We start from the raw sequence: 72,089 nt of genomic DNA, 5'->3' as shown, positions 1-72,089 counted from the left end.
TGCACTGTTCTTACTGAAGCTCGGCCGAGACTGCATATGGCTGATACCTGAGGTGGGATGGCAGGCAAAAGAAATCTTGAAATGGGATACAGCCCCAGGTACTTACCAGTGGCTGAGATTGAGTTAAATATTCCACCCATTACATTTTTATTTTCCTGTTAGTTAGCTTTGTCACGAAGATTATTGAAGCCACTTTAAGCTCTAATATTGCCTCATTTATAAATAGGTGCTTTTATGTGCTCTCAACTCCACAAACTCTTCCTCTAAAAGATTCGAATATAAAAGGAGCCATTCCTTCTCTCAAAACGTAATACTCCAAAAGCAAGACCTCAGACGGGAATGGGGTATATTCAAAGCACCTAACTTTAGCTTGACTAAAGTTCCCCTTCTGGGACATTACTATAATAGCATTGGTTAGGATTAGTTAGTCATTATCTCTGACAACTTTACAAATCTTTTAGGGAACCCAAGGAACTGTTTTGATTGGTTTCAAAATCAAAAGTTACTTAATTTGTGCCTTTCATTTCTTGCCCTCTTGTGTTCGTCTACAGAAAGTCCAGTCAGCAGCCATTACGAAGTCAACACCTTCATCTCCTTATCTTTGCAACACTCCTTCATATTCATCTCAGAAAACGTGTGCCCCTTTTGCCATCTCAGTAATGTACTACACAAGATATTATTACTAAACATAAAGCAAACTTCTTTGACTGACTAGCAGACTTTGTAGTCACCCACTGTTCCTGGTATCTAGAACTAAAAGTTCTCCTGAGTATTGTAAGTAATTCGACGAAACTGCAATCGATCACACCAAGACTAAATTAGCCTTTCTGTGCTCCCAAGTTTCTCACCATCCTTCATCTAGTGGATTCCCTCAATTTCAACTTTAATCATGAAGATACACATCACCTTGGAATTTCTTAACCATCTGTAATCCGCATTATGTTCATGGCATAGTACAGAAACACTTCTTCTCATTGACTTAAATGATTGGCTGTTCACAAATTGTTCCATTGTTCCTGAATTGTCTGCAGAGTTGGATTTCCTGGATCAAAAGAGCCACAAATCACAGTCTGCAAACAAAGGTTAGGATGTTTGCAGTTATGTATTTCAATATTACTACTGCTTTTTCCAGTTCTACCATGGTAGTTTATCTCATTCTGTTTTTGTCTGGAGTACCTTATGGTTCACTAGTCCCACCTATGTTCCTCAACATTTACCTGCCCCGCTCAGGAAAAATCTTGAGAGTATCTGGAACTGGCTTTCACACATAGGCAGGTAAAACCTCTGTGTGGATCTCATTGAAAACAGCCATAGCCACGTCCCAAAATCTCCTTCAATCTTAAATCTATGCACCTCTGGATGAAAATTGTTTTCTGTTGCTTAGCATTATGACTATCAGGGCTATGATGGCTTTTGTAACTGGGTAACCAGGGCTTTAGACATCCTCATCTCTATCGTATGTTGTAAAACGGGGGCTAGTAAATCCAGCCCATGGTACGATGATTCATTACGGGCACTTAAGGTTACTTGCAGGCGTGCAGAGCGGGTCTGGCGCAAAACCTATAACAACGAGAAGAAGGTTTTGTATTTGGCCACTGTGAAACTTTATCATCGGGCAGTGTGCAGAACCCGCGCCGCCTTCTATGCCTTGCAATTTCGGACTAGTTCTAACCCCTCTAAGGCTATCTTCAAGGTGCTGAAAGACCTCACTGCCAAAAAGGTGACTGCGACCTACCAGAGCTCGGTTGAGCACTGTGAAATATTGGCGGATTTCTTTATGGAAAAGGTTAATGCTATTTATCGGGCTTTTCCGTCGCCTACTTCTTCGACCGACACACCTCTTAAGCCTTTGACATCAGAGGAGCTGCACTCTTTTCCAATTCTAACATCTGAAAGTCTCGGCAAACTGGCTCACCAAGTGAAGTTGGGGTCCCCGGCGGATCCGCTTTGCCCGGCTGTGTTTAAAGACTTAGCTGTGCATGACATCTCACCGCTATGTTCTTTGATTAATACGTCGCTCACATCCGGCGTAGTTCCACTGAGGTGGAAACAGGCCATGGTTCGGCCTATTCTTAAGAAACCTAACTTGGATGGTAGTAAGCCCGAGAGTTATCGGCCAATTTCACTTCTACCGTGGCCTGCTAAGGTGACTGAGGCGCATGTCAACGCGGTCCTCTCGGAACATCTACTTCATGCTGACGTCCTCGATATGACGCAGAATGGGTTTCGGGCCGGTCATAGCACGGAGACGGCTCTACTGTATATGGTGGAGCATCTTCGCTCCGTGCTTGATGCGGGGCAAACGGCGGCGCTGGTGCTATTAGATCTGAGCGCCGCCTTTGACACCGTATCGCACCCGATCCTTCTGCGTCGTCTAGAGGAGGTTGGTGTCACCGGCATCGCTCTCCAATGGTTCCGGTCCTTTTTAGCCAATCGGGCCTTTAGCGTGACCGTCCCGCCGTATCAGTCCAAATACCATCCGCTGGGCATGGGGGTTCCCCAAGGCTCCTCGCTGAGTCCTACGTTGTTCAATCTATACGTAAGGCCGCTAGCTGAGGTTGTCAGGCAATGGGGTATGACAATGGTGTCATACGCCGATGATACCCAGCTAGCGGTCACGATCAGCGGGGATGCCGATGTGGATGCCACCAGATTCCAACAAGGACTGCGGGCGGTCGCCGGCTGGATGACGTCCAACTGTCTCCAGCTGAACGCTAGTAAGACCGAGGTCATGATTTTTGGCAAAGAACCGGAACTTTGGGGAGAGATATGGTGGCCAGGGGAGTTGGGTCTTACACCCATCCCAGTCTCCGAGCTTAAAAACCTCGGGTCTGGTTGGACCCTTCCCCTACGTTTGCTTGTCACACCAAACGTACGGCGGCCTGTTGTTTCGGCATCCTACGCGGGCTTCGTCCTGTGCTCAAGTTTTTTGATGCCTCTACTAGGCAACTCGTGATCCAAGCCACTGTCATCTCTAGGCTGGATTACGCGAGCTCCTTATTAGTAGGCCTGAACCAGGCAGAGATTGGATGCCTGCAGTGGATCCAGAATGCCGCAGCAAGATCGGTGGTTGGACTACCTAGATCGTGCCCCACTTCCAGTACCCTGCGCTCGTTGCACTGGCTCCCGGTGGCTCAGCAGATTCGGTTTAAGGTCTTCTGTGTCGCCTATAAAATTCTTAAGGGGTCTCCAGCTACGATTCTTTCTAAACTCCTGGTTCACTACATCCCAGCCGGAGCTTAAGATCTGCGGATCTAGAACTGGCTGTTGTCCCTCGCTTTAAGCGGAGTAGGGCCGGCGGACGCTCCTTTCAAGTCCGTGCGGCGGTGCTCTGGAACTCCCTTCCCCCGGCGATACGAGCCCTCAGGGATCTGCTTTCCTTTCGCCGTGCGGTGAAAACCTTTCCTATTTCCTTAGTTTAAAATTGTTCTGATTTATTGTTTCGTTGTGTTGTGCTGCTACCTTGTCGGGCGCCAGGACGCTCCTTTGCTGGAGCATCTGTGCGCCTAATAAAAACGCATAACATAACATAACATGAAAACCATATTTCTGTCCATTGATTTCTTAAAGGTTTGCTCCATGTTCAACTTGCTTGAATAAATATTTAGAATCCTAACCTAAATTATCATCCTCTTGAAACATTGAAAAAATATTTTGATTTTGCTCATTCTCATGTTTTATTTCATTTGTGTCTCAACATTCCAGCAAATTAAAAATAAAACGCACATGGAACCTGACAAACCTCCTTTCAAATCTTGATCTTGGAACCATCACAGAAATTCTGATCACCCCTATACTGAACTATTGCAATGCTATTCTCCAAGGTACGAGCACCACAGTTCTGAAAGGGGTGTGGGCCTTGACAAACTCTGTGACAACCCCCCAATGCTGGCCCCCAAGCACAAATGCAATTAGCTCTTAATTCCTTTCACTGGCATCTGTTTTAGGACAGAAACCAACTCAAAGCTCGGATGTTGCTTGGCAACAGCCACTAAAATACGGCTGAACAATACTTCACAGATCTCATCTTTCTTAATACAACCTTACAGCTACTGCATTCCTCAAACACAACATAAATGTATCCTTCCCACCTGTCAGACCATCCTCCATAAGTAAGCGAATGTTTACACTACATGGAGTGCTTGCCACAACACCAAGTACACAATCACAACTTCCAACCAGCTGATAATTAAAAGCGTATCTCTTTGAGTGGGAGTTAGCATTTACCTAAACAGTCCTTTTGCTACCATCTTCATCCCGCTTTATGTAATCTCTCCTTCAGACTTTTGAAATATAGTGCACCATACAAATGTATTGTTTTGAATAAAACTTTCATGGACAAACACATACTAATGAAAGGCATTCAGCCTAATTATTTTCTTTTTCGTGGATTTCACATATATTACCAATTCAATTGTTTGCACCATTAATATTTCTTCTTCTTCTTAGGGCCAGGTATAAAGGGACTATTCAAATGGAAAAGTAAAACTGGGAAGCAGATAAGTGGGAAGCCCTTAGGACTGCCCTGAACGACAAAGACTTGAAATCATTCTGGGCAATAGTAAGTTCAGGGGACAGGGAAGGGCGACCCGCCTTAGAGCCCAATATAGCGCCTGAAGTCTGGGAGACACACTTTGGGGCACTGTTAGATGAGAAGGATGTAGCAGGTGTTACCACTGGCTATCCGAGTCATTCCCAGGCGTCCCAACAAGAGAGGTTGTGGGAGATTACCATGGTTGAAGTGGGGAATGCTATTAATAAACTGCAGTGTAATAAAGCGCCAGGTTTAGACAAATTACCTGGGGATCTCTTTCGAATGGAACCCAAAATGTAGGTCCGCTATCTGTGTGCTCTATTTAATGGCATCTTGAAGAGCATGGATCCCCTGGACACCTGTGTGGGGCAGAGATAGTCTCCATACACAAAAAAGGTTGCCCTCTCCTACCCTCAAACTATAAACCCATCAGTTTAATTGACATCACCCAAAAACTGATGGGATGGGTCCTTTTGGACCGAGTACAGGGTTGGATAGAGGAGGAGGCGATCCTAAGTCTGTATCAGGCCGGCTTCAGAACGAATACGTCGACCGTTGATCACTACAACTACTTTTCTGGAAAACGGTGACCATAGAGGGTGGCAGCCTCTAACATTCGTCGATCTGAAGTTGGCCTTTAACTTGTTTCAAAGGAAAAATCTCTCTAAAGTACTATCCGACCTCAGGATCCCACCATACCTCCTTAATATGCTAGTGAGGCTACATACAGGGAAATATGCACAAGTAAGATGCGGAAAATATTGAGAACTTTCTGCACGCTTCCCTGTCAAAAAGGGGGTACGCCAGGGATGTGTGCTCGCCCCCATTCTATTTTGTCTATACATTAACGGGCTCATTGACCACCTCAATTGCATTAAGGAAAATTACGCCCCTAAGCTAGTCTCTGGGAAGGTTCCCGCATTGATATTTGCAGATGATACTTTGTTATTGTTCAAATCACCTACGGGTATACAACGCACCCTGGACGGCTTTGCGGAGTTCTGCAGCATGAGGGGTTTGGAGATCAATTTAACCAAGATCAAATACATGGTCTTCAATCCCCCCAAAACGACTCCGCTCAAACCCCTCCCTAAATGGTACACCCCTGGAAAGGCTGAGGATATTCGAGTACTTGGGTATCACACTATCAGAACACTTTGAGTGGGAATCTCAATTGGCCAAGGCAAGACTCAAGTTAACACAGACGGTGTGGGGATTATGAAACTGCACAGAACCTCCACGTTCAAACCAGCCGCCCCCGTTGTTGAAATATATAAAGCCCAAGCAAGGGGGGCCACCTTGTATGGGGCTAAGCTGTGGGGGCACCGCTCTTCTTCTAATCTCATGAAAATAGAGAACAACTTCATGAGGTAGTTACTGGGTCTTCCTCGTAGCACTCCCTTAGTTTCCCTCCGTATGGACCTGGGCATGAGGCCCATTGATGAAGAGATTGCTCTTATGCCCATTACATTCTGGCGCAGGGTATGGGTGACACCGGAATTGTCCTGCTACAGAGCAGAGCTCAGAGAGATCCTTTCTATCCCAACTACCAAGAGAATACCGTGGTTTTTCCCACATAAGGGATCTCTCTGCTAGGCTAGGTAGGCAGGACCTCTGGAAAACGCCCGATTCATCATGCCCATTAATATCTAGGCTAGATCTAGTGGAGCACTATCGGCAATCAAACCTATCATCCCTCCAGGAAAGTACTACTGGCGGTTGGATGACAGCAGATTTCCTTCAAGTAAAGGCTGTCTATAGAAAAGAACACTTCCTGAATGTGATCTACCCCCTACTGGCCAGGAAATTGTATATGCAATTTAGACTGGGGATCCTCCCACTAATGAGTTTTACCAGCAAATGGGTCACAGAGAACAATAAAGATTGTCCTACGTGCAACTACAGGGTAGAGTCTGAAATCCACGTAATGTTTTTCTGCCCCGCATATCACCTGCCTCGCAAACGCTGGTTAATTCAAATATGTAGAAACCTAGGGTTTTGGCATTGTCTAGAGGCCTACCGACTACTAAAATACGATACCCACTCCCCAATCATATTTGCTGTATCACGTTTTTTAAATACCATGTGGCACATGCGGAGGGGTTTCCTAAAGTGATATTGTGGGTTGTACCATGTAATGTTATTTAAATCGGGTAGACCTGGGTCCAGCTAATAGGGAACTACGTCCCAGTTGTCTGTTTTATCTACTGTTTTTTATTCTGATAATTTTAGCTTGGAATCAACTCAACAAGTGTTTAATTGATTTTAAGATAATGGAATGACACTATTTTATAATTGTAATGATTGCAGATATACGATTGTGAGTGCATTCGCTTTTCATTTCTCTTTTTTTTAATTTCTGTAATTTTTTATTGTATATAAAAAAATATATATTTACATGGAGCATACATGAGTGGCGGAAAGAAAGAGGAGAAAAAAGAAAAGAGAAAAAAGAAGGCGCCGGGGGGGGGGGTATAGTAATATTGTCCTGCAATAGTTCGTTCCTTGCCATGGTGCGTGGGGTCGGATAGTTCTACTAGTCCAAGAAGGAAGAAGAAGTCTGTTATCCGAGTCTTGCTTGGCGTTGTCTTCTTTCCCCCCTTTGATCTGCCTGGTGGGTATAGCACCCCGGACGATAGAGAGGATAGAGAGTGATAGAGGTAGGAGATAGGAGAGTGTACTTCCTAGCCGGTTTCTCTTGTTGTAGTGTCGGTCCCTGTGCTGTGTCCCTCGGTGGCTGTCTAGTGTCTGGTGTCTGCGCCTAGGGGGGTTTATGTGATGAAAGGTAGAGGTCTAAGGGCCTCCACATGTTTGATTGCCTGTGTGTTTTCGGTGTATATTTCGCTGTAATGTTATCTGCCCCTCTTAGGAAAGTGACCCAGTTGAGCCATGCCTGTGGTGTCGCTTTTGTGGTGTCTTTCCAGTTGCTTAGGATTATTTTGACTGCAGCAGTCAACAGTAGGTCAATGAGGTCGCGGTCTTCTGTCGTTGTAATGGACGGGGATGCAAAGCCCAGGACTAGACTTGGAAAATCTATGTGTATGGCTACACCAGTGATGTCATTGATAAGCTTCCCCGTTCTTTCCCAGAAATCCTTGATCTGAGGGCAGCTGAGTAAGAGATGCTCTAAATCCCCCCTACCTTCGTTACAGTTCCAGCATGTGTCGCTCTCTCGGATCCCCAGGGTGGATAGGCGGGCCGGTGTCCAGTAAGCCTTGTGCACTAACCAGTATTTGGTCTGATTTAGTGAAGCAGTTATCTTTTTCCTAGTGGTCGATCTCCACAATTCGGCCTTTTCTGTTTCGCTTAGTTCCTTCCCTGCTACAGTCCCCCAGAAGTTTGTGACCTTGTCATTGAGTTTGGTGTGTTTGGGGCGTAGGGCTCTGTAGAGGTGTGCTATTTGGTGTCCTGTTTTGTTGAGATTAGCTGCAAGCTGTAAGAGCAAAGGTGTCTGGCTTGTGAGGTTTGCCTTCCTAATAGCTACTTTTATTTTCAGGAAGTTGTATAGTTCTATGTTTTGTAGGTTGTGCGCATCCTTGAGTGTGTCAAACGTTGTGTTCTCGCCTTGTCTTAGAAGGTCATGGGCCGTGGATATGCCCTGTCCGTACCACACTGGCATGTCTAGAACCTTATCTCTGTATTTTAAGGTAGGGTTGTGCCAGAGGGATTCAAATTGGCCTCCCCTGATGCTTGTTGACAGTGTTTTGTCGACGCTCAGTAGAGCTGTCCTAGTGTTCCTGAGGACGGGGTTCTCCCTCACTGCTGGGTGTCGTGTGGCTGTCAGGAGTGTTATAGGGTTCATGCCCTTTAGTAGGCCGCGCTCGAAAGATAGCCATGCTGGGGTGTATTCCTTTCTTGGGTCTAGCCAATGTAGTCCCTGTCTAGCTATGCATGCCGTCTGGAATCGCTTGAAATTCGTTATATTCAGGCCACCCTGTTCTTTAGATAGCCTTAGCTTGTGTAGGCTTATTCTTGGTTTCTTCCCCTTCCAAAGGAAGCTGTTTAGTAACTTGTCAAGTGTCTTGTGGAAGCTCTCTGTGTTAGTCAGTGGGAGCATTGTTAGCAAATAGTTGACCATCGGTGAGAGCATCATTTTGATTGCCTCTATCCTTCCCCACCATGTTGTGAACCTGGGGGACCACCCTTCTACCTTGTCCTTGATTTTCTGTATCGTTGCGTGCTCGTTGTGTTCCAGTGTCATTCTTAGGTCCCTCTCGAAGAGGATACCCAGATATTTTATAGGTTTTGGTTGCCATGTTAGTCCTGATGTTCCTAATACTGTTCTTGTTGCGTGGATGTTTAGAGGTTTGCATTCAGATTTGTCTCTGTTAAGTTTGTACCCCGAGACCTTGGCGTATTTGTCAATGGTGTCAGTCAGTGCTTTTATGGATCTCTCTGGGTCTTCCGTGACTATTAGTACGTCATCTGCGTACGCCGCTAGCTTGAAAGTCTCTCCCCCTATTGGTATCCCTACAATGTCCACATTGGATCTGATCATCGTGAGGAGCGGTTCTATGGCTAGCAGGAATAGGGCTGGTGACAGGGGGCATCCTTGTCTAGTTCCCCTTCCCAAGTTGAGTATGTTTGATGTGCCTCCGTTGACCACCACCCTTGCTTTGGGGTTCTCATATAGGGCCATCACCATCTTCCTATAGTTTGGACCTAACCTGAATTTCCCCATGCACTGATCCAAGAAGGGCCATGAGACTCTATCAAAGGCTTTCTCAGCATCTAAAGCTATCATGACTGCTGCGTTGTCGCTACGTGAGGAGTGGTTAATTACGTGGCATAGGAGTCTTGTGTTGTCATGTGACATCCGGTTTTTAAGATAGCCTACTTGCGAGTTGTGTATGAGTTTCGGAAGATATGCGTTGAGTCTATTGGCTAGTATTTTTGCGTAGATTTTGCAGTCTACATTGATGAGGGAGATCGGTCTAAAGTTCTTCGCCTCTGTTGTGTCCTTCCCTTCCTTGGGTATCACTATTATATTTGCCTCCGCCATTGAGGGTGTCATGTGTCCGCTCTGGGCGCATGCTGTGAATACCTCCCTCATTGTGGGTTTAAGTATGTTCAGGTATTGCTTATAGAAGCCAGCTGTGAACCCGTCTGGCCCAGGTGCCTTGTTATCTTTGAGGCTTTGCGTGGCTTTCTCTATCTCATCCCCCGTTATGGACATTTCCAGGATGTCTCGTTCCTGGTCCGTCAGTGTGGGTGTGGCTATGTTCGCTAGTAGCTCTTTCCCCCCATCATCTTGCAGTGTATCATCCTTTGTGTACAGTCCCTCGTAGAAATCCCTGAAGACTTCTAGGATGTCTTTGTTTGAGGTCTGGGATATGCCGTGTTTGTCTTTGATGGCTCCTATCGTGTGGTGTCTCTGCTTTCCTCTCAGGTAGGATGCTAGGTTTTTGCCCGCTTTGTTTGCGGTACATAGATTAATTGATTTATATTTATTGATCCAGGTGCCCGCCCTCTCGCTCAGTATCCTGTTTAGCTCGTACTTTAATTTAGTTAGGTTTGTGAGTGTGTTCCTGTCCTCTATTCTGGCTATGTGGCTGTTCTCAAGTTTTTTAATTTCCTTCTCTAGGTCTGCAACTTTCTTGTTCCTGTCTTTGTTCATCCTTCCCTTGACTGTCATGACTGTTCCCCGAATGGTGGCCTTCAGGGCGTCCCATAGGACTTATCGTTTAGTAGTAGGTATTCTTTTATTGCCTCCTCTATTTTGGCTCTCGCTGGGGCGTTTTGGAGCAGACTGTCATCGAATCGCCATCTGCGGGTCAGCTCGTCGTTGTGTCTGCCCGATAGTGTTAGGCTTATGTGTGAGTGGTCTGATATAGTTCTGGGTCCTATTTCCGTGTGGTCTATGAGGTGAGTATGTGTTTCTGACATCAGAATGTAATCTATTCGGCTGTATGAGTTGTGTGGGTTGGAGTAAAAAGTGTACTCCCTGGCATCTGGGTTGCTTATGCGCCAAGGGTCTCTTAGGCTTAGTTTGGAACAGAGATTTTTAAGGATGTGGGGATTGTTTGTTGATTGGCTTGGTCTGTATGGATGCTTATCGATTGCTGGGTCTAGGACTTGGTTCATATCCCCCGCGACGATCAGCAGGTCTCCTAGAGGTAGTGAGTACAGTTGTGCGCCCACACCCTCCCAAAATGTTCTGTCGTCACTGTTGGGTCCATATATGTTAGCTACATGGAATGTCTCCCCCGCCCTTCTGAGTGTCGTCGTAAGCATTCTCCCTTGTGTGTCTGCCTGAGAGCCTACCACTTCTATTTTGGAGTGTTTGCTTATAATTGTTACTACCCCGTTCTTCTTATTCTGTGCTGGTGAGCCCTGCACCTCACCTATCCAATTGGCCCCTATGCGGCTGATGTCCTCTGCTTGCAATCTTGTTTCTTGGAGTACGTATATGTCGCTCTTAAGTTTCCTAAGGTGTTCGAGTACTTTCCTCCTTTTCACCGGGCTATTCAGACCCTTGACGTTTAGGGACACTATCTTAATGTCAGACGCAATGCTACTCTTGTTGCTGTTTATCATTTACAATGCTTTGGTTTCCGCATTTGCAGTGGCCTTTCTCTGCGTCTTTTCGGTCTTCGGCTTGTGTGTGGGACCATCCCCCTTCTCCTGCGTGTACTTCTCCCCCGTGTGAGTGTAAGGAGAAAGATAGAAAGATAGAAAGATAGAGTATAGAGAGGACAGATGATAGTGAGTAGACCCATGTATGTGCTCCCCGCTCCCCCCCGGTCTTCCGCCCCCTCCCCCCCGATTGTCCCTCCCCCCTCCCTTACTTGCTGAGTGGGTGTGCGACGACAAAGTTCCTTTGCTCCGCGTCTTTCCCCTGAGGTAGTGTCGGTTTTCTTCCTTGATGTAGCTTGGCTGAGGTGGAAATGGTACCAAGGACAGAGCCCGGCACCCTGCTCTGCTGCGGCTTGATTGTCTCGTTTAGATAGTGCCATGGTTGACCTTGGATTTGATGTGCTAGCTGTATCTCTTCATTCTAATTATTGTACTTTTTATTTCCCGCTGTGGGTTTAATGAGGTAGATATGTTCCTTGTGCCATTGGTGATTTTATTCCTTTTCTTTTTCCTTCGGCTTTTATCGCGTTCACTTATTCAGATTGTCCATTCTCATCCGGTGAGGCGCTTCTTTTCGCTGCTCCTGGGCTTCTGTTATCCTCCATCTCTTCCACGGGTGGGCCTTGCAGGTATCTCCTTAGTTCCTCCGGGCTTTCAAAAATCATTGTCTTCCACTTGTCCATTACTTTGAATCTGGCAGGACCAACGAAGCTGAAGGTGGCTCCTCTTCTGCGTAGTGTTTCTCTGAGGGCCAGGAATCCTTTTCTTGACTCGACCGTGGGTTTGGAGTAGTCTTGGGTTAAAACGATCTTGCTGCCTTCCCACTTCAGGTTCTGGTTTTTCCTAGCGAAGGCGAAGATGGCGTCTGTTTGGCTTAGTCTAAGCGGGCTGCATATTATTGCTCTCGGCCCTTTTCCTGTTGTGGGCTTTCCTGCCGGTATTCTGTATGCCTTTTGCACCTCGAACCTTCTGTCGAATGTGATGCCAGTGAGTTTGGGGATCAACTCCTCTAGCATTGCTGCGCATGATCCCGCTTTGTCTTCTGTCCCCTCCGGCACTCCCAGGATCCTTACGTTGCCTCTTCTTGCTCTATCGTCCTTCTCAGCAAGCTGTTTTTGTATGGCTTTCGTGGTTTTCTGCAGCTCGGCTATGGCCTTGGTGTTGTCCCTTGTCTCATCCTCCACTGCACTTATTCTACCTTCTGTCATCTCAATTCTTGTCGTAGCTTTGTGGAGGTCCGCTCTTATAGCCGCCATCTCGAGCTGCATGTTCTCCACCTTGAGTTTTGTATCTTTCCCCACTTCGATCCCTTCATTTACTCTCCGCAGGATCGTTTCTAGGGTGGCCGTCTCGCTCCTGTTGTTTTTCAGAGGCGACCCTTGGTTGTCTATCTTCGTTTTTTTCTGGTCACCAGCTGCTTTCCCTTCGTTGCCTGCCATTGTTATAATGCCCCTCCTTGATAGGATGCTGCCTAGCCTCCCTTCCGCTAGGGTTGTCTTGGGTAGTTCTGTCGCCTTTGACGTTTTCTCTGAGATGCCTTGCAGTCTGTATCTGCTCGGTTCCCGGATGTACCTTGTTCTGGTCTTTGCCTTAAGACCTGCCAGCGTGTGCCTTGTCTCGTTCGCTTCTGTCTTACTGCTTTGGCGCTCAGGAGGGTAGGCTGGATGTTGTGTTTGACTGGTTTCTGCCTGCTGCACTTGCTCTGCTCTGTGTGCTTTTAAGGGACTTGGTCCTGCCCTTGCTATGACGTTGTCTTTGGCCTCTCGCTGACGCCTTTGGCCTCTTCTTGGCTCAAATTTGCGTTGCTTGTACCCTTTTTATTATGTTCACGCCCTTACTTAAACTTATGTGCTCCTTGGCGTGCTCTTTTGGTGTCCGGCTTCTCTTGCCGCAGCTGCCTGCGTCCTGGCCTGCTGGCCGCTGCTGTTTACTGTGGGTGCCACGCCTCTGTGCCACTCACTCTTCCGGCAGTACTGCTTCGCTTGCTGCATCTGCCTGTGTCCTGGCCTGCCGACTGCTGCTGCTTACTGCTGCAGTTTGCAGTGTGGCTGCGTGCCCCTCGTTGGGTTTGAACCTGCTATGAGTGCCACGCCTCCTGGTGCAGTTTGCGCTGTGCTTGCACCTTCACCGCGCTGCCTCCGCACACTCACTTGATCCAGCTTCTGTCGTGCTCTGTCTCGCCTCCTCGCCCAGCGCCACTCTATCTGGCGTCTGCCGTGCTTTGTGCCGCCTCCGCGCCGTTTGATCCGGCTTCAAACCTTGCTTCCACAGATGTTCCGCCACTCGGGAGGTTCGGCGCGCGGTTCCCCCCTTTGTTTTCCTTGCTCGTGCATCTACTTCCGGCGCTGGTCGATGACACCCTTCCTCGTCCGGTCCAGTCCGGGACTTCCGCCTGGGGTTGAATGTTGAGGAAGACTTCCGGTGATGGCGCCTTCCTTCCTCTCACTTCCGGCGCCTGTGTCCGTGACTGTGTCGAATCTTCGGTAAGCGCGCCGCTTTTTTTTCGCTGGAGGGGGATTGCTAGTCTGGCGGGCTTACCTCGCTGCGTGTGCTCCTTCTTAGAACGGAGGCGGTGGTGATTGTGCGGCTCTTCTGCACTGAGTGCGTTCCAATCGCTAAATGCTGTCTTACTCTCCTTTTTCCTTTTCCGTGGGTACGGTGTTGGTTCTTGTTTCACTGCTCTCTTCACAAGCCGGTTTGCTGCACAGTCACCGCTTGTTGTTTCTCCCTGCGAGCTCCAGGCGCCATCTTGGGCTCACGCTTTGAAACTCTTGGCAAAGTTCTCGAGCTGCTTTCTCGGCACTGCGGCTGTTCCCCTTACTTCTGGTCGTCTTCCCAGCTGCTCGGAGCTTTCCCCTACTTGTTCCTCTCCTTTGTTGGCGGAATTGGCTGTTTTGGCGTGTTGTTTTCCCCTCAGGGATGCGGAGCTGACGGACCTAGACGACCGTCCACATTGCTGTCCAAGCCACGCCCCCCTCCACATTGCCGTCCAAGCCACGCCCCCCTCCACATTGCCGTCCAAGCCACGCCCCCCTCCACATTGCCGTCCAAGCCACGCCCCCTCCACATTGCCGTCCAAGCCACGCCCCCTCCACATTGCCGTCCAAGCCACGCCCCCCTCCACATTGCCGTCCAAGCCACGCCCCCCCGCTTTTCATTTCTCTTAATGCCGGTTGTTATTTTTGTAATGATGTACTTTTATGGTCCCAGTGGCCGAAATAAAGTTACTGACTGACTGAAATATTTCTTCAATAATTCTAAATTAACAATTGTTCCACAACTTCCATAGCTATATAATGTTCTAGATTGAGTTTAACAATCTCAATGTTAATTTAGTTTGTTACACCACTTTATGCATGTAAAGTCTCTATTAGAAATCTTTATTTGGAGCATCAACTTTCAAATAATGCTATAGAAAGTATTAAAACAACTAAAACATTCGTCACTCTGAACATTCTCCTTTGAATACACTGTTCATTGTTTTAGTAACAAACACATCTATGTGGATTCTGTCTGTGTCCATCTCCCTAGTTTGAAGTCACTAATTTACATTTTCGCCATTCCCTTGCAGTTTATTCTCCACTAAACCAATAATGTCCATTTCTACAAATACTCTCCTGTCCCATGTTGCACTGACTGTTTTTTTAATTGCTTTTTGAGTGAAATTCCCAGTGGTGCCAATTCTAGGGGCATATTATCAAGAAAGGGTGTTACATTATCGCCGCTTTTATCAGCAGGAAACTGCCGATAAAGCGCTGATAATGGGCTTGATAATATGCTCTATGAGTTCCAATCGAAGCCCATGTTATATGTCTTCACATCTAACATGGGCTTCGATTGGAATTCATAGAGCATATTATCAAGCTAATTATCGACGCTTTATCGGCAGTTTCCTGCCGATAAAAGTGGCGATAATGTAACGACCTTTCTTGATAATATGCCCCCTAGTATTTAAAAGAAGCAAAATCTTGTCTCCCATTTAAGCCTCTTGGATACACTGTATCTATGTTTTCAAACTAATGCCTAAATTGAGGAAAAGGACCAAAACTATACAGTTGGCAACATTAGGACACCAATAGATAGCTACGGATCTGAGGTTCATCTTTGCTGAAAGTTGGCGATAGACTGCACCATATTAGCGGTCCTCGCTGGGGAGGAGGGTGTCTGCACATGTTCAATCATTTCCTGCACACATTATTGAATTAAAGCCCATATTACTGTGTACTAAATATTTAAATTGAACTCTAATCTTGGGTTCCAAAGTACCTTGCTACTTGCCACAAAGTGCTTCAACGCCTCGTCAGGAGTCGTATGCACAATATAAATACAATTACAATTCTGTCAACCAATTACAAACCGCTATGAAATGAACTTTTGGCATGTGCTGTCCACAGACCAAACACAAATTTGAGAAAAAAGAATAAATAGAATGCAATAATAACAAAAAGCATTTAATTGTATATTGTGTGGTTAACTCTAAAAGCAGACTTTTATCTTTAGGTCACTCTTTCAAATGGTTTGTTGACATTATGGAAAATGGGTAGTATTTGAGAAAAAAATCCCACATCCCAATTAATACAAGTTTTAACAAGTTTTGACGCCTTGAATTGATCAAACCAAATATTTTGTTTTGAGGATGCATTTCAAATGCTTTAAACAAAATCAAACAGACCTCCTCTTTAGATTGCACTGTATCAGCATGTATGATTAAATTCAAGTATAACACCCAGATTTGAGATTTATTTTTTCTCGCACAAAGAGGTGCGCACTTGGACTTATAGAAGGCAGCAGAGAAAGTGCCAAGAATGCATCCCTGTGAAATGAAATCTGCTTTAAACTAAACATTAATGGCATTTATTTTGGCTTATGTTGAAGAAGGACATCACACATACAGCAGGAGTGACACCTTGGAGTAGCCTTGTGGGTGAATACAGAGAAAGCACAAATGAAAGATAGCCCACTGTTTTCACACTACAGTCATTGGGCCGCAGCGTGAACCTCCTTTTGCACGTAATGTGTAAATCTCTTTTTATTTCATTTCTTTCATCTTTTCATAGTTTCATGTAAAGCAGAACACACTCCAAAAGCTGCCCAGAACACAACGATCCCCCACTGGGAGATGTAAAGTGACCCCATGATGGCTATAATGTTCTCACAATCCTAACGTTGGGTAGCTCTCCACTCCCTGGGCATGCATGCTTGCTCCACTCTCTCGATATATAGCAAGGCATCAATGTTCTGAGGTATACGCTCATTCACATGTGCAGTCTTTCAGGATCAGTTCATTTTATGTGGGCCCTAGTGATCTATTTTCAGGAAAACATATCCACCTTTTTACTGCCCACCCCTTTGAAGATCCCACCCCTTAATGATCAACACCTGCGCTGTCATGGTGCTCTTTCTAGTACCGCTTCTGCATCTGCAGGATTATAGGGGACATCATCTTTCTTCTCCTACTACAGCCTGAGCTTTGCCAGCTGCATCATACTTGCCTGGATACTATTTGCTATGAAGTGCTGGGGCGGCCATCTTTCTCCATGCCATCTCTTATGTCTCGGCCAGCCTGATCCTCCAACTCTGGGACCAGTATGTACCTAAGAGTTTGAGCCCATAGTGTTGCCTCACAATCTATGGGGTTCTGTGCTAAGCATTATCACCTCCACACCTTACACACCAGCACGTAAGCCCATTGCTCTTACATGTTGTCCACACGCAGAGGTGCTACGCAGCTCCAATCTGTAGATCAATCAATCAATCATGATTTGCAAAGCGCGGGTTCTTCACCTGTGAGGGACTCGAGGTACTGTAGGATCATGATAGCGGATCGCGCAGCCTGTTGCTATTGGTTCAACAACCAGGGCTTGAGGTTCTTCCTGAACAGCTGGCGTAATGGTGAGGCGCTGATGTCCAGGGGGAGGCTGTTCCAGGTCTTGGCTGTCAGGTGGGAGAAGGAGCGGCTTCCTCTGTTTGCCTGGCAGATGTGTCTGGGAGGGAGTTTTTTGGTGGGTTGGTGGAAATTCACTAGTTTGGTCCAAGTTGTGTCCTCTTAGGGATACATTCCATTTCTTCTGCGCAGCTCTCATGTGGAATGTTGCATCTCTGCACACCCTTTAGAGATCCGTGACACATTCAATAAACTGGCTTCTTATAGTGCCTCCTACTGTACTTCTGACATTTCTAATGGTGTAAACAACAGATGTTACCTTTACAAAATTGAATGGTATTGAATTTACCGACCTCGAAAATAAGGAAGGCTCAGAGGACCGTGCCAGCATTCGAATTCCTGCCCTGCAACTCACTAGATGTCAACTGTGAGCTTTTTACACTCACTGCCACTTTGCCAGCTTTACTCTCTGAGGGAGGTTTTCTATTCTATACATTGCAAACGAATCAGCACCAGCCTGGCTATTTCTTTATTGGGTCTTTGTTAGCCCAGTACTTTGCTGCAGCTGGTACCCCCTGTCTGTTGAAGGAGTCTCTGGATGTTAGCTCTTTTTACGCAAAGTGTCCTTTTTTAATCTCAGCAGATCGCTGTTGGTGAGTCGTTTGCCGTTGTGAATCAAACGCTTTCTTTGTTTCACGAGTGTGAATCATTTATCGCAGCTTGGGAAGTATCCATTGCAAAGATGAATAGAAACATCGGTTAGCGACACAGTTTCCTCTGTCTGTTGTGTTGTGTCAGATCTAATAAATTGATGCGAGCACGTGCTTGCTCTAGTTTAGATACAGTATGAATAATACATAAGAGCATAACGACTCCTGCGCGCACGGTTCAAGATCAAAGCAGTATCCCTCCGCCTAACCTACTTTTGAACAGGAAAACACCATAACACACATGACCCGTGGGAAAAGCCACCAGAGAACATGTTTATAACGACGGAGGCGGGTCTGCTCTCTCCCAAGAACCCGTCTAAACCTATGCTTAATGCGGTGAACCAGTGCTTAATTTGTAAAAAAAAAAGAAGGGCAGGTGCTGAAAATTTTGCCAAGGGGGCCACCACTCACATCTTCCTCCGGTGAGCCCCACTTTCAACACTCTCACTGCCTAAGTTTCTATCTTCTAACTTTGATCTGTTGTCTGTCCCCTAAGTCTTTGCTCTAAGAGTCTAAATCCTCTCCCCTCTCTAATTGTTTTCTATCACCTTTGCCACACCCTGTATTTCTGATTGGCCCTTTATTAATTTTAGCCCTGCCCTTTTTTCTCTTCACTTTTATCAATGCTCTGCTCTCTCCTCCCTCGATCTTGGCTCTTTATTTTCACTCTCTAGCAGTGATTAGCTGTGTTTCCATTTTATCATTTGTCTGTTTTTTTTTCCTTTGTCCTGTCCTCCACATCCTTTCATTCTATCTTCTCTCTTTTTAATGGTCTCTTCTTCACATCATGGTTGCTTTATCTTTGTATCTCATTTACTCTCCTCCTTTTCTTCTACTTTGCTCCGTTTTATTTCTCTCCTCACTTGTTGTTTCTTCTCCTATTTAGTCTTGCTGTCTCTCATCTCTAACACTGCTGCTGCCTGTGACCCCTGTTGTCAGCCTGTACATGTCCCTGCTATTTTGAACTCTGCGCTTTCCTGTTGTCATTTCTAAAGAAGCAGAAGATCACTTGTTTTACCTTCTTACCCTCAGTGAGTGCAAAAACAAAATGTACACCAAATGAAAATGCTTTTTTGCAGATATTAATCAGTGTGGTATGACTGGGTTTATTGCGGAACAGGTGGCTGCTTGAGCACAGCAGTGCATGTCTAGTGCTGCCTGTAATTAGTAGGTCCAGGAATGGCGACGGCATCGGCATCCACTGCTCAGCTTGCTGTGATCCTGCCTGCTACAACAAAGGCATTGTCCCCAGCAGTAATGCTGCAAATGCCAGTAAGTATGGCTGTGGTGCCTACTGGACTCACTCACACTCCGCAATTACCGTGCGGGGGTGCAGCGCACAGATTCTACTGTTGACGCCATCGTGCTCAAAAGTTGTGTTGGGCCACAGCTGCATTGAGCACATTGAGGATAGCAGTAATGCAGGGCTGCCGGATATGCTACTCTGGCTACGCAACAAGTGTAAAGTCCACACTTACTTTCATTTATTCTTCCTCAAGAGCCCTCACTCCCAAGTTCCAAATGGTCTCTTGCAGCTTCCTGCCTCAACTTCGTCATGAGCCAGCCCCCAACTACAATTATTCAATGGGAGGCTTAGGCTCAGGCAGTGGCAGAGTGCAGCAGACTAGGTGAATAGAATGCAAGCCATAGTTTGTCGATGACTTCTTGGATTTGTGATCATTGTGATGACATCATCACTAACATGGTGGTACACAATCGTGCCTACCTGGACAGGCGTATGCCCGCCTGCCTAAGAACATTTACCAGCCAGTCACCATGCAATGTATGTTATTCTTTTTATTTTGATTGAACAATTAATATTGAGAGCACCACCTGCAGGTTCAGAAATTGTAGACCCAGCCCTGTGAAAGAGGTGCAGGTGTGGATCACCTGAAAGCACCTGCTCAAATTAAGCACTGCGGTGGGCACTCATTTATATGGACCTGGAATTTTTATTCATCAACAAACTTTGACCTTCGCTTGGAGAGAAAAAGAGAGAAGGGAGAAAGAAAGAGGAAGAGACAAATAGGAAAACAGCCACAATAGAAGAAAATCAAGGATGAAAAAAGCAGCGAGAGTGAGAAAAAGAATCAGTGAGTGAAGGGTCGGTGGAGAAAACGGTAGGAGGCAGATTCCAGAGTAGATGGTCTTGATATTCGATCGATATCCCCAGTTAAAGGCACACTTTATTTATTTATTTATTTATTTATTTAATTATTTACTTGTTTGTTTGTGTGTCACATAAAAACACTGGGCAAGATGCAGAGATATATAGAGAACTCTCATTTGTTTACTGTTAGTTGCAGGGGAACAAAAGGGCACCCCAAGAACAGGACACCTTTAAAGATAGCGCCCACCTCAGATCATGTTGAATACCAGCACTTCCGCAACTGGAACCCCACACACAAACAAGGAAGGAGGTGCTATCAGAGTCAATCACTAAAAGACAGTAACACTTATCTCAAAGTTTATCTAAGCATTTAACTTATTTCTTTACAGAATGTGTCTATAGATTAAGAAACAAAGGGCCCAATGTAGGTAAATCTAATTTACCACTTCTAAAATACCGAATCATACCGATTCGGTATTTAAGAAGTGGTAATTTAGAGGGGGGGAAATGTAGGTAAATCTGATTCGGTAAATACCGAATCTGTAAGATTCGGTATTTACCGATTCTGTAAATACCGAATCTGTATCCCCCATTGATTCCTATGGGCCTTGAAGCCCATAGGAATGAATGTGGAATACCGAATCGGTATTTACCGATTCGGTAAATACCTATTCTTGCAAGGGTGCAGGGGGTGTCACTTTGACACCCTCTGGCACCCCAATTACAGGCTTGTGTGCCATGTGGCACACAGACATGCCCTATGGGCATGTCTGTGTGTCACATGGCACAGGTGGGCATGCACAGATGTGCATGCACACCTGGAATCGGTATTTTACCATCCAATTAGATTGGGTGGTAAAATACCGATTCTTAAAGCCCTGTGGCACTCTGACATGTGCCAGCTACATCTGCATTTACAGAATCGGTATTTTACCGAGTCTGTATTTACCGATTCGGTAATTTTACCGAATCGGTAAATACAGAATCGGTAAAATACCGATTCTGTAAATGCATGCCCTACATCTGAAAACCCTAATACCGGTCGGAAACGGACAAAATCGTCCGTTTCCGACCGGTATTAGGGCTCCTACATCTGGCCCAAAGTACTGGGCTTATGCTTTTGCCTACACTAATAACCTTACATGCTTCACATGCACTAGAATAAAAACTTTATCCTTCACTATTTTTTTTTTTTTTAAATATAGAAATGATAAAAATGCAAAATGGTTTCTTGCCCCATTTCAATACATTTAAAAAGTCAATCAGTCAATCATTTCACAATGGGTTTCAAAACATCTCTAGCCAAGGTAATCCATCGGAATGCTCGCGCTCTACTTCATCTTACAGCAACAACAATTAAAACCAGTGGAACAATTGACAATAAGATAGGCTTCTACAACTAGAGAGGATGGATGTACAGATATACACACACCTTTTAGGAACAGGACGTATTTTGAAGCAATCATACCTACTACCAGCATACAGCTAACAAGAGCTCTTATATAGCTAGGAGACGTCTTTTGGCACTGATGACTTAAAACTGCATCAGTCGCAGAGGGCATTGATCGCCGGCAGGTGGCGGGTGGGTCGCACGGGGAGGGTCACGCGGGAATGGCTGTGGGGGTAAATTTAATAATTAATTTTAAAAAACCTTACCTGTCCGCCAGCTGGGCCCGGCGTTTTCACAGCTCCAGCTCCTGCTATCCTCTTCTGCCTCTGGCAGGAACAGGAAGCAGGCAGCCGCCCTCCCCTCCCCTGAGCCAATCACAATGCTGCAATGGCAGCATTGTGATTGGGAGGGAAGCCGCCCAGCCAGGCAACTACGGGTAGGTCATTTTCTCCAGGTAGGCTGCATTTCAGCCTGCATGGAGAAAGGGCAGAGTGCACATGACTGGTTTGGGCGGCCCCAGAGGGCCGACCAAACCAGTCATGCTCACTCAGGAGTGGGCGCACCACTCCTCCCTCGCCCTGCTTTTAGAGCAGCCCACTCACCTGCCTGCAACCAATCACTTCACCTTTCTTGCGGTGCAAGAAGCAGAAACATAAAATAGTCATTTTACCCATTTAGGTTTCTGCTTCTCGCACTGCGATAAAGCAGTGGGGCGACGCTCCTCCGCCCTAGTGGAGGAGCGTCCCCTGATTAGGACAGGTGTGCAAGGAGCATGAGTTTAAAGGTGGATAATCCAGTTTAAGCCCAAAGTAGTAATGACATTTGTATCATATAGCGAGCTTGAATGAAGGAGTGGCCTTTGCATTTTGTATTGTTTGATTTTAGGGATGCAGATTAAATTGGTATTTCTCAGCTACTGAGAGGGGTTAAGGAGGGAACTAGGTTGCTAAGTTTTCAGTTGCTAGCACTGAAACACATCTAAATTAAAAACAAGCAATTGTGAAAATGATCTGAGCCTTGACTGGAAGCCAGTCAATGGCTTTCTTGCTTCAGAGATATGACCTCTTTTGCTCAGACCATTTGTTAATCTGATGGTGGTGCTTTCGACTGTCCGAAGCCTGTGCAAAGCTATATTGAGTGAGCCTACTTGTAAAGCATTGGCATTATCAAGCAAGGCATTTACAACTAGCCAGTGATGCACAGAGAAGTGTGGGAGTATAATTTGAAAAAGTTGCGAAAAACTTCTGGCCTCATTTACAAGAAAGTGCAGCAGCGCGGCACAGCAAGCTCTTTGGCTGCACCACGCTGCGGCCCTTAGAGAGCACAGGGATGTGAGATATTTACCATAATAAATGGCATTCCTGTGCTCTTCCCAGCGCTGGCGCACGATGGGCTGCCATGCGCTGACTCAGGCAGCCTTGCACCATAGTGCAAGGGTGCCAGCGTCATTGGGATGATTGTTTTTGTGAAGTAAGTATTCCCTTACTGCACATAAACACTCTGAAATGGTGTTTTTCAACTTCTGTGTGTGCTGTATTCGCACACATAGAACTTGCAAAACGTCATGTTTTTAAATTATTGTTTTTTGTGCAGGGAGAGACATCTTCCTGTACATAAACAATCACCAGAGGTGATTTCCTCGTTTTATGTGTGCTGCAGACTGCAGCACGCATAGAAAGAGAAAAAAAATAGAAAGGGGACAAAACAAGTTGAAACAAAGACATTTCTTCTCGTAGCCCCTTGTCGTGTAGTTCCTATAAACCTATATAGGATATGCACATTTATACAACATAAACTAAGGGATTGGTATATAAAATACGTGCACTGCAACAACCATTAGGCAGAAACAGATGTATTCAGTTATAAGCACCCACAGAGTAAAGAAATGGTAGAACTCTACCATGCTGCTAAAACAATGAATATATGCAGGCATATAGATACATGGCAATATCAGTACTCCTAAGATGCAAACCCTAACTAGATGTACCTAAGTGTACCTAGCATGTATAAATGTCCAAATATAAATGTCCAGTATTTGTAAAGTGCAAACAATCACCCAAAGGTGTCAAGGCGCTGGGGCCCTCGGGAAGATTAGGCGAGCTATTGCCCAGAGTCACATGGTGCTGGGCTAACTTGCCGCTGGTGGATCGAACCCTGATCCCCCAGGTTCCGGAGTCAGTCACCCTAGCCACTGCGCCACACCTCTTCCTGTATGAACGTGTATAGCCAAGAATCCCCAGAGGAGAGAGCCAACCCCATAACCTGATGAGAGATAACGAAGGACCCCATTTTGGTCTCGAATTGGAAACCCCGCAAGGAATGTCAGACCAATGTCTGCAGGTGGGTCTGCGGGCGGGGACTTCTGTATCTCAGGTCAGCGTGTCAGCATGGAAGCTTGGTCTCCTCTGCCTTGCCCAGTGAAGATATGGTACTTATATACACAAACGTCACCCTCAGTGGTTCTACCTAGATGTGTCATGATACTGTGGGCATGTCGTGCAAGGATGACGATAGTGGTGACCCTTATACAGAGTTATTATGCAGAAGATGGTAATCCTGCAGTGATACTGAGAATCCTCATGCATAATAAAATAGGCTAGTTTTGGGAGAAAATTACACAATATTTATGCGGCACCTAACTAGGTAAAAGGTCAGTCACCAGAGCCGTTATGTAGAGCAAGGTAGAACAAATGTAGGTAAAAGATCGTGCAATTACCTAGACCAATATTGGGGTACATTGGGGCTCATAACAGCCTCCCTATGCGTCCCCTGAGGAGGCATAGAAATCAGATGCATTTTCAGGTTTACAATTTCTCGTACCTCTGGAAATGTGTCTGGTTCCACAGCAAGACCCATGGAATGCAAAGTGCTGCGTCTTAAGAGGCCGTATTTACAAGGGCGCTTTTCCTGTCCTTGTAAATTTGGGGCAGTAAAGTGCGCCGCCGGTGTGTCACAAAAAAGTGACGCAGCATTGGCACAAGGGGCTTGTTAATAAGCCCCTCTGTGTGTCATGGGGGATTGAATAGGAAGCCTACCTTTTTTGTACTTTAGCGACTGGTAGCAAGTTCTGGCCAAGTAGGGCGTAAAATCGGATTCCTTTTAAGAAAGATGTGTTCTTGTGTCTCTAGTCAGCTGAAGACAGTTAAGTTTCTTCCAGTCCTTGACCTCTCCAAGGCATGACTGTAACAAGGAAAAGTCATCCGAATAGGGTAAGTGCCCATCAGAACGGTGATTAAAGATGTTAAGGAGGGGGGGCGTGGCCACGAGCCAAACGTAGCGGACGCGTTTTAAGCTAGCTCCGTCTTCTGCCCCAAATAAAAGCTAAATATCCTGCTTTCCCGTACCCCACAGGACGCCCACTCAGGCTCTGGGACCGCCGAGTGTGTGGCGAGCGTGAAGACACAAGCTGCGACTCCTGGGGCTCCCCCGGGAGAGAGCGCGAAGATCGGCGCCGGCGAGGCCTAGCTCTAGGAAGAGAGCCGCGGCCTGTCGTAGACGGGAGAGCCGGGCTCAGAGAGATCTGACGGTGCTGAAACAAGCAGAGACCGGCGGAGTCGGGCAGTGCCATACTGCGGCGGAGTGACCGGCTGGAGAGGTGCCTGGCACTACTGATTGCAGCACGACCAGTGAGTGTGTGGGGCAGCGAGGACGCCATATACTGGGCTGGCGCTGGAATCATCCTGGAGGCGCGTAAACGCGGTGTTTGGCACACGGGCGCCCGAAGTGACTGTGGCCTCGCAGGCCTCGTGGGTGAGCTACAGTGGTGCTGAGGACACGCTTGGGGACCCATGGGCCACAACAGGATATATATTTGCCTTGAAGGGGAACTCCTTAATTGTGCCGACACAGTTACGCGCCGCCGCGACCGAACCTGAACAGGGGGACGCCATCTTGGGCTCACCGCAGCGTCTGCCATCACACAATCGAGATCGTAGCGGCTTATCTGGGACCAGTGCCCGGACCGATGCCGAGACACCGCTGAGCGCGCCGGAGCACCGAAACGGCAGAGGGCATCGCTGTAGTGTACTACAGTGGGCAATAGAGACGGGCGGGACCCGCTTTGGGCGTCGTAGAACCCTTGCTTGGGTGCCCTGACCGGGCGAAGGCGCCAGGGGTGGAGAGCAGCTCATCGGACTGCTGACTACACACTACACCAATTCCTGAGGTATTGAGAAGGGCAACCACCCACACTCCCGACTGTTGTGGCGCACCGGACACCGGTAGGGGAGGCAGCAGACAGCCCAACAGGAACAGGTCAGTGATGCTACAAGGCCCCGACGATTCACAGGCTGTAATCCTAAAGCTGAGGTGCACCTGACCCCTCGCATGTACAGGTGCAGGTGGGAGCGTCCGTGACTGGTGGGAGAGCCGCAACAGCAGGAAAGCACCGAATACATAGGCATTGAGAGCGCAAGTGGGACCTCACCACCGCCATCCTGAAGACGAGAGCCATGGGGAAGAACAGGGCCAAGGTGCAAGACCAGAGCACAAATGCGGACATCCAATCTACCGGCTCAGACGACCCACTGGCCTCCTCCAACATGGAGATAATACCACCAACGGGCAAGTGCACACAGGACGCTAAACTGGACCTCATACTGGCTGAAATAAAGGCATCCAGGGAGGTGCTTGAGTCGCGCATGGACAGCATGGCAACTGGCTTGTCGCTCCTAAGGGCAGACCATAACAAGCTAGCCGAAAAGGTCTCGGAGCACAAGATCGCGCTTGACGACCTGATACCGCAGCAGACGGATCACTCTACGAAACTCGAGCATATGGAGAAACAGCTCAAACTGCTCTGGGACAAGATGGACGATGCGGAAGGGCGGGCTCGCCGCAATAATGTGCGAATTCTAGGAATTCCGGAGCGCAGCGAATAGAGGAACCCACTTGGTGAGGACTGGCTAAAGAAGGTTGTGGGTCCACAAGATCTTACCCCATTGTACAGTGTGGAGAGGGCACACAGAATGCCAGCGAAGCCACCCAGACCGGGTGCGCCGCCACGACCGTTAATAGTGCGTCTTCTGCACTATAAAGACAGAGACTCGGTGCTGAGAGTGGCAAGACAAAAGCCGTCGCTGAGATATGAAGACAAGACCGTCTCAGTATACCCAGACTTTACCCCGGCGGTGCAGAGGGCCAGGTCGACATTCCTGGGGGTAAAGCGCAAATTACGGGACAGAAACCTGATATATGCACTGCTATTTCCGGCCCGCCTCAAAATAATATATGAAAACAAATCATATTTCTTTGACACGCCTGAAGAGGCGGCGGAGTGGATGGAAATGGCCCTGACACCATTGAACACGCAGGACCCGTTTGCGGACGACCAGGGTGAAGGACCTTCTCACCAAAAGGAGCAGCGGGCTGACACGAGTGGGAAAAGCGCAAAGGGGTCAACGACGAGCGGAGGAACAACATCTGCCCGATCTGGGAAGACGCCGGAGATAGCCCGGTTGACGGAGGCATCGCTGGCTGAACATGATGCAAGGGACAAATCGGACATGGGCAGCAACTCTGACACGCATACGGAGGTGTCGGGCTCTGCCAACAGCCTGCAGCTCTTCCCCAAAATTACTGCACAAGTGGCGCACGACTTTTGATTATAACCATAGAAGTCTTCGGTTGGTAACGTATGAGAATTGCACAGGAGCGAGAGTGGGCTGACAGGGAACGGGGATACACTGGCTTGGGGCACGCTGTGGTACCACCAACAGGTCACTAGCGGGTGTTAGTGGGTTTCACCCCCCCCAAAGCATAGACATGTTCTGGTTTACCTAATGCTCACGTTGGGCGATAATGTTTGGACCTCAGGGTTTTTCACTTGGGGACCTTAAAGTTAAGGGGATACAAGTTTTGATGGCACTTGGGACACTACATATACTGCATACACTCCTTCTGATACGGGGCCTATTGGAAACACCTGACGCGGACCGAAATGGGGACTCTTAACACCTACAAAATGTGCACCTGGAATGTACGAGGCATGGGGTCCATACATAAAAGACATAGACTTTTAGCACAACTTATTCGGAGGAATGTCGTGGTGGCATGCCTTCAGGAAACTCATCTGAACAGTGCAGTGAGCGTCAACCTATGCAAAAAGTGGAAGGGACAGCTGTTTGCTACCTCTTATTCTGTGTTCTCGAGGGGGCGGCTATATGGTTAAGAAACTCTGTTCCTTTCAAACTGGTGGAAAAGAGACTGGACACAGAGGGTAGATACGTGTTCATCCGTGGGATGTTGGATGGCTCCCCTGTAGTGATTGGCAGTGTCTATGCACCGAACTCCGGCCAGTCGTATTTTTAACTACCCTTAACAGAGTACTGGCAGACTGGTCAGAATACCAGTGGCTCATAGGTGGGGATTTTAATGCAGTTTTGGACGTGTCACTAGATAGGTCGCACCCACCACTACAGGCCACTGAGAGCAAGAGACAGGCTGACGCGCTCGCGCAGTGGGCGGAGGGATGGGATTTGGCTGACACATGGAGATGCAATCACTTACTGAATAGAGAATATACCTTTTACGCCCCGCCCCACAGACTGCACACCAGAATAGACTGTATTTTCTGTACCAAATCATTACTGGGGGCGGGGACAGTAGCAGAGCATATGGGTAAGACTCTCTCTGATCATAACCCGGTGGAAGTCACATTGCAGTGGGGTAGGGTCCCGACGCCTATACCAACGTGGCGCCTCACCACGGAATTGCTGGAGGACACTGTTTTCAGAGCATCACTTGCAGACACGATAACAAGTTACTTTGACATAAACACTGATACGGCTAGTTCCCGGCAGATGGAATGGGCGCCTTTAAGGTGTCCATAAAAGGGGAGGCGATGAGTGCACGGGTGGGCATGAGACATAATGTGATGGAGAGGCTCCGAGAGGTAGAAGGCCGCCTGGCTATGCTCGAAAGCGAGGCTGCAGGTACAAATTTGCCCTTCACGCCACTGCAGGAGGCACACATACAGCACGCTGAACTCCTAGAGGAACTGTGGGGGCTGGATTATAGGGAGTACACATGCAGGCAACACGCGCAAGCTGAGAGGTCGGGGCCATTGCTGGCCCTTATAGTGCGGGATGAACCAGTCCACTTGTCCATACTAGAGGTTACTGATCAGGGAGGGACGCCAGCCACGACACAAATAGACATTAATAATGCCTTCAGGAATTACTATGAGACGCTGTACGGCCCACACTGACAACTGTCAGAAGTGGTGTTTGAGGAGTTCATGACGGGACTCGACTTGCCACGACTTGAGGACCATCAGGTGAGGGATCTAGCACGACCTATCACGGTCGGGGAGATACGCCACGCCATACGTACGCTCCCATGAAATAAAACCCCTGGGGCAGACGGCCTCCCGGCCGAGTTCTATGGGGTCTATGTCGACCTCCTTGCCCCACCCCTACATGTAGTGTACCAAGAAGCGCTGAGGTCACAGGGTCTGCCGCGGTCGTCACTGCAGGCACTGATAGTATCGCTCCCGAAACCGGGCAGGGATGACACACAGCTAGCAAATTACAGGCCTCTGCCCTTACTCAATACAGATTATAAAATACTGAGTAAGGTTCTTGCGACGAGGCTGGCCCAGTACATCCCACAGCTAATACACCCCGACCAATGCAGCTTTGTTCCTGGCAGAAATACGGCTATGAACCTACGGAGGCTCAGCCTACTTATGCTACACGAGCAAGCACCGCTGGGGACAGAGGGCTGTATTTCCCTAGACCTGAAGCAGGCATTTGACTCCCTCAGATGGGATTTTATGTTTGCGACGTTTGCGAAGTTTGGGATACCACCAGAGTATGTTGCCTGGGTCCGCCTGCTGTATACCCGCCCAACAGCCCGGGTTCGCACGAATAGATGTATCTCGGCGCAACTGGACATAGCCAAGGGAACCAGACAAGGATGCCCATTATCCCCACTATTATTTATATTAGCATAAGGAGGGCCGGGACAGTCCACGTGGTGTCGTCATATGCGGACGATATTATCTTATGGGTTCTGCTTCAGTACTTCCGATGCGACTACCCATCTGCCCTTCCCACCACACACTTTCCAGGTGGCGGAAACAACTTTCAAATACCTGGGGATACAGATATACAGAGGGGTGAAGGATATGATCGGTGGTAACCTGGTAAGGGCGATCACAACGCTGAAATCACAGATACAATTCTGGACTGCATTGCCGCTGTCGATGGCGGGCAGAGTGGCCATCTCTAAGATGGTAGTACTACCCCGTCTTATTTATTACTTTACAAGCCTGCCTTTCGTAATCCCCGCTCCCATGTTTAGGATGTTAAATACCTTGCTTACAGAAGTGGTGTGGGGGTCGGGACGGTGGCGCATTGGCCTGGCTAAGCTGCAACTTCCTACAGCGGCTGGCGGGATGGTGGTCCCGGACTTACAGGTGTATAGCTATCGCTGTCGATTGCAGTGGCTGGCCTATTGGTTGGCGGGATGCAACTTACACGAAATTGGCATGTCAGAGGCGGACTGGGAAAGAGGGGTCATTCACACACTGTTATTACCAAGAGCGGAGATTCCTAGGTTGACGCCGCCCCTGCTCAGACTCGCGATCAACTGCTGGAGGAGGGCGGTGAAATACACGACACCCACGTCCTCTTACGCCCCCACGATACCACTGTTGGGACTCCCAATGGGAACGGGCCCACTGTTGAATCAGTAACTCACAGTGTGGCACGACGCGGGAGTGACATAGGTGGGGGATCTGTTTGCGGATGGCCGAATTATGTCCTTTGAGGACTTCCGCGGCACGCATCACACCCCGGGGGGATTGTTCCTTTTGCATGCAGGACTGCGCCGTTATATTGCACAGACATGGGCACCGAACGGTGAAGAACCACCCAATGTAATACCTCATGGGATCGGGCAGTCACCTGACGAAATGGATAACGAGTGGTATAAGGACGGGAGGGCAACATCGCTACAACCTTTGCGAGACAAATGGGAAGGTGATATGGGGAGAGCAGTCAGGGACAAGAAGTGGGAACGCATCCTCAAATTCCCAAAGAAAGTGTCGAGGAACCCAAAATTTAAATTCATTCAACTTATGGTCCTGCACAGGGTGTACCTCACACCCCATCGCTTACACACAATGTTCCCTAACACAGCTGACACATGCCCCAGATGCGGCGCAGATGATGCGCGACTACTGCACATGATATGGAATTGCCCAAAATTGGGGTACTATTGGAAGACGGACCATGATGCTTTATATAAACTGGATCTCTCCAAACCGTACACCTCTTTGGAATATACCATACTGGGGCTGGGACCTGCGGAACGGAAAAAAAGCGTAGTCACACGTTTCACTGACCTAGCCCTGCTACTTGCCAAGCGTGCCATTACAATGAGATGGAAGTCGGTTAGACCACCAGACCCAGAGGCGTGGAAGGCAGAGGTAGTGCGCTGGGGGAAGGCGGAAGGTACGACGCTGCAGCGCGAAGAGCACAGGGGCCTCAGGAAGACACTAATGTCTTTAGATTGGAATGCTATGTTGGAGGCTTTTGATGCAGGTGACGACACTGCATCTATTTATCAACTACTGATAGTTAAGGCGAAGGGAGAGATACTCGGTATGTGTGGAACTTCCCATGAACTTAGTGCCAACGCAAGTATGGCGAGTGAGAACAGTTCTAGGTGCAACGTAAGAAGAACATGTATATACCATATTGTATGTAGTCCTATATAGGTTTGTGTCAGAACAAGGATTGTGTATTAGATATATTCATCTGGGTCACGTACTATGAATGATTAATGTGTCCAAGTAAGTGCCGGGGGAGGGAGTGAATGGGAGGGGGAGGTGCAGAGAAATTGTTGGGAATATACCAAAAATGAAAATGTTTGATAAATGAATCATTATTACTAGCATCTGAGAACTACGGAATATGAAAATTATACTTATAATGGAATTATTGTAACTGTTCTTGATTACTGGCTAATAAAAAAGATTTTCAAAAAAAAAAGATGTTAAGGAGACATGCTAGGTAGACATTAAGGAGTGCCAGAAATGGAGGGGACCCCTTAAGAATCCACAGGTGTCAGTGACAGGGTCAGAATTGGCAGATCAAACCAAGTAACTTTTCCAGTCTGAGGAACAAGGGGCAGTCTGACAGAAACACCTCACAGCCACTTTCCTTTCAAAAGGCACTGGATCTAACTCCTTTACAAACACATACACCACAGCCTGCACACTAGTGACACAGACTGTAAAAGGCATTTTGAGTCACTCACAATGAAGTTCATCCCCGTGGTTAAAAAGCTCTCAGACACGTCCGCAATGTAAGATGTTGATGGAATAGAAAATATGACAAATAAATGTCTTTCACGTTGGAACTCCTTTTCTGGTGTTAAGAAGACAAACCATTCGCGTGGTCTAGTGAAGTGCACTGTGGTAGGTTTATTGATAGTAAATCTCTATGATGAACTATGGAGTACGAGCACAGGAATCCGTGTAACTATCAATAATTCACAGAATCATCTTTGATTCTCGCCAATGCTAGGGTAATATACTCCCTGGACGTAAGTATGTAATGACCAGTGGGAGTCTCAAGAATTGCTATCACTGGAAGTGAGGAAGCTATCACTGACATCTGTTTTGCTTTCAGGACCCAAGAGCTGCTGCTGATTTGCTTAGCTCAGTCTAAGTTGTCTGGAAGGTTGAACCCAGTTTGGTGGCTACAGGTCGAAAACAATCCAAGGAGTTCAGTGTAACTTGTTGATAGAGCAAGGGGCCGATCTTTTTAGGTGCTGAGCTAAACATATCGGGCGAGACTGCACACGATTAGGACACTGTTGCAGCCACCCGACGGCCTCTGGATTGACTCCGCGGGTCGCCAACTCTGTAACTGAGGTACCCGCCCCGGGACCCTGGCAGTTGATAGGGGATCCGACCCTGCCTTCAACCTCTCCTTGAACCCTTCAGGAGCCACACAGTGGATCGGGGCGGCGACCCTGCGCCTAGGCTCCGCTCACCACGAGTTTGCATTTATTTACCATGAATATGGATTCCAGTTCACTTCATCCGCCTTGTACAGCACTTTACCACCAAGCCTGCGATTCTCCGGCTCACTTTTTACCTTCATCACCTCTAAAATGGCAACCCGGTCCTGATGATGATCCTGACTTGATAGCATTGAAACGCCATCGACCGATCATACAGCGCAACTCACTGCGCATTCTCAACTTTGGTTCACAAACAATTATCCGTCTTGAATCCATTGAAGAGGAACCATTGTTTTTGTATATATTGCTCTTCACCTTGTCACTTTGCAACCATCGCTGTGTTTTCCACCTGTCACTCGCGCCGTCACTCTTTGTTTCACAAGCACCATGTATAATAATAATAATAATGTGAACAAAGCCCCCTTGGGCTGCCGCCACATTTTATGCCAACAGTGCTGCTATAACTGTCCTGTATAAAGTGTGAATTCAATATATGATGCCATGAGCACTTTTTCAAAAAAGATACTGGGGGTCTCTCCTTTCTTTGCTACTGTATAATGTCGTATACATACTTGTGTATTTGCCTTCCTCATTAAATCCAGTTGAGACACTGTTGTTAGAACGTATATATACCCAGATCTCAATCCGGTCTATGTGTTTTACTCCTGTTGTTCTTTATTGAGCCAGCGGGAAAGCGATGCGCTGGCGATCTGTTGTTGGTACTGTACGGAGGAGAAGCCCCACCCACATTTTTCATTGGCTTGTGTCTTTGCTATTCATAAATGCTGGCGTCTGATTCCTTAATAGGGTTTCTAGTCCCTCTTAGTACAGCTATGTCGTCATTTGTATCCTCCCATGGCTACTGGCCCCTTTACACTGTACATGTACTCTTTTTTTAGGGTCCTGTTGTGCTTTACTTTGTTCCTGCCCCCCTCCCGTTGTCTGTGTTCTCCATCCTCCCACCCACTGTGGCCCTCTCTCCCTTTAGCGCTAAGCACATGCACCGCATCACGCACCTCCCGACACCAGGGGCTGAGGCAGCGCACCTTCCATTGGCCGGAGTTCGCAATAAGATGGCAGCCACTTGCGCCGCCGACCAATGCGCAGCTGATCAAGGGATCCTGCAGGATGTGCAAAGACCACCGACGTCTCCCTATGGAGCTCCTTCTCTTCTTCCTCCACCTCCCTGTCAATGCGGCGTGCCACAGGGCGGCCCGGAAACCTTGCATACTCGCTGTATTTGTGGAAGTTACCTAGTTCCTGCTACCAAGGGGCAGAGATGAGTCCAGAGGCATGGTGCGTGAGATTGTTCCTTCTCCCGTCCCCTCGGTGCGTGGAGGAGGAGGCCAGGTAACGTTGTTTCGCTGTCCGGGGATGATGGAGTGCCAGTATGGGTTTGAAGAGGGGTTATATTGCTCCTGCTGTCAGGGGCGCACGGTGTGAGGGGAGTGTGTGGCAGGGAGTGGGGCTATAGTACTTTGTCCCTGATCTAAGGCTGGGGTTAGGGCTTTGCACCAGGTGTCAGTGGGCACATTACCTCATTTCTGCTACTAAGGGGCAAGGTTGGGGGCCAGGTGTGTTTTTTGCTTCCTTTCCTGGGTTGTATGTGAGTTATGGGGCCACGTTACGTCGTTCCCGATCAAGGGGTGAGTGCAGGGTTTGTGGTGGGGGTGGGGTTACCTTGTGCCTGATCCCAGGGGTGCTCAGCACCAGCTCCTGTGCCAGCTCCCCGGCTGGTTCATTCAGGAACCACCACGGAATCTCCAGGGAGTACGAGATGGATATACTGCCTCTGTAGACGCAGGGCATCTCAATGTCATCCCTCTCCCTGATGATCACCTCTCTGGGCAACTCGGGGAAGGTGGCTGTGAACTGCAGAACGACAGGAGGTGAGGGGGGCTGTAACTAGTAGGGCCTCATACATAGGGCTGAAGGGTCTCCTCAGAAAAGACACTGTGTCGACGAAGGCTCTACATACACTGTGTTCTAACAGCTTCTCTCCCAGGCCCCAATAATACCCCACTATATGTGCCACAGGTCGCCGTCCTTATTTCCACAGACATGTCCCTTTGCTCTAAGTTCTGTGAAAATTGTAGAGCAAACAGGAACATTAAAGTGGGACCTGGACGACCATAAATCCCATTACATTTATATCCCGTCCTGTGCCTTCCACGAGCCAGTGATCAGAGGAACATGCCAGGGGTAAAGTCCATAGAAGACCCTGGCTGGAGACTGCAGGCCTCGTGGCTTGTGTGGTGGATCACGCCACGGTATACGCCCTCTCCACACTCCCTTTGGCTTTTCTCCTGTATACCTCTCCTGCTCTGGGGGCTCCACTCTCTTGGGGTCACTGTGGTACTAGGGTGTGATGCATTAACTTGGCAGTGTTTATACTGGGTATTTTTTTAACACTCCACCCTCTTCCTTGCCCCACTCCTCCTAAGCAAGGCATGTGTCTCTTTTGACTGTTGGCACCTGTTGTGCCCTGGCAATGCCCTCCGACCCTGCCCCCACAGTCCAATCTTTGGGGTGATACCTGTCTTCTCCAGCCCCTGGTGGGTCCCCTCTCCTGCCCTGTGGTGCGTACTCACCTTGTGCAGTGAAGAGCAGGGGCGCGTTCAGCATCAGATAACACAGGGCGCATTTTCACTGGCAAAGAAATTGACACAACATTTTTTGTGTAAATTGTAGCGACAATTCACCCATGAGGTACATATCAAGCACCTGCTGGGCGAAATTATTTAGGAAACTGAATGAACCCGTTGCGTCTCAAAACGTCTCAAAAGAGGCACACGGACTGCCAACCACTCCCTGTTCGATTGTTGTAAGTCCCAATTACCGAGGCTTCAAAAATCAGTCTCCAGGCCCTTCAGTTTCTTTAGAATGCAGATGAAAGCCAAGTAGCCAACACTTTATTACCAATCAAGGGCGGGGGCACATTTTTACTTATTCTTCTCATTTAGAGCTTTAAGGTGGACTATAAGTGTATCAGCAAAGTGTAACATGCAATCCGTCCCTTAAAGCTCATTGGCTCACAGTTAGGGGGTATAAAGCGCTATATCAATGAAAGTACAATAAAATATATCTCATCAAACCTTCGAATGCATAATGGATGCCTTTACCTAGGGGGCTCTCTCTTACGCTCAGGCGATGCTCCACCTGCAAAGTCAACTTGCACAGCGTAAATCCCTCCCAAGAGGCGACTCACCTCCCCTCCCTAACCCATTTGTCCTTCAAATATGCCAGGGACAACTTGCTTGGTGCCAAAAAGGGTCACAGTTTATTACCACATAAACATTCAAACATTTCCTCTTCATGGTCATACATAACATTATGTTGACTCATTTAACGAATTCGCCATCAGATCTCATTTAGTCCGATCTTGTCCGTTATCTTCTCTTCGACAGATCACTTTCGGGGAAGGGGCCCCAATACCAAGGCCACTGTTGCACAGTGCTAGGCTTCAACTTGCTACCGATTTGGTGGGTGTCCGTCCGGACTCGCCCAGGCTGCGAGTGCCGTCCTGCTTGCCTTCAAACTCATCTTGGCTCCTCCGGGTCCCTGCCGTGAGGCATGAGGCATCCCAAGGGTCCTGCGGGAGCCTTCCATATCCTCTATCTGTGACTACAGTCCACTATTGGCTCCCTCAGTGACCCTGCCATAAGGCATCCCAAAGTAGGGTGACCAACTGGCATTGGTGCAAATTCAGGACGGTGAGTGTAAAAATTCAGGACAAAGGGTCAAAATTCAGGACACAAATTCAGGACAGGAGGTCAAAATTCAGGACAAACTTCAGGACAATTGGATAAGTTTTACAGACACATCAGAGGTCGCGCAATTGTATATGAGTAAGCCCAACCATATCTAGACATATTCAGCCATTTGCAAACCTATCCATCATGTATCCTTCCATCTTTCATTTCACTCATCCATCCCTTCATCCATCCTTTCACTCATCCATCCATTATCCATCCATCCACCCTTTCACCCTATCCATCTGTACACTCAGCCATTCAGTCTTCTACCCATCCATCCATTCACTCATCCATCTAGCGATTTACCCTTTCACCTTTCCAGACATCCTTTCACCTACTCATCCATCCACCCAGTCACTGATCCTTGCACCCATCCACCCTTTCAGTCATCCATCATCCTCCCTTTCTCTCTCCATCGACTCTTTCACTTAGCAATCCTTCCTTCCATCCATCCATCCATCCACCCACCCTTACATCCATCCATCCACCCATCCATCCATCTACTCATCCGCTCATAAATCCATCCATTGACCCTATCACTCATTCATTCTTTCTCTCATCCATTTATCCTTTCACTCCTTCACTGGTCTATTCATCATTTTAACCATCTACCTTCCCTTTCACTCACTCATCCATCCTTACATCCACCCTTTCACTCCTCCGTCCATTCATTCGCCCTTGCACTTATCAATTCATCAATCCATCCATCATTTCACTCATCCATCCACCCACTCACTCATCATCCACCTTTTCACTCATCCATCCTTTTACTTATTCATCCACCCTTTTACCCATCCAGCTACCCTTCCACCGATGCATCCAGCTATTTCCGTCTTCTCTCTTTCATTCTTCCACTCACTCATCAATCCATCCATCCCCTCCCATTATCTATCTATTCAATCTTTCATTCATCCATTCACCCTTTCACTAATTCATCCAGCAATCCCTTCACTTACTCACTCGCCCACCTTTTCATATTAATTTTGAGCTGAGCCTTTTTGAGAAGAGGCCCATCAAGAACTTCACCCTCTCTGCAGGAGACATTCCAGGACTGGGACAGAAGCCACCCAGGGCAGAGACAGGATCCACTACAGGAGGGGACAGGAGCCATCACAGGCGTGGGGCGGGGGGGGCAGGAGCCACCACATGGGGGAACAAGAGCCATCACTGGAGGGGAAACAGGATCCACCAGGCTGGACACAGGGGTGGGTATGCAGTATTCTAGTATCATCTTGGTTTCTTCCAGGGTGAGGGAGGGCTCCTTACCCCCTCCTGGATAAGAAAACGAGAAGACAGGCTCTGTTTCCAAAATGTTAGTTTTGCCCCCCTCCCCCCACACTGATGTACAGTACTGAAAGGAGATACTCCAAGAGAACTGATTTAAATGATTGTCCTCCATACTTTGTTAATCAGTGTGAGTGTGTTTGTGCCATTTCTCTATTATATTACAATATAGACTGCATGTTTGAAGAATCGAGGTTTGTTTACAATTTATTGACAGTAATTAAGCTCTGTGAAGTGAGCCACGTGCTGCCTCTGTGTAATCAGGGCCGGTTCTATGATATTTGGAACCCTGGGCAGAAAGGGAATGTCTCACACCAATTGAAAATACAAGACACATTCAGTGCTGTTTGCATCTGAATAAATGACCCTGCTCCGAAGCTGCCGCCCCTCCCTCTGTCACCTTCAGCACCTCTTAACAGCTCATTAAGGGCTGAAGGTGTGAGGGTTGCCATCCCGCTGTGCCTCGCCAATGCTGATGGGTATCTGAGCTTTTGTACTGCCTCGGAGTCTGTTACACCCGACCTCAGCAGCATCCCAGTCAAGAAGGGAGGTGGGGGCCAGCTGTGCCGGTTGTGCGACCTGTTAAAATTACGAACAAATGGCGTCCGTTAAACAATCCTTCACGGACAACGGACAGATTGCCGAAATTACGGACTGTCCGTGAAATTTACGGACGGTTGGTCACCCTATCCCAAGGACCCTGGATGAGCCTTCCATCTATTTCTAGCAAATTCTCTCCTTTTTCTATCCTTCTAGGTTTTTTCCGCCTCACCTCAAACCCCTGCAGCTGTGCCACCCGCCTTTTTGCCTTTCTCTGGAGTGGGTGGGATTCCTTTCTTCTTCGCCGGAGGGGTTGAATTCTCTATGGGGCCTCTCGCACCCTTCTTAACCCCCTCCACTGGTTGTGACCTGTCCCCCTGGTTGGGAGAGGCCAAGTCCAACCTGAGATGACCAATCGCGGTTGCCCTTTTTTCCCAGGCTCGCGCCCGGCAGGGGAGGTGAAGGAGGCTTCCCGAGGTACGTACCAAGCACTTGTTGACACAATGCACACTTTGCGTCTTTCAATATATTTATTATGAAGTGCAGGACTTTGCCAAGGGATTTTGCACACTACATACATTCACTCTGAAAATTAAAGGTAGGGGTAAAAAACATAATTATTTACAGGCAATAGCTCTAACTCACAAATGCGAGACCTATTTGCATTGCAAATGCTTGTTTCCTTTTATTTTCAAGGCCAATGTTTCTCCGCTCAGCACCACAGGAGGCACGCATCTCTCAGATACTCTTTGTGTAGGTGATGCACAACTGTTCTATATCAAGACAAGAGAGGATGTGCCACAGCTCGCCAGGCTTCAAGGTTCCATCTAAAAAGTCAATTTCCATTCGATTTTTGCTAATTTCCTCTCCTTGAATGATGCCAAGGCCTAGATTCTCTAAGGGTTTGTGCTTGTGCTTCTGACTCTGCCTCAATTCAGGAAGCACCTCAAGCCCTGGCTCTTCGACTGAATCGCAGCCCCTCCCCCCCCCCCGCCCACCTCCTTCCCCCGCCTTGAGAGCTTTCCAAGAATCCTGACTGGGCGTGCTCAGCCAAGCACCTCATCGACAAATCGACTTTCGCCCCCAAAGCCTATTTTGCACTGAGAGTTGCCTTTGGTGCAGCATCCAAAACCACACACTATCTCTCCTTTAATGTATGATTGTGTGTAGGATTGGCCAGTGTGAAAACCTTAGGTTTTGGTGCAAAGACAGATTTACTGAAATAGCGTGATCTGGGTTTCTGAGTTTCTCCCAAATCTTACCGTCAAAGTAAAGCAGACGCGTGCAAGGAGGTCAAGCCGTATATGGTTTGATACACCTATATGTAACGTGTAACGTGTGTGCTTCAAACTAAAGAACACGTCTTACATATCTGGCCCCTGTGCTTGTCTATGCATAGCACTGTGCACTGAAGAGTGTACAGGAGACAGCGCAGACTCTTCTTGCTGTGCGTAGTGTCCGGAGACACGGGGGAGGGAACGCCTAGGCCTCAGAGTGGGGCCTAACTAAACTGGTGACAAATCACACGCACACGCTAGCTGCAGGTTAGGGCCAAAGACCACGAGCGGTCTTCCGGCCGTTTATTTATACTCAGGGGCTACCCCGCCCCTGAGGCGTATGCGTGCGTGTGTGCGTACGTGTGCGGGCCGGGTGGCTCCGTTATTACATCCCTCCAAACTTACAGATCAATAGTCCCGGCCATGAATTGTCTCTGATCAGTTCATATTCCATGCATAGTCCTTTAGCCTTTGACTGGGAGCTGGATTTGGTCGTAGGTGGTATCTTTGGCTTTGGCGATTTTCCAAACCTCCCATCTCCGCTGGTTGCTCAGGACGATGTTGAATGTCACTCGAGGTGCTTCCGGGACTGGTGGTGTTGTCCGGCTCGAGTCTCGGTGGAGTTGGTCTTTCCTCTTCTCGTGGGGCCGTGGATGACTCCTCTTGCACCGGCTCCTGGTCCCCGTCTTCAGCACCCTCAGATGCAGAATCGGTGTTTCCACTCTCACGAGAGACACGCTTGAACCACGACACGTTTCTGGTCACGGCTCTTGTGCCCCTGGACGCGGATACCATGGTGCCGTGTACGTTCACGATCTCCCACACTTCAGGTTCAAATGCCGGGTCGTATTTTGAATGTCTGTATCTGTTCTTGAGGACCACTTTGTCGCCGACTACCAGTGACCTGGTCTGGGCTCTTCTGGTCCGACTGGTTAGACCGTCTTCGACAAACGGCGCCGGGAACCACAAGAGGGGGAACGAATCTAACCAGGTGCACCCGCCTGATTTTCCTTTTCGAGCGTTACAGCTGCAATCCATTTCTCCTCCCGGTTATGGCCCCCTTATGAGCCCAATAAGGTACAAACTAAACCACGCGCTTAAAGCGCTTTCTCCATACTCTCGCCCTCCTGGGCGTTTGGCCACATCACTAAATCCCGGCTTTTCTCGCAAAAGGCCCTGAAGATTCGCAGTTTGTTTCCCTGCGATGAAACACGTGTTGGCCACAACAAGAGGAACAATAAAGTGTTTTCCATAACAAGGATTCTACTCCATTGCAAATTTCTTTCTGGGCACATCGTTTTGACTTTGTAACATTGTTGATGTGCTTTTGTTACTACTGTTACACCAAACAGAAACCACTGAGTTCTAATTACTTTCTTCCTAGAGCAGGGGCTTCTGTTGTTTTTGTGCATTTTGTGTGGATTTCTGATCCACCTTTGAGCGGTCACGAGGGATTACCGCCCGCCCCATTGCCTGGAAAACCAATACCTTACAACACCATAATACCCTGCGGTTACTTGGCTGTGCGCCTATTATAATCTGGAATACCTCAAACCCTCTCAGCAGATATATACCATGGTGCCGTGTACGTTCACGATCTCCCACACTTCAGGTTCAAATGCCGGGTCGTATTTTGAATGTCTGTATCTGTTCTTGAGGACCACTTTGTCGCCGACTACCAGTGACCTGGTCTGGGCTCTTCTGGTCCGACTGGCTTTGTCGTTCGTGCGCTTCCGTCGTTCTTGAGTGGCTTCCTGGTTCATCTCTGGAGGGCACCATGCAGGTGTGGCGGGCACGCAGTCTCTTGGTACCTTCTTGAACACCAGGTGTGCCGGGGCGCAGGGTGTGGTCGAGTGGGGCGTTTGTCGATATGCACTGAGGAACTGTGATAGGCACTCTTCTGCGTCCTCCTTCCTTTCCACTCCAATTTGTAGCGCGCGGTTCAGGGTCCTCATAAACCTCTCGACTTCCCCGTTTGCCTGGGGCCATTGCGGAGTGATTTTTCTGTGGTGGATGCCCCTGGCGGCTAGGTAGGCCTGGAAGTCTCTTCCCTGGAAGGGAGGACCATTGTCCGATCTCATCTCTTCTGGCAGGCCTACCATGGCGAACACTCTCTCTAGGGCTTTCTTCACGTGAGTGAACGCCGTGGAGGGTACGATTTCCACGATAGGAAAACGGGAGTAGGAGTCAATTAGGACGAGGGTATGCCGCCCATCCGGGAAGGATCCGAAGTCCACACTAACTTTTGACCATGGCTCCCGACATGGGTCTTCGGTGATCACAGGGTGGGGAGCTGGTTCCCGGCCTGTGATGGTGCACGAATGGCAGTTGCCGACTTCCTTCTCTACCGCTGCGTCAATGCCGGGGAACCATACTTTGCTGCGCAGCCGTCCTTTGGTCTTTGACACGCCTTGGTGTCCTTGGTGGGCTAGACGTACGACTTCTTCCTGTAGCCTCGCGGGTATCACAATCGCTGTTCCTCGGAGGATCACTCCGTGGGGTCCGACACTCAGCTCACTTTGGGCCCTCCACAGTTGTTGTCTTGACAGCTGTTCTTGAGGTGTGAGGGCGCTGACTCCATCCAGGAAGTGCTTCCAGTTCCTATTCGACAGTGTGGCTTTTACTTTGAGGAGACACTCGTCCTCATCTGTCGCTTTGCTAATGTCTTCCAGTGTCAGGGCCACCGGGCAGGCCTCCTGAGAAATCATCTGCACATACTCCTCGACGTCCTCCATGTCACCCGTTGCTTGAGCCGAATCAGCGGTGCCGGGGTGCCTTGATAGGAAATCCGCGGGATTGTCGGCTCCAGGCCGGTATATGACTTTGAAGCGGTATGTTTGGAGTTGGACGGCCCACCTCTCGATCCTGGGTGGTGCAAGCCTGGCGGTTCCAGCAAACAGAGGCACGAGAGGTTTGTGATCTGATACTACTTTGAACTCGTGTCCATATAGGTAGAGGTGGAAGTGCTGGCAAGCCCATTTGATGGCCAGCGCTTCACGTTCAATTTGAGCATACCGCATCTCCGTCGCGGTCAGTGCTCTGCTTGCGTATGCTGTCGGTACCCATTCGTGTGCTTCAGTCTCTTGCATAAGGACAGCCCCCAGGCCAACGGGGCTCGCGTCCACAACCACTTCCGTGCGCCGGTGTGGCCTGAAGTAAGCCATGACCATGTCGTCGATTAGAGCGGCCTTGATCGCCGTGAAAGCTTCGTCTTCCTTGGCGGTCCATGCCCACGGTTGGCCCAACTTGGTGAGGGCATGTAGCGGCTCGGAGAGGGACGCCAATCCAGGGATGAAACGGCCACAATAAGTGGCCATCCCCAGGAAGCTTCTGACTTCAGTGGCCGACGTGGGTTTGGGAGCGGTTCGGATGGCTTCCACTTTCTTCGGATCAACCTGAAGTCCTTCCCTGGAAAAGATATAGCCGAAGAAATCCACTGATTCCCTGTAGAAGGAGCACTTGTCCCTGTGGAGGGTGAGGCCGTGATCGGCGAGGCGTTGCAATGTGGCTCGGAGGTGGACGTGGTGCTCTTCCAGGGTCTTGGAGAAGACAAGGATATCGTCGCTCACGTTTATGACTCCTGTCAGACCTGAGAGTGTCTCCCTGATGGCGTTTTGAAAGACTTCGGCAGCCGACGACACCCCGAAGCTCAGACGTTTGTACCTCCGGAGCCCGACATGGGTGGAGAAAGTAGTGATGTTGCGACTGTCCGGGTGAAGCTCAAGCTGGTGATACCCGGCGTTGAGGTCCAGTTTAGAGAACCAGCGAGCGCCGTTGAGGTCTGCTACGATGTCGTCCATAGTTGGCGTCAAGTGCCTTTCCCTCTTCACTGCTTTGTTCGGAAGACGCATGTCCACACACAGGCGTATAGCGCCTGGCTGCTTCGGTTTCGGGGCGATCACCAGCGGCGACACCCAAGGTGTCGGGCCCGACACCTTTTCGATCACCCCCAGCTCCTCGAGTTTGCGCAGTTCTTCTTCCACCTGCGGCCGCAGGTGAATCGGTACTCGACGGTGTCTGAGGGCTGTGGGCCGGATCGTTGGGTCCACGTGCAGCTTGAATGTTTTCCCTTTTAGGCAGCCGAGTCCTTTAAACAGGGATGGGAAGTCCCGCAGCATTGCGTCAGCGTGCAGCTCATGCACCTGTCGTGCGAAGAACACTAGTTGTAAGTCCTCAGCCGTGTGGCAGCTCAGGAGTGTGCCACGCCTGCCTCCGGTGACATGGAACTTGGTCTTGACTTGGTGATCGTTACAAGCGGCGGTCACCTCGATCACTCCTCTCAGGGGAAGTGGGTCGTCGCTGTCGTAGGTGTAGATTTTGGCGTTTGAAGGTGACAGTGGTGGGCGTGGTGACAGTAACTCGTATTGTGTGCTGTCCATCACATTCACTGACGCTCCGGTGTCAATGAGCGCCTGTACGGGTGAGCCGGCGATGGAGATCTCACACATCGGTGGAGGTCTTTTCCTGGAACCATCTCTTCCAACAAAGGAGACAAAGAAAACGTCGTCCTCGTCGTCGTCGAGGCGGAATGCTGATCTGGAGGCATCGCTGCACGGGCCTGGGTCATCCAGGGAGAGTTGACGCACAGCCTGTGCAGGAGTTTTCCCGCTCGAACTGGTGCGGCGGTTCCCGCTGCTGCGGCACACTTTGGCGAAGTGGTTCATCTTCCCACAGTTGGAGCAGACTTTACCCCTCGCGAAACACTTCCCACCGGCAGGGTGATCAATCCCACAGTTCCCACAGGAGGACCGGGAAGAGGCATGCGAGGACCCCCTCTGGGGTTGTGGCCGGCGTCGAATGGCGTCCACGTGTTCTTCCTTGATGTTGGGGATCTTTACGGGCGTGCCAGGCCGGTCGAGGGCAGCCTGCATCTTGTCAGCTCTGGCATTGGACAGCTCATGGGAGCGCGCGAGGACGAGGATTTCATCTAGGGTGATCCTCAGCTGTCTGAGGATGAGGCGTCTGAGTTGTACTGAGCGGCACCCTTGGATTAGCTGTGCCCGTATCTCCTGACGCTGGTCCGGGAGCTCGCAGGCCAGGGCCAGCTTACGCAGCCGCGCATAGAAGGAGTCTATGGGTTCCGATTCGCCTTGTCTTGCTTGGCGTAGTTTAAACCACTCGTAATCCGGGTTCACCCTAGGGTCGAAGTAGAGGTTCAGAGCTCTGACCGCGGCGTCGTAGTCTTGATCACCACCCCGATCTGGTAGCATTTCGAAAAGCTCGTAGAGCTCGTCACCCCCGTAGCACATGAGCAGGGAGAGCTTAACTTTGCCATCAGTTTCACGGACGCCAACGAAGTAATGTTTCAACCTCCCAATCCATAGGCGCCATCTTGCTGCGGCCGTGGGAGGGTCAGCAAGTTCGCTAAATGGAGGGAGTGGCGCAGCAAGGCCATGCCCAGGGGGAGCTGGTGTAGCAGCCGTCGCACCACCCGGGGCCGGACCAGCGGCTGCGGCACCTGGAGCTGGACCGGTGACTTGGGGCGGCACGGTGGCAGGAGAACCAGTGGTGGCCGGCGCCTGATTTTGCGCGGGAGTCGCGGCTGTGGCACCGCCAGTAGCGGGCAGTTGGCTCATGGTCGAGGATGCAGGGGCACGTGGAGGCGAGGGCAGAACAGGCCTGGTAGGGCAGGCGCGGCTGGATCAGGCCCTGGGTGACGGTGGAGGAGGAGCTGGGTGCCCAGTCCGTGGGGTGTAGGCAAGGATGGCTTCAGCGACTCAGGAGTGGTGCGCTGGCAGTCGTGGCGGCAGATCGAGGCCTGCGGAGCGCAGGGGCAGCAGAAGTGGTCTCTGGCGTGCAGGGATAGCGGGGATACTGAGGGCCGAACACACCCTCCGACAGGTATCCGCCGTCCACCCGATGCGTGAGCAAACGCAGGGCTCTTCACAATGCCCGTCCGCCTAATGCGTGAGGCAAGACAGGGCCTGCGCGACCAGGTGCGGTGTGCGCATGCGCGAGCCTATGCTCCCAGCGCGGCCGCGAAGGATCGAGCGCGAGGGTCGAGAACCACCCCCCGAGGCGCTGGCGGCAGATGGGCGCACACCGAGGCGGCAGGTAAACGCACACCGCGCCGGAGAGTGGGTGCGGGCGCGAGGGAGGGTAGGCCACGGGATGGAGCAGGCGGAGCTGCAAGACGCTCGCTGCGGCCTCGGAGAGGCGCGAGCTCACCTTAGGCACCACGGCCTGGTGCCGAACAGCAGAAGTGCGCACGTGGCAGCGCCACCGCCGGGGGCCCGTCTTTGCAGGGCCCGGCTGTGCGTGCGGGTGCAGGATGGCAGGCACCGCTGTGTGGTGAGGCGTGGGTAGCAGAAACCGCCTCGTCGCCAGTGTAGTGCCCGGAGACACGGGGGAGGGAACGCCTAGGCCTCAGAGTGGGGCCTAACTAACTGGTGACAAATCACACGCACACGCTAGCTGCAGGTTAGGGCCAAAGACCACGAGCGGTCTTCCGGCCGTTTATTTATACTCAGGGGCTACCCCGCCCCTGAGGCGTATGCGTGCGTGTGTGCGTACGTGTGCGGGCCGGGTGGCTCCGTTATTATACTGTGGACCACGCATAACAACAAGCGTTTAGCACCACTGCCACCGATGACTGTTGACAGGTAACTCTGACGAAATCTGCTCTATTTTCGGCCCTTCAGCAACACTGTGCTGCATCATGCCGTGCACAGTGCTGCAATGTTTCAATCAGGGCTGCAATGTTTCGTGTAAGGCTCCACTGAGCGAGGGATAGTAAATGTGGGCCCAAAAATCCCACAACAGTTCTGCTGAGTCACTCACCACTCTCGATGTGTATTTAAAGTTTAAACTGTTAAACTGCGTGTGGTCAGTCACTCACTTTTCTTCTTTCCTCCACACCAATAACCGCTATGTCCCGTCGCAGCATAAGAGCACAACCCTGATGAACTACACCAAGCACCTCCTTCGTAACTCTCACCACAGAAGTACGAAGCGCTCCTTCTCTTCACAAGCTAAGAAAACAAGCATTTGCAATGCAATAGGTCTCGCATTAGGAAAGTTTGAGCTATTAGTATTGTAAATGACAATTTTTTTATTTATTTGGTGGTTTTGAAAATAACGAAATTAATAGCTTTGTCATTTACAATGCCAATAGTTATAACTTTCACAAATGTCACACCTATAGCATTTGTAATGCAATATGTGTTGTATTTACGTGACTTAGATGTATTGATATTACATATAACAATGGCTTTTAATTTTTTTAAATATTTAATACTTAAATAAAAGTTATTGTAGTTTATAATGGCAATAGCTTAAACTTTTGTAAATAACTTTTGTGAAGATTATGTTCAGTGTATTTTATTGTGACGAAAATCCAAGAACAGAAGTGTAATATTAGTATCTTTTTGTGACATTTTTAATAAAGCTTGAAACATTGAGAGAACATATTTGAGCCACTTGTTGTTGAATGGTTGCACAGATTGATGCTGTGGTGGCGCTGAGTGATGTTGTGGTGGCGACGAGTGATGCTGTGGCGTTCAGTGATGCTGTGGTAACGCATAGTGATGTTGTGGTGCCCTGAGTGATGCTGTGGTGGTGCTAAGTGATGCTGTGGTGATGCGATAGATAGAGTGAGTGAGATAGATAGATAGATAGATAGATAGATAGATAGATAGATAGATAGATAGATAGATAGATAGATAGATAGATAGATAGATAGATAGATAGATAGATAGATAGATAGATAGATAGATAGATAGATAGATAGATAGATGGCGATTGATAGATAGAGTGAGGGTGATATAGAGTGAGGGTGATATATAGATAGAGTGAGGGCGATAAATAGATAGAGGGAGGGCGATAGATAGAGGGCGATAGATAGATAGAGTGAGGGCGATAGATAGAGTGAGAGCGATAGATAGAGTGAGAGCGATAGATAGATAGATAGATAGATAGATAGATAGATAGATAGATAGATAGATAGATAGATAGATAGATAGATAGATAGATAGATAGATAGATAGATAGATAGATAGATAGATAGATAGATAGATAGATAGATAGATAGATAGATAGATGGCGATAGATAGACAGATACAGTGAGGGCGATAGATAGACAGATAGAGAGAGGGCGATCGATAGATAGATAGATAGATAGATAGATAGATAGATAGATAGATAGATAGATAGATAGATAGATAGATAGATAGATAGATAGATAGATAGATGGCGATAGAGTGAGTGAGATAGATAGACAGATAGAGTGAGTGCGATAGACAGATAGAGTGAGAGCGATAGATAGACAGGTAGATAGAGTGAGGGCGATAGATAGAGTGAGGGCGATAGATAGATAGAGTGAGGGTAACAGTTGGTCCCACTTCGAACCCGAACGGCCCATCCAAACTATGTCGGTGTTGCGCAGCCAAATCCCACTTAATTTGTGTCTGGCCGCTGCCCACTGTTGCTCTCCTGTGATGTAGGGATGTCCCACCATCCACACCATCCTGCGCCCCCTGGACAGACCTATTAAGGGGGGAGGAAGAGGAAAAAATAGGGCTCAGTACGAGGTGGTGCGTATATATCGTTTGAACACGCCAGACGCCTCTGCCCAATTCCCTTGATTTGCGCACTGCCCATGCCTAGCTCGGCTGCCATAGTCGCGGCCCGATCCAGGTGGAGTGGGCACCGAAAGCCCTAGTCGGGAGCCCCACCGCCCCCAGAGCTTTCCTCATTACTGCTATAAATTGGAAGCAGCTGAGGAATTACCCATCTTTACGTCTGAACAGTGGCCCCTGTCTGGGTTCTATGGTTGTCATGAATTCCCAAACCAGGCATACCGGGCAGCAGGGTTCCCCCTTTATGCAATTAAGTCTGGTCCCTCTCCCTTTTCCTGCTTGGTCAGTCTTCGACCTTCGCAGCAGGATGACCATGTGGTCCTCTGCGATCTCAATGTTGGTCCGGTGTATGCATGCCATCCCTGGTTCCCTTACTGCTGGGGCTACCTGCTCACTTACTCTGTATGCCCTGTTAAACGGCACTGAGGATGCTGGAGTGAAGAGAGCAGCCTCTCTCTCTGATGTGCATCTCCTTCAAGGGCCCCTATCATCTGTTGAGGTATACTGAAATTAATGGGCCTTCTCGTGTCCTTTCTTGCCTCCTGCATCCTGCCCCAACCTTTCATAGCCAATCTACATTGGAAACCCCCCTGGTAGGGTCCTCCCCTGTCTCCATCTTTGTGTAGTAGGCTCCTGCACTCAAATGGGCTTGGGCCCATGCTTTCGACCTGCCCTACAGAAATGCCCATTCTATGAAGTTCAGGACTTCCACCTGCGCCGCCGTTTTACTTCTTGCTAGCCCTGTTACTCTAGTTTATGTCGCCCAGCACTTAGAGTAGCGGTGCATTGTTTTCGGGGCCAGTGTGTTGTCCAGCATATCTTCTTTCATTTCTGTAATTTTTTATTGTAGAGAAATATATATTTACATGGAGCATACAGTATATATGGATGAAAGAAGAGGAAGGAAAGGAAAGGAAGAGAGAAAAAGCGCCCCGGGGGTGAGGGGGGAGATAGCTGCCAGCTTCCAGTCTTATTGGCGTTAGTCCGATTGCCAGTCTTACAAGTTCAGATTTCCGATTACCGCCCCTTCGCTATGCTTGGTTTTACATCCTTGGTCCCTCGCCCCGGGAGAGAGGAGATAGAGAAAGGTCTAGGAGGAGAGCAGAAGGAAGCGATGCAGGTTATATTCGTATTGTGCGCACAGAGACTGGCTGGGTAAGCCGCTTCGCTAATTGTTAATTGTGCAGCTTCACCGCCTATGGTGGTTTATGCGATGCTAGGAAGTCATCTAGGGAGCCACACGTATTCGACTGCCTGTGTGTTTTCGGTGCGTGAGTCGCTGTTATGTTGTCAGCCCCTCGTAGAAACCAGATCTACCCCTGCCCATGCTTCCGGTGGCATCAGAGTCATTCTTTGGTCCGCCTCTGGTGAGAGGTCCCGGAATCCTGCTCACTGAAAAGGAAAAATGGCATCCGCAACTGAGTTCTGTGTTCCTGGGACGTGTCGTGCCCTAAGCGAGATATTCACCCTCAGCTGGCATTGGACCAATCTGCGCAGCAGGCTGACCACCAACACACATTTCGCCATCCCAGTGTTTACTGCCTGTACTACTGCGTGGTTGTGGGACCACAGTATTATCTGTCTGTTTGCTAGCCGCTCTGCCCAAAAGTGAAAAGCCACTACTGTGGGGAACAGTTCCAACAATGAAATGTTCGCTGTGGCCCCTGCTTCTCTCCTGGCTTCTGGCCATGACCCTGCTGTCAATGCTGTCCCTAGGATGGCCACGAAGCTGAAGCCCCCTGCTGTATCTGTGTACAGCTCGAGCTGAGCCGCTGGTACCCATGGCTCGCGCCACATAAGGGTGCCATTGAAATTAGACAGGAAGGACTCCCATTGTTCTAAGTCCGCTTTTACCCTCTGTGTTAGGCGGCCCCTTGGTGCCTCTGTGTCATGCCCCTGGTCAACCAAATCAGTCTTCTTGCAAACGCGTGCCCCACCGAGATCACCCTTGTGTCGAAATTCAATTTTCCTAGCAGCTGCTGCACCTCTCCTAGCATGGCGTTTTTCTGTATCTTCAGCCTACTTATTATCTCCTTAAGCTCTGCTACCTTGTTGGGCGGTAATTTGCATGTTCCTGCCACTGAGTCTAGCTCTATCCCTAGGAAAGACAGCTTCATGGTGGGTCCCTCTGTTTTGTCTTGCGCTAGTGGAGGTCAGCACAATCTCCTGTTTCTTCTTTGCCGATAAAGATTCAAGCTAGCCTGTCTGATGATGGCTAATTAGCCAGAAACCGGTCTCAGGATGCTTGTTTCCGGTCCAGGGAAGACATGACTTGGCAGTTCGGGCTGGACTGTTCCCATGAGGCACAGGGTCAGACTGAGTTGCATATGGCCATGTCTGAACTGGGGTGGTGGAGTGAGCTGAAGAATGATGATGGATTAAACTCAGATCAGTTGACTGGGGTTGAGTGTTTGCAATGTTCAACACTCAACACTCCGTCCATCATCCCCTTTGGTTTTGCTTTGCACAGGAAGATCACCTTGACATTGGATTGAGTCAGGGATCACACGTCAAAAGTAGGCGCCCTCTCTCACCACTTGAACTGCTCCTCGCTTCTCTGCAGGAAGCCACTGTTCCACCCTGCGCTGAGCATCTGTTGGATACACCTATCAGAAGCCGAAACCACTGTTCCACCCTGCGCAGAGCATCTGTTGTATACAACTATCAGAAGCCGAAGCCACTGTTTCACCCTGCGCAGAGCATCTGTTGGATAAAACTATCAGAAGCCGAAGCCACTGTTCCACCCTGCGCTGAGCATCTTTTGGATACAACTATCAAAAGCTGAAGCCACTGTTCCACCCTGCGCTGAGCATCTGTTGGATACAACTATAAGAAGCCGAAGCCACTGTTTCACCCTGCACTGAGCATCTAGGATAAAACTATCAGAAGCTTCCATTGGGGGGTAGACAGCTCTTCAAGATGATTTCTTATGAGGACATTATGCAAATATTTTGAAAAACGCTGGGGCTCAAAGTCCAATTTCCTTCCAAAAAAAATTGCCACTCTGGCCTGCAGCACACAGAATTTAACAAGCATTTACAATGCAATGGTCACGTCTTTGTTAAAGTTAGAGCTATTGGCATTTCAAATGTCATTTTTTTCATTTATTGTTTTTTTTAAAAGATAAATATGTGGTATTGTCATTTACAATGGCAATAGGTAAGCATTAGAGAGTAGTAGAAAGTTTTAGCAGTAATTAATAGTAGAGAGTGACATAAATAAAAGGTCCCTCACACTGCTGTCTCTGTCACACTGCTGTCTCTCACTCTGCTGTGTCTCTCACACTGCTGTCTCTCTCACAGTGCTGTCTCTCTCATACTGCTGTCTCTCTCACACTGCTGTCTCTCCCTACGACACACACACTGCTGTCTCTTACACTGCTGTCTCTCTCTCATACACTGCTGTTTCTCACACACACACACTGCTGTCTTTCTTACACACAATGCTGTCTCTCATACTCCAAGCACAGCAAGCCACATCCAGACACACCGAACTACGAGAGACTTGCACCGGCATGCCACAGACTCACCCACCTATCACACACCCCTCTGGACACACCGACCTACCACACAGACCCATCTAGACACACTGCTGTGCCACAAAGTCACCGAAACACATTGACGTACCAAAAGACCCCTCCAGACCCACAGACCCATATACCCACACTGCTGTGCCACAGACTCACTGACCTACCACAGACTCACCCAGACACAACGACCCATACAGACATCAGCCCTACAATCACTACATGCAGCCAGTCACCCAGGCACGCCGTAGCCGAATCCACTCGCATAGATCACAAACCCGCACCAACAATAACACAAACACACACACCTCTTCTGAGTGCACAGCTCCATGGATGGACAGACTCACAGACCCGTGTGTGTGACCCTAGCTTGAGCTCACCAGCGTGCACGCCCACTGACAGCCCTCATGCACACACTAACGGGAGCACAGTGTCCTCACTGCACAATCGCACACAGCAACGGTAGCACACTGTCTTCATACACAGCTGCACACACTACTGTCATGTTTGTGTGCTTGTCAGTCGTGCACTGGTCCTTACCAGTCAATATTGTTCATATAAACTAAAAATATGTGACCTACTGGCCAATATTTTACAAAATGTACTTGCAAAGGTGTAGTACTGGGCAGTAATAATTGTGTTATTTATATCAGCAGAGATCTGGGGCTTTACTGGCTATTATTGTTAAAAATAAATGATAGAAGGCGAGGCCTTGTCGGTAATGTTCAAAGGAACACAGAGCAAATACAGCACAGGTCAGGAGTAACGTGAGTCATGTGGGAAACTAATCAGTTACGTAAAGGCCAGGTCTGGTTGTTATTCACATGTTCTGCTTTACTGTAAAGCGCTCTGATGCCTCCGGCCCATGTTAGCACTATGTGAAATCACAAAAGTAAATAAAATCTTCACATTAAAAACATAAAGAGGGCACAGTCCAGGCCAGCATCGATCGTAGTAACGCGAAGAATTAAATGCACTGTACCGTATTGTTCTAGTTAGTGCTGTTGATATTGGTGGGGAGCAGTGACGGTGATGTTGTGGGGCGGGCTGGGGATCGGCCAGGGGAGGGTCGCTGTCCCTGGGGAGGGAGAGGCTGCAGAAGGAGGAAGTGGGAGGGAGTGAGGGAGGAGGCTGGCTGAGGATATGGGAGGAGAGCGCATTCCTCGCCTGGACTGGGGAACGGCTTGGGTCTGCCGAGGCCCAGAGACACTCAGTGCACCAGGCTGGCACACACACCACACCTTGCACACATGCTGACTTGTGCTTACACACACACTGACTCTCACACACAACTTGCACACACGCTGACACTCTCCTTCGTTAGGAACAGCGCGACATCTGTTGATTAGATATATTGTAAGGGCACGTCGTGACTGGACCTTCTGCTCTCTCTTTAGAACAGTAAAAGCCCTTCACTCCTTCTCCTTGATACCAAACTCTCCCACACACAACATGCTGACATACACACACCATAACTTGCACACACACTGACACACATGCACACACTCATACTTCCACGGACACACAACTTGCACACACACTAACACACACCATAACGTTTGCACACACTGACTCGTGCTTACAAGCAACCCAACACACAAAACCTACGGACACACTCACAACTTGCACACAGGCGACACTCACACCCACCACTTAATCAGATGCTGACACTCGTGCACGCACCCATACTTGCACACTGGCACACTCATGCAAGCACCCACAACTTCACACACACTGACACACCTACATTTTGCACACACACAGACTCATGGTTGTACATACACATATACACACACACACACAAACAGACACACCTACAGCTTGGCACAGCCAGGGCTCTCACATGCTGCTCAGAAAGATGGAGAAAAGGAGAAAACAAATGAAGAAAAAGAACATGCTGGAAAGAGATAGAGACATGAAGAGGAATTCGGTGGAAGAACGGGGCACGAGTAGGAATCAAGACAAACCGCTTTGGTATTCAGCGAGCCCAGTATTCGGCAGAAAACTTTACAAATTTACAAATTAAGAGCGTTCCCGCCGAGCCCCGACTTACCTCACACTCTCTGGACACCCTTCCCCATTCTCCTCACACAATCCAACGGTTCTTCCAGTAGAGCCACGCCAGGCTTTATGAATAAACAAATGTGCCCCCCAATGCTGGAGTGGCCCGCAGCGGCGGGCCCGCTCAAGACAGAGGTAGGGTCATGCTGCCCTGCTCCAGCAGCACTCCAGAACACATGGAGCCCTCTGCCCAGCCAGTCTTGACTTACCGGGCTGCTCTCTGCTCTCCAGGGACTCTGCTTCTCCTTGGAGCCTCTCCTCCCCTGGAAGAACTCAGTTGGCTGCTCGTCTTCTTCGGAGGTGAGGGCAGGCACTGACTCGGCGCCTTGGGCCCCTCCGCCTCTATTGGCCTGCGACCGCAGCACTCGCGGGGCTCCCCTCAGCACATGGGAGCCCCGCTGCTGGACAGGTTGCTTCCTCAGACACCGGCTCACTTCTCCTTGGCAACCGGAGCGCGGGGTGGGCTCCCGTCGGCTTTCGGCTTCTTCTCTCGGGCTCTCATGGGCGCGTGGCTTCCTTCGGGGCAGCGGAAGTCCCACCCACGTCAGGAACTCCACTACCTGACTTCCGGTTTCCGCATTCTTGGGGGCTCGGGCCGGCGACAGTGACACGGTGCAAATGAGGGGTAGGCTCACTCTCGAGTCGTAACGTAAAGCGGGATGGGCACCCGCACAGAGTAGAGCCCAGCCGCAGCGGCAGACAGGGAGCGCACCGGCCGGGACTTGTGGGTGAAGCTCAGGCGAAAGGAGAAGAGGAGAGAGGTGAGAAGAGGGGTGGGGGGAGAGGAGGCGACGAGGATGAGGTATACACGAAGGAACAAAGCCCCGTCCTTTTCAGACTGGAGGGCGTCTTTTTCTTTCTCCCCTCTTCTCCATTGGCTGGAATGTAAACAACAGGTGTGTTTTTGACTGTTGTTTACCATTCCAGCCAATGGAGAAGAGGGTAGAACAAAGCTAAAAAACACGCCCCGAATCCGGAAAGGACGGGGCTTAGATGGAGAGAATGACATAACTGAGACCTCTTCTCCAATGGCTGGCCGCCATTTAGGAGGCCAGACAAGGGAGAAGAGAGGCGGGGTTTACCCTCGCTACTCAGAGTCATTAAAACTCACCAGCGAGACTGCGCATGTGCGCAGCCTACGCTAGCCGAGACCTAAAAATGGGAGTCACAGAAGAAGAGATTCTCAGTATGGCAGCCCAATAGGGTCTCAGTTTATTGGTTACCACTTGAGGGTCCTCAACAGTGTGGCGCTCGGGACAGTGGGAATAAGGGTCTCGATCTAGGGAACGTTTGGACACAGAGAAGAGGGAGAAGTATGCAAGTGAATCCTATTACAAGTGATCATCCCAGCCCAGCAACACTCATCACACATGCAAACATAATTGCTCTTAGTTGCAAACACAGATGAGGGGACTTACACCATCATACCCCCCAGCCCAAACTGGTAACAATAACTCATAGTAAAAACTTTAGTTGCCATCTCCTCGACATGCTACTAGGTACCTCTGTGAGCTAATAACGTATGCAAATAGGGTGCCCTGTCCTCATTTAAATAAAAAACACCCAAAACGCAAACACTTACAGTCAAGTCCCAGTTACAGCCCTAGGTGGATTCCTCACGGCAGTGTCTCATAAACACAAATGAAGGTCATATAGACCAAGCAAATCACAATAAGATGCAAGGCACTATAATATGTGAGCGTTATGGAATGAATAATGCACTGCGTTCAGCACATACATATGAACTGCTCCGCATTGCAGTGATACAGCAGCCGGCTATGCACCAGCAGATTTCACCAGAGTAACTTCCAAATGAGGTGGACTGACCCTTGAGTGAGACTCTGCCTCTCTGGTGTCTGCCTGGGGGGAGCTCACCCACTGATCAGCATGTCCTTTGGAAGGTTGCATCCCTTCACTCTCGGCTTGGCTGGGGGATGATTGCCTACCAGCGGTACACCCTGCCAATACCCCCTTCCCCTCGCCACTCATGACACTGTGGTTTGGGCATGTCATATGCACTGTTCTGGGTGCCAGGGAAGCAGAAGGAATATATGTGGCTGACACAATGGGGACAGTGCTGGTCGGGACCCTGGTCCATGCTACCCAACCACACCCCTAATCTGAATATGTCCTAACCCCTAAGGGCAGGGTTCAGTGCCTTAAAGATAGGGATAAGAGTACAAGCATCCTTCTACAATACGGAGAGCGCCCCCTAGCGCATGCAGCAGTACACAATGCCATAGGACACCACTGTGGTACCCTTTCTTCCACAGACCAAAAGTTGAGTCATGTTAGTTACTTCTTATTTTCCGAACAACACTCTGTTGTAAGCAAACCATTCCCTCTACTCTGCCTCACTTAAAAACTTTCACAATAAAAATGCTTGAATTAAGGCTTCCCGCATGCAATTTCTTACATTTACTTCTAGTCATAGCCTAGCAGCCCAAGGGAGTACAGCAACAACATAAAATGAATATTTTGGAAATATTTCATGGGCCAAATGAACTTTCTGGTCTCCTTTCAAAGCATGGAACAAAAGCTGGCACGTGTGAGGGTTTACAATAACATTAGGCTTTTAGGCTTGGAATTCGAATATGACCTTGGGAAATCTACATTTTGAGAAGGACAAAGGAATGAAAAACATATGGTCCGCAGCTGGAAGAGATTCGAATTTGTTATTAACACAATCAATCGCGTGCCATGTCATGTGACCACGAAATTAGAGCCAGATGTAGAACTTCTCCCATGTTTTCAAAAACATGCCTCGCTAGCCAGACAAACATTCCAGAATAGAGCGTGCTTAAGACTTTTAGAACTTTTGGCACCGGGAAGATATGAGCAGAATAAATGCAACACATCTACTGTTGATGCTGACGTATTGCACCGATTTGTAGGGCTGCTACGGTGTTATGGAAAACAATATTCTCAGCTGGCTGTTTGACCGTCTTTCCTAGTCCTCGGCCCAACACAGAGACATTTCTGGCATGTGTTTCGTTTCATTCATTGATAGCATTTAAACACAAGCATTGACAGAGCCAGTGTGCCTGGTTTGTAGCCGAATGTGTCTAAATGCTTCTATTCACGCAGTCATTCCATGCATCTATGCACTCAGTCTCTTTTCACCCATATACTTAGCTACTTGTTCTTGTACTCACACATATTTATCCACCTATTCATTCATTCATTCACTCACTCACTCACTCACTCACTCGCCCACCCACAATACTATATACACAAACTCACCAATCACTGAAGAAGCACGTTCAGAGATCAGTCAGATCTATTCACTTTGCTGGTAGTTTGTGAGTGATGTGAGCGTGCGTTCAGTTGTCAGAGTGGGGTGTGAGAGTGGTACCATATTGTGTGACTGTTGGTGTGTACAAAAGGGGATGATGGCCGGAGCGTTTGAGCAAATCAAACACTCCTCCCCAGTCAACTGATCTGGGTTTAATCCATCACCATTCTTTAGCTCACTCAGCCACCCCTGTTCAGACATGGCCATATGCAAATCAGTCTGACCCTGTGCCTCATGGGAACAGTCCAGCCCGAACTGCCAAGCCATGTCTACCCTGGACCGGAAACAAGCATCCTGGGACCGGTTTCGGATTCATAATCCTCATCAGCCAGGCTATCTTGAATCCAGTGGCCAAGTGAGCAAGGGACTCACGTCTGAGCATACCCTGCCAACTTAGGGCGAACAAAGCAATACAAAAGGGGATGATGGACGGAGCGTTGGAGCAAATCAAACACTCACCCCCAGTCAACTGATCTGGGTTTAATCCATCACCATTCTTTAGCTCACTCAGCCACCCCAGTTCAGACATGGCCATATGCAAATCAGTCTGACCCTGTGCCTCATGGGAACAGTCCAGCCCGAACTGCCAAGCCATGTCTTCCCTGGACTAGAAACAAGCATCCTGGGACCGGTTTCGGATTTATAATCCTCATCAGCCATCACCACCCCCTTTTGTACTGCTGGTGTGTACGCAAAGTGAGAGTGCTTCTGGTAGTGTATGCCTGCTAATCTTTGCGGGGTGTGAGAGCACTGATGTTGGTCTGAGAGTTGAGACTACTACTCTGTGAAGGTTCCGCCACTGCTGTTTGTGGTGTGTGACTGCTAGTGTCTGAGAGTGTGAGAATGCTGCCAGTTGTGTCTGGGAGCTACTGTGTGAGGGGTGAGCACTTTCGGTAGTGTGTGACCTCCATGAGAGGTGTGAGAGTGTGCAGGTAGCGTGTAACTGCTAGTCAGGTGGGTTTGTGAGTTGTGTCAGTACTGCAAGAGTACTAGTGTGTGAAAGGAGTGGGAATAATTCCAGTGGTGCATCTTCCTGTTCTGCGAGAGTGCTGCTGATACTCAGAGTGTTGTGCTCTTCCGCCGAAAGGGCTTTAACAGTTACCTTTGTGTTTTCATGGAGGCCATGGCTGAAGTCCTGTGTGTACTTCTTTAATGATGGACAAACATTACTCATAAAACAACACTGCAGCAGTCATTCCTAAACTAGTCCTCTTTCTCCAGTTGTTTGCCATGATGGTCTGCTTTCCCCAGTGAGGCTGTCCAAAGATCTGGGGAGGGGTCCATTAATGACCCAGGCGGTCCACTTATTTACTTTTGGGAACCCTTTCCGACTGACCGCTGGCCGGCTGGCCTCACTCATCATCAACTCCTGCAGGATCATCTGACTGGTGCATCATGTGCAGAACTGGTTGTGTTTCCTGGAACCACTAATTACACGAGTGAACAGAGTCCTAGCCTATTTCCCCTTGATCCTGGGCTCACAGACCCTGCTTGTCTGCTGCTAAACTCTGCCTCCAGCCTCACCTGAGCAGCTGACAGCAGTTTCTAGAGCCTGCACTCTCTGATGCTGGTCCCAGTGCACCAGCCCTGAAGCCCTCCAGCTCTGCGGCATGTGTGCACACAGAATGGCATGTGCAGCAAAGTGCCCTGCATACAGAGTGCTTGTGCATTACAGTGAACTTGGCGGTAGCAGTTAGTTTGAAAGATTACTATATTGTTCATGTGCACAGAGCATGCACCTAAGAATGCCCTAACAGAGGACTAGATACATTAGCAGAGCGCAACATATAGCCTACCCACTGCTGTCGTCACCCACTGGGGTGGAGGAGAAGTATCTCTGAAAGAACCTCTGCAGCAGTCAAAACACAATATACCAAGATCACACTGAGAAAGAGGCAGGGACTACACCGCTGGGCTATTCCACATCAGCCTACTTCATACGCCACTGGGTTATGATGTTTACATGTGGTGGCCATCACAGTAAATAATGCACTTTGCACCAGCCATCTTACTAGTAGGCACATAGAATTTCACACACTACTGTTTTCCACTGGCGACCAGCACTGCAACTGTGAAGAGTGCGGTGCCATAGCTGAAGGTGCTGGGGCGAAATATAGTACCAATGCTGGTTTTCTATGAGGCCGTGGTCATTAACAATCCATCTCTATAGAAGTTACTGCAGGAATGTGAGAACTTTTAAACTTTATCTGGTTTGGGGCAAGGCAATCAGCAATTACTAAGCTGCAAATGTGTCGATTGGGGTATTTGATCTCTGGTGTCTTGGGACCGTCTTACTATTGGACACAAAATGAGCTCCAAGTACACCTCGCATGTACTTGCCCCTTACGGTAGCGAGGCAGAACTGTCCAAGATGTACTCAGGGACCATACTGTGTTAGAAACTCAGAAAACTGCAAAGCACACATTATCCCTTAATAAATCAGTTTCCAGTGCTTGTACTTTTCAAATGAAAAACTATTTGACTTCATACACCAATAAATGTTGAACATAAAATTACACAATAGGATAAGAGTTTATAAAGGATAGGATAGGAGTTTATAAAGCGCTCGATTGCCGTGGCGTCTTGGCGCTAATGTGTGTGAACAAATCCAGAGACTGCTTCATCAACAGTTTAAGTGACAGACAAAGAGAAGCGTCTTCAAGTTCTTCCTGAACAGCTTCCTGTCAGCTGAAATCTCATGGCCTGAGGTAGTCTATTCCATAAGTGGGCTGCCCCACTGAAACCAATCCTATGAAAACCAATCCTATGCCACGGGGGCATGCTGACATTTCTCATCCGGCCTTTAGCCTAGTCCCAGACACTTCAGCCAAAAAGAGGCAGCAGCAACGAAATCACTCTTGACTGATCACACTAAAGCTGCTTCAGGAGTGCTGCCTTGCCGCCACAAGTCATAAGCAAGAATTGTTCACGTGTATTTCGCTAATTCCATATTTACATTTGGAGAGGACGAGGAAACACCAGTTAGAAGCCCTCTTACTCATCTACTTCAACAAGGGCTCAAGTTCAAGAAAGTGAAGTGGAGAAATTTACCAAGTTAGGCAAAATGGGAGTGACATCACCACGTGTGACATCACAGGAAGTGCCATAATTGTGCGTTTTTGATGCGCCTCCCAATAACGCTGAGCTGTGGTGGTCTTTGAATTCAGCAGGCACTCAGGTACTCTAAAATTGTCAAGAAACACTTGTTGGCAGCAGTGAGAAGCTGAAGTGCTTTTACAAGTATAAGTCAGCACTGAACTCGATACGTAGTAGTAGTTAAGAAACCAGCATTCGGGGTCTCTGAAGTAAGGTAAGGCACTTCTCACAAACAAATGGGGGCAGTGCATAGATTATTCAGGGCTATGAAAGAAAAATGAGTCAAAAGGAAATTGAACCATCTTTTCAGCAGGTACAGAATGGATCTCAGACCCTGTGATTTTTCTGATAGTGCAATAGGTACAGTATAGATAGCACCATAGATGACATGAGAGTAAATGATACAAAACACATGAGATGCTACCCGACCTAGCCAATGAGAGTTGCTTCTTCTGATTCAGATAAGCCAGGTTTTCCTAACAAGAAAGCAGATCACTAACCTATTTTGCAGAATCTAGAAAAAGAGATCCATTTGAAACTGGAATACTTCCAGATACCCTCTATGGAATCAGTGACTTGTGCTTCTTTTTAAAGGAGCCCGGTGTGAATACACAGTAGAACCCAGAAAGATGAATACATCTCCTAGTAATGTCAACAATAACGACAATGGCAATGGCAATGGCACAGATTCACTAACACAAGAAAATGAGGCACAAAAATAAGCTTTCCATTCACACACTACCGATAATTTGGCCAGCAGCGATATTCTTTGCATGGAATCCATTTTCAAAAGGAGAATTTTCCTTGAACTTCTAAAAATTTCCTGCAAATGTTGCTTCAATAAATTTGTGACCTTAAACCCAATTGAAGCGAAACCTTAACATCAATACAGACTACGATTGATGATGAAAATAGACCTCTAGGCCCAGATGTAGGTAAAATAGATTTACCGAATTTTAATTACCGAATTCTACCGATTCGGTAATTAAAAATCGGTAAATCTTAGGGGTGGATATGTAGGAACATCCAGATGTTCCTTTTACCGAATCGGTAAATATCTGTATTTACCGATTCGGTAAATACCGACCGGCAATGCCCCATTCATTCCTATGGGCTTAGGCCTAAGCCCATAGGAATGAATGGGGCATTACCGGTCGGTATTTACCGAATCGGTAAATACCGATTTTGACAAGGGTGCAGGGGGTGTCACTTTGACACCCTCTAGCACCCCCAAAAAAGATTTGGGGGCCATGTGGCAGGCATACCTGCCCTAAGGGCAGGTCTGCCTGTCATATGGCACAGGTGTGCATGCACACATGTGCATGCACACCGGAATCGGTATTTTACCATGAAGTTGGATTTCATGGTAAAATACCGATTCTGTAAGGCTTGTGGGACTCAGAAGAGTTCCACCTACATCAAATTGTTACCGAATCGGTAAAAATACCGATTCGGTATTTTACAGATTCGGTAAATTTACCGATCGGTAAATTTACCGAATCTGTAAAATATGTGGCCCTACATACCATTTTGTGAATCTCGGTCGGTAACGGACGAAAATACCGATTTTCGGCCGTTACCGACCGACCTACATCCGGCCCTAGTTTCTTTCATTTGTCCAAATTGATGGCCTTGAAGCAAGAAATTGTGCAGTAGAGAATGAAAAAAACAATTGTCAGCAAAGAGTTAAGACAACTCAATTTCAAAGAGATTGTGGCCCTAATTTAGAATTTGTCCTAAAGGGTACTCCATCGCAATAGTGACGGAATACTCTCTTTGCCAAACTGAAGTTCCGCCCCCCCCTCATTTAGAGCCAAGCGGGAACCTCAGTATGTGAGGGACAGAGATTACTCTATGCCCACTGCTGACATACACCTGCGATGGCCCAATGGAGTAGGGGTAATCAGCATTTTGGCCATTTGACCACCCACCCAATATAGAGTGGGCAGTCAAATGGCAGTTTTTACTGTCACCATTAGGTAAAACCTGGTGGTAAAGACCATTGAAAACTGAAAAATGACCCCCACACTATGGGAGACAATTTCCATGTTGCGACAGGTCACTATTTTTGGTTTGTTTTTCAAAAACAAAAGCCTGCTTTTGTTTTTATTTTTGAAAAAAAAAAAAACAGGTTGAACGTTTGACAGACAGTACCCTCTTGTTGATGGAGCTGTCTGTCAAACATATCATACATTGAAAGGATCCGCCCAGATGGAGGTTCCTGTCAATGTGAAGATGTCTGCTGGGTCAGTAGACTTCTCTATATTCAGAGGATGGGTGCTTCAACAGCGCAATGGAGTATTTACTCTGCCACCCTGACAAAGCAAAGAAAGGCCTCCAAATCTGTCTCTAAGAACTTAAAACAAAAACTTAAGGATTAGAAAATTGATTTCGTAGACTGGATTGTAGGAATTCTTGAGGGAAAAGAGACGAGACAGGACGTGATTCAATTTGTTATGTGTTTGCTTAAAAGCTATGCAGAGGGGGCGTGGCTAGGCGCCGATTGAAATGGCTGCCTGAACCGACTGCTCCGATCGACCGAGCCCCTAACAACTGGAATCCGGCCATAATCCGCCGAGTCCTGCACCTGTACAGTGGCACCTGACTCTCCAAACGCAGCTGCACCGGCCGGTCTTACTCCCGCTCCGCTGCGCTTCCCCATTGCTAAGTGACGGGCCTGAGAGCAGAGGCCCGGGGGCGGGCTCGAGACGAGAGCGTGCAACGGACTGCCATCCTCACTAGGAGAGTCCCCGGCTTTGGGGCCTGGTCTAGGAAAGAACGGGACCCAGCGGGTCCTGACAGGAGCTGTGGAACATCGTGTGGCACCACGGCGAGGGACGGCAATACTGGCTGTGGCACGCAAAGTACCAGGACACACTCTGCTGGCCCCTCGGAAGAGGGAAACTGGCCTGCTGCGAGAAGGAGCTGCCGCAGATTGAAGGTGGGCCTGGCCTGACGGCGTTGCGAGGCAGTTCGGTCCAAGGCAGAAGTGCAACGTCAGGCAGCCTCCAAGTGACCAGTGAGTCCCAGCCCCGGGGGACACAGAACTATAGGCAACTGCAGGCCTAAGGGGCCTGTGCTACTAGGCCGACCAAAGTCCTGTGACGGTATCCGAGGCGGGATAGGCCCGGTGTGCTGAGGGTAGCCGCTGGGTGCCGGATCCCTGCGCCGACCTGCTTACCCGGGCCGGGGGGGACTGTGCCCAACACCGTACCGAGGAGGCGGGGGCTTCTGGAGCCGGACCTAAAGAGGGCAGTGCACATCCTCTAGTATGACGCATTCCCAAAGCCAGGCCTTGGAGTAACCGGAGCACAGACACTGGGCCCTACCGCGCCACTGCACCGTCCGCACAGAGGGACCCGGAACAAAAGGGTGCAAATATGAGGCCCAAGCAGGGCACGTCTACTCAGACAAACAACCTTGACAAATATACAGTCCAGAGGGCCGCACAGCGGACGGAGGTACTGGCAGGAGATCAGGAGATCAACAGAGCCAAAAAGAACCGTCCCTGGCCAGCATCATGACGGCCATTGAGTCGCTGGGCGCAACCTTGGAAACAAAAATAGACAAGATGTCCATAGGAGTCAACCTTCTCCGCACAGACCTAAACAAAACATCGGAAAAGACAAAAGCCAATGAGGCGGGAATTACGGAGCTGCAGACGTTGGCGAAGCAACTGGCAAAGCGGGTTAACGACCTGGTCCATCAACATCGCCAGATGGCGCTCCGGCTGGAGGACCAAGAAGGACGGGCTTGAAGAAGTAACATTCGCCTGGTAGGTGTGCCGGAAAATCTCGAGGGGCCCAGCACGGAACTCTTTGTCGAGGACCTGATCCTAATTCACCTTAAGCCCAAACGTCTGTCTAAAATATTCACAGTCGAGCGAGCGCACAGGGCACCCATTCCAAAGCCAAAACCAGGGGCACCTCCACGGACAATCATTGCAAAAATCCTCAACTACAGGGATAGAGACGCCGTCCTACAGGCAGCTAGACAGGCTGGGGACATATGCTACGAGAATGCCACAATCCAGCTTTTCCCTGACTTCACCCTCCAGGTCCAACGGGAGAGGAGATCTTTTGCAGGTGTCAAGGCAGCACTGAGAGAAAGAGGCATCAAGTACATGATGTTTTTCCCGGCCAAACTCAAGGTCCTCGCTGGGGTAAAATCCTTCTTTTTCACGTCACCATCGGAGGTACAGGACTGGATTGACAGAGAGTCACCCTCCCCTGGAGAAGGAACGGAGGGTCAGAACTGGTGGGACACCCGGTGTGCACCCCCGGAATCTGCTGCTGGGAGATCGGACGTGGACGGCCAGTGTGAACGCTCCTGGAGATCCCGCTCTGCGAGTCCACGGTGGGATACACTGCGCAAAGCGACTGGACACAGAGTATGAGGGACCCTTCCACTGCTAAGTGGTGAACTGTGAAGTAAGCAGGTACCAATGTCCCTGACTACCAAGGGGGTATAGGTTCCAAGTAGTGACACTAATGGGGACGATTGCCGGGCGCACTAAACTGCAGGAGTTGTGGTCAAATTTCACACCGGCTTGTTGGGGGGGAGGGACTCGGGCGGCGGGCGGCCCGGGGCCAGTGCACGCTCCCGGAAAAAGACCCACCAGGAAGGGAGGACGGGTCACCCAGAGTTCTAGTTTTTCTCTTCCCGGGTAGTTTTGGGTGAAAGGCACTCTGCTAATTGGGGATGTGGGTAGTTTCAAACCTACGGAGCAGGGCGGCGGGGAGGGGGGTGGGGATGGGAGGAGTTTGGCAGTTGGGGGGGCTGAGACTGGGGTGGGGAGGAAGGGGGAAAAGGGAAGGGGGAGGGAAGCTTGGTTTTGTCGCAATCTGATAAAGTTACTGTTGCTATTTGGTCACACGTGAAAGGCTCTGAAGAGGTTCATTGGCATCCACAGGTCACTGGATACAGGCAGGACATAAATAGTGGATATGGCTAAGAAATGGGACAAAAGTCTCAAGGTACTGAGTTGGAATGTAAATGGGCTGGGAGACAAACTTAAATGCACAATGGTACTGCAACTCGTTAAGCGTCACCTTCCCAATGATGTGCTGCTTCAAGAAACTAACTTGCTGGGTAACACCTGCCACGCCCTGAATAGGTATGGTTACACTTTGGCAGTCCACTCCGGCTTTACTACGGGGTCCAGGGGTGTGGGCATACTCCTCCGGCGCACCTTCCCCTTCCTAACTGAACACACGACCACGGACCCACAGGGCCGCTTTGCCATGGTCACCGGTACATGGGAGGGGCGCAGGCTTAACTTGGTATCCGCATATGTCCCGCCAGGCCAACAATCACAGGCATACATTGATCTTGGTAAACTCCTCCTTTCCCGCCCAGACGGGTGCTTATTCGTAGGGGGGGACTTCAATGTGGTAGTCTCCGGTACACTAGACAGGTACCCTCCCAGGGACACACCTCGGGGGCACAGATGGTTGGGGGACTTCCTAGAAACGTTTGGCCTCACAGACATATGGCGCTTTGCGCACCCCACAGACACGCAATACACTTTCTTTTCGGGGCCACACCACTCTTTCTCCCACCTGGACTATATCCTTACTCCGCTTCACCGAGACACAGTAGTGCGCGCGGCAACGCACCTGGCGAGAGGTATTTCAGACCATTCGCCGGTTATGACCCATCTTACAATGGGCAACAGGCGGGAGGGATGCGTGGCGCCCATCAATGCCTGGTACCTCCGTAACGAGGACCTCCGAAACACACTGACCCTCTCAATAGCCAACTACTTTACTAACAACGACGGCTCAGTAGAATCGGCAACCACATTATGGGAGGCCTTTAAAACGGTCCTCAGGGGAGAAGCCCTCTCGGTGATTGCGGGTCGGCGTAAGGAGAAGGAGGCGCAACTTGTTGCGATAGAAGATGACCTGGGCAAGCTTGAGGAAATCGTGCAAACGGAGGACACAGTGAGGCGCGTCATCGGCTGTCCCTAAAAACCGCGGAATACCAAGGGATGGTAACGGAGGTAGCAAAAAAGATGACTGCACTAGGGAGGGAAAGATATACACCAGGGAGATAAAGCGGGCAAGCTCCTGGCATGGCTCAACAAAAACCAGCAAGAAAATAAGGTAGTGGCTGAGATTCGGTCAGCGCACGGCACGGTAGTCACAGAACCATGGGCGTAAAATCCGTTCAGCTCGCGGAATTTGCGGATTTTCGGTAAATTTGCAATCCGCGAACTCTCGCGAATTTGCCGAAAATCCGCAAATTCGCACGCGGCGGATTTTTTTGCTTGGTGATACAATACTGCGGCGCGCGGCGTTCACTTACTGTCATTCAGCTTTTGCCGAGTTGTTTTTCTCGATATTTTGCGAGTGCTGCGCCATTTTGGATCTTGCTGCGGGATCCCGCGGGAGTTTGGCGACCGCGATTACGTAATCGCGGCTTGCCACCTTGCACAGCACGCATCGCGAGAGTTCGCAATTGTGAACACGTAGATGCGGCGGGCAGCAACAATCTTGCACTCGCGAAATTACAGAATTTGCAATTCTGCACAAGAAATCCACCAGCAAGCAGCATAAACCTTCTGAAAATGATGATTTTTATCAGAATAACTCCTCAGGTTGACATTTACCTGCACTTTTTTTTGCAAGGAGTCCATTTTTGGGGGGGGAGGAAGGAAGTGCCTCACAGTCTCCAACTTCCTGTTCCTGTCCGGCAGGCTCCTCCCAGTGCTTTCTTCATGTGCTGGTCACTTTCATTCGGATCTTGACCTGGAAGGATTACTTTTTGTGGATGCAGCTGGATATTTGGATTTGAGGCCTTTTTGACTTTTTTTGGATCACTTTTGGATTAGAAATTTCACAAGTAAGTTTGTTTGGGGCATTACAGTTGCTGCAACTACAATTTTGGAATTTTCGATTTTTGGGCTGTTGTTGGGCCTTTTGCCCAGGGGTACTCAGTGGTGCATGGACTGAGTCTTTCTGTGGGGTCTCTTTAATGTAAAGATCATGGAGGGCATGGATGGCATGGGATCAGGCGCGCAACACCCATTGGGCTCACGGGGCTTCAGCCCCCCCCCCGTCGTGTGTGTCAGCCCGGGCTGACACAGCTTCGAGAGCTGGGGCTGGCGAGCATCTAATTGCAACCGCACCCGAGTAGTTAACAGGTCTTTAAAAGATCATTTACTTGTAAATGAGGCTTTTGAGAAAGAAAACCAGACGCAGACCTGCTTACATATTGCAGCTCGCTTAGAATTAGGAAATGACGTGGGTTAGGCACGCTATGACATAAAAGTGGACTTGTACATTTGGTGAGCTAAACGCACAGTGACGATTTCCTCCTTGAATATGCAGCACATCTTGGTAAATATTTGATGGTGCTTTGGTTTCACTATAGTAGTAGGGCTGACATAGTTTCCTTCGGTAATTGTTTTGTCTTTGGGGCATTTTAATTGGAAGACGCGGGGGATAAGGTGTAAATAAATGACAGTATAATCTGTGCTGTGCCTGCCAAAACATCACATGAGCGCAGGAATGTAAAACTTGCAATCTTAGTGGCTGTACTAGATGAGGCAAAGCCTTTGCATTCATATTATATGTGAAGTGTTTGAAGTGTTAACCGTGACATAATATTGGGAGTAAGAATAGCTCTTGTTTGCAGTCAGAGTGCTGCCACATGGGAATTATGGAATGCATTTCTGTATTTATTTTTCAATTTACTGAAGCATGAACCAGGCCCTGTTAGGCATCAGAGCTCTACTACCATTTACACAAGATGACATCATTGTGCCTTATGAGCCTGTTTCTTGCTGTTGTTGTGCCCAGGCAGTTAAGTGTTCGAAAATAAAACTGCAACATCAAGGCCGCTTTTAGATGTCTGGGTCTAGATAGAACGTCACAGGCAGGAGCCGGTGAATTGCCATCAGCGTCACCATAAGTGACGCAACATATCTAAGGAGTGTCTGTAGCAGTGAGACATTCACTGAGATGATGGGGGTCCATGTCCTGTACCTCAGTCGTGCACATCCAAGTTCACGAGGAGTGGACACGGTAGCAGTGGAATAGTAACATTTCTGAGTCTTCCACGCAGTGCTCAAACATTTCCCGCTCTGACATAACTGAGGGAATTCTCTTCTATAGCACACACTGCATATTAAGTCACATCTCGGCCATTCTTATTTGTATAATAAAATATTTAAGAAAACATCGGCTGAGAGAAGCGACGTATTGATCTGTTAAAGGTTTTTGTAGTGCGCCCTGATGGGTTCGGCCTGGCTCGCTGACTGGTATGTGTATGTATTCACAAGGCCCCGTGGCAGCAGAAGGAGCCTCGTATGTCACCTGAACATAATATAAGGACATAAGAGATCTCTCCCTGTAGGAGAAATTGACAAGTTAGCAGGGCTCATACATTGCCCTGCTTCTTCTCCCTATTGCTACGACTATCTACAGCACTCCAATGCCTTACTAAATAATGCACAAAACAGAAGAGCTTTAAAATGAACTAAACAAGGATTTCATGATATGATGTTCTCCTTTCTCATAAGGGGTCAGGTCATTCCATATTGTGATTGGATGTGGTATCTCTCGCTGCTTGAATCCTGCCTACCTATCAGGCCACTTCTCACACATGCATTTCTACAAAGGGGAGTCTTTGTGCGGGTGTTATGTGGGTCCGTAACACCAAAATATGTGTTTTTAGTGCCTTCTTAAAGCAAGTTAAGTTGGACAGATAGCTCAGCAATTCTCAGAGAGAGTCCAGATCTTACTGACCGAGTTGATTGGCACTGTCACTCTCCACAGAGCATCGCAACACTTCTTACTGAAGTAGCTGTGAGCGCTTTATATATGGTCTCAATCAATCAATCAGATAGATGGGCCTGGAGCAGAAAAAGCTCTGAAGCCTTAATTTTAAAGTTGACTTGTGGGACTTTCAAAAACAATTTATCCTGAGTTCTTAGATTTTTTTATGTTACAGTAGAGTGAGATTCTGCTGGATAGATAGAGGAGGACCAAGTACATATATTCATCTTACAGCAGTGTATACATGTATACATCCAGCAGTCAAGTTTGAATAGGATTCCATCTTATAACTGGTAACCAGTAAAGGGATTTAGAGCTGCTGCTGTACCATGACTGCTTCTACCCAACGCTGAGACAGGTGAGACATTCTGGGCCATCTGCAACCGATTGAGCCGTGAAGCTGGAGGGCCATTGTAGATGCAGTTATATTAATACAGTCTCAAGTTAATAACAGCCCCCGCAAATTCAAGGCAGAAGAGAGTGAGTGCATGACGTCTCTCACCTTTGCTTGTTGGTAGCAGCAACTCTTAATTAAAAGCCCTTGCTTACCTAGAGGCAAGATCTGCGTCACATTTTGGCCTTAGATACTGTCTCTGTCTTTTGCACTCTGACTGTTTGGGGAAGTTGCGAGGAGGGTGGCTCTCTCCTTGGTTCCAATTAGGATTATAAATGTCTGGGGATAGATGGAGTTCACAAAGAATTCACAGCTTTAATGTTCCTTAGTACTAATATACTACATATTTAGGTGCTTTTATTACACAGAATGCAGTAGTATACAAACCCATATTTCACAGGGATTGCCATTGAATATAGATTTGCTCATCAAAATGATATCCCCCAAACCACTCTGCAGAGCTTTAGATTGTGAAGAATATTGAGAGTATGTGGCTTGGAGGACGACATTATGCAGCAAGGTTATCTAATTTGGTTCTAAAAAATTGCAATTTAGGTGGCACATTATATATATTTTTTAATTTTTAGAGTTTTATGTAGCATAAACTAGACCCGAGACATCGAGTATCAGAGCGCTTTACATGAGCACCAGTTTTGTTACAAATGTACACATTCATTTTTGTTAGGCACTGGGAGATTAAGTGATTTGCCCAGAATCACAGGACGTTGAGCATCGCTGCTGAGACTTGAACCTGATTCCCCAGGTCCAAGGTCCACCGCTCTATCATCATTAGCTAGAAGCAACATTCTTTGTTAATTCTAAAGAATAGGTAGTAAAATGATATGGCAACTGTGGTAAATCTATAATTATGTGGTAAACCCTGCAGCCATAGTATCACATAAATCCGAGGTCCCTCACCATTGCCCACTGTTATATCAACAATTTATTCATGCAAGTATATAAAACCTAAACATTTTAAACAGGGTTTTCAAGCTAACTACCCAACACAAAGATGTAATATAAAACTACATAACACTAATGTGTAATATGTAGCCATCTCTGGGCTATCTCCAGGCGTGCAACGCCCATTGGTCTCAAAGGGCTTCAGCCCCTCCCCCCTTTCGTTTGTGTCAACCCCGCTGAGACAGCGTCCCGGGCACAAACACAGCCACACCCGAGTACTTCACAGGTCTTTAAAAGACCATTTGCTTGTTAATAAGGCTTTGTTGTTTTTTCACCCCTTTTTAGAGAGCCCCTGCATCTCCACTCTGCCTACTGCTGTAAGAATTAGCCCCACCCGAAATTTTTTCCTAGCCCCCCCGAAATTTGTCTCTAGTTGCGCCTCTGCATGGGATTGTGCTGATTTTTGTGTGTTTTTCGATTTTTTTGGCTGCTGTTGGGGCCTTTTTCCCAGGGGTCGTGAGCGGTGCATGGACTGAGTCTTTCTGTGGGGTCTCTTTAATGTAAACATCATTGAGGGCATGGATGGCATGGGATTGTGCTGATTTTTGTGTGTTTTTCGATTTTTTTGGCTGCTGTTGGGGCCTTTTACCCAGGGCTAGTGAGTGGTGCATGGACTGAGTCTTTCTGCGAGGCCTCTTTAATGTAAACATCAAGGAGGGCATGGATGGCATTGGATTGTGCTGATTTTTGTGTTTTTTTCGATTTTTTGGGCTGTTGATGGGGACTGGCCATGTGGGAGGGGGCCATTTTGAGTGCTGGTACAGGCAGGCCCTGGCCATGTGCCTGGGGGCAAGGGGCCATTTTGAATGCAGGCAGTGTTCTCAGGCCTGCACCCATTTTGCCTAGCTTTCATCCATTATACCGAGGGGTAGTGAGTGGTGCATGGGCCTAGTCTTTCTGTGGAGTGTCTTGAAATTAAACATCATTGAGGGCATGGATGGCATGGGATTGTGCTTATTTTTCTGTGTTTTTCGATTTTTTGGGCTGCTGTTGGGGCCTTTTGCCCAGGGGTACTCAGTGGTGCATGGACTGAGTCTTTCTGTGGTGTCTCTTAATGAATGGAGGGCATGGCTGGCATTGGATTGTGCTGATTTTTGTGTGTTTTTCGATTTTTTGGGCTGTTGATGGGGACTGGCCATGTGGGTGGGGGCCATTTTGAGTGCTGGTACAGGCAGGCCCTGGCCATGTGCCCGGGGGCAAGGGGCCATTTTGAATGCAGGCAGTGTTCTCAGGCCTGCACCCATTTTGCCTAGCTTTCATCCATTAGGCCCAGGGGTAGTGAGTGGTGCATGGGCCTAGTCTTTCTGTGGGGTGTCTTGAATTTAAACATCATTGAGGGCATGGATGGCATGGGATTGTGCTGATTTTTTTGTGTTTTTCGATTTTTTGGGCTGCTGTTGGGGCCTTTTGCCCAGGGGTACTCAGTGGTGCATGGACTGAGACTTTCTGTGGGGTCTCTTTAATGCATGGAGGGCATGGATGGCATTGGATTGTGCTGATTTTTCTGTGTTTCTCGATTTTCTGGGCTGTTGATGGGGACTGGCCATGTGGGTGGGGGCCATTTTGAGTGCTGGTACAGGAAGGCCCTGGCCATGTGCCTGGGGGCAAGGGGCCATTTTGAATGCAGGCAGTGTTCTCAGGCCTGCACCCATTTTGCCTAGCTTTCATCCATTATGCCCAGGGGTAGTGAGTGATGCATGGGCCTAGTCTTTCTGTGGGGTGGCTTGAATTTAAACATAATTGAGGGCATGGATGGCATGGGATTGTGCTGATTTTTCTGTGTTTTTCAATTTTTTGGGGTGTATAACTGAACTGATGATACTCTGTCTTCCATTGCTTTTAGGTGCACAAGACTCAAGAGAACCACCAGTGCCAGGAAGAAGTCCTGCAGCGGGGAGTGTGCGCAGCATAACGTCATGCGACATCACGTCTGGCCACAGACAACTCTGCAACTCGTGCAACTTCGGCCTGCTGTTCTGACCTCTGAAGAAGATGGCCCCAAAAAAAGTTCCCCGTAGCTCCTATAGCAAGAAAGTTGCCAGTAAGGAGCAGAAGAAGCAAGTTACCAAGGAGACTGGTGTGCCGCCCATCACTTTTTTTGGGAATAAAAAAAAAGTACGCCTGCAGCAGCAGCGGGATCTGCTGGGGACCAAGCTGGGAGCAGCACCCCCGCTCCATTGGGCTCAGTGCCACCACCACCACGCCAACTTAAGTCCAAGCCCTTGAGTGCTGCAGAGGCAGCCAGTTTACTTGTTCAATCACCATCGACCAGTGATGTTGGCTCATCGCAAGAAAGTAGCAGCAATGTCCCTCAATCAACACAGGTTGTTGTAACTCATCTGACGAGTGTTCAACAAC

This window comes from Lissotriton vulgaris, chromosome 1_1, assembly GCF_964263255.1.
Source record: "Lissotriton vulgaris chromosome 1_1, aLisVul1.2, whole genome shotgun sequence".
In the NCBI taxonomy this organism is placed as follows: domain Eukaryota; kingdom Metazoa; phylum Chordata; class Amphibia; order Caudata; family Salamandridae; genus Lissotriton; species Lissotriton vulgaris.
Note: the sequence above shows the minus strand (reverse complement) of the source record.